At 36.6% G+C, this 72089-nt stretch overlaps 2 protein-coding genes, 3 long non-coding RNA genes and 1 pseudogene across 7 annotated transcripts; 2 read left to right on the top strand and 4 right to left on the bottom strand.

Moving 5' to 3' along the window:
* Positions 1-8753: 8753 nt before the first annotated feature.
* LOC144657666 (uncharacterized) lies at positions 8754-11549 on the top strand. The gene is made up of 3 exons (XM_078518019.1): positions 8754-9016; positions 9978-10115; positions 11018-11549. Exons 1-3 carry the CDS (start codon positions 8825-8827, stop codon positions 11048-11050), a joined length of 363 nt encoding a protein of 120 aa, XP_078374145.1. The 5' UTR covers positions 8754-8824; the 3' UTR covers positions 11051-11549.
* A 3407-nt stretch (positions 11550-14956) lies between these two features.
* LOC144657541 (uncharacterized) lies at positions 14957-19636 on the bottom strand. The gene is made up of 3 exons (XM_078517903.1): positions 19388-19636; positions 18794-18964; positions 14957-15926 (listed from the first exon to the last, which is right to left on the bottom strand). Exons 1-3 carry the CDS (start codon positions 19532-19534, stop codon positions 15834-15836), a joined length of 411 nt encoding a protein of 136 aa, XP_078374029.1. The 5' UTR covers positions 19535-19636; the 3' UTR covers positions 14957-15833.
* A 5339-nt stretch (positions 19637-24975) lies between these two features.
* LOC144657549 (uncharacterized) lies at positions 24976-30970 on the bottom strand. Of its 2 annotated transcripts, none has more exons than XR_013571551.1 (2): positions 30646-30970; positions 24976-25284 (listed from the first exon to the last, which is right to left on the bottom strand). It is a non-coding gene; the product is annotated as an uncharacterized LOC144657549 (long non-coding RNA). The 2 variants fall into 2 exon arrangements; XR_013571550.1 differs by having other exon boundaries at positions 24977-25287.
* Positions 30971-41227: 10257 nt separating this feature from the next.
* Positions 41228-45871, top strand: LOC144657066 (uncharacterized). Its single transcript, XR_013571453.1, has 2 exons — positions 41228-41593; positions 45537-45871. It is a non-coding gene; the product is annotated as an uncharacterized LOC144657066 (long non-coding RNA).
* A 702-nt stretch (positions 45872-46573) lies between these two features.
* Positions 46574-47994, bottom strand: LOC144656321 (uncharacterized; annotated as a pseudogene). Its single transcript, XR_013571293.1, has 2 exons — positions 47404-47994; positions 46574-46843 (listed from the first exon to the last, which is right to left on the bottom strand). The product of XR_013571293.1 is annotated as an uncharacterized LOC144656321 (transcript).
* Positions 47995-62498: 14504 nt separating this feature from the next.
* Positions 62499-64934, bottom strand: LOC144658727 (uncharacterized). Its single transcript, XR_013571766.1, has 2 exons — positions 64326-64934; positions 62499-62655 (listed from the first exon to the last, which is right to left on the bottom strand). It is a non-coding gene; the product is annotated as an uncharacterized LOC144658727 (long non-coding RNA).
* Positions 64935-72089: the final 7155 nt, after the last annotated feature.

Raw genomic sequence — 72089 nt, 5'->3', positions numbered from 1 at the left:
CGGCTTCGCAACAAGAAGGAATAGGCCGCTGGCTTTTCAAAATATCAGATTTAGCCGACAAAACCTTTTTGTTGGTTTTTGTAATTCAGAATCGTCGTAAGACACTTACAGCCACGCACTCATCATACTTTAGAAAACAATTAATCCCACGTGCTTACGTTAGCGAGCGAACACAGACGGGTTTCCGTTTGTTGTTTCACACCGTATTCGTTCGCAGGCTGCTTTACGTGAGCGAAACCATGCTCTTTTTTTCCGGATCGGTTCGATCGTCTTTGGCTTGGCACGCGCGCGCGTGTCAGTTACTCATTTGGCACGTTCAGTGGTGTTTGCGTATCAGGATACTGAGCCACGCAAACAGAAAGCAAAGTACAAACAATTGATTGCTTTCAGCTGTCATTACACCTTGAGATAGCGTCTCTCTACGAAAAGTAATGTAATGCTTATCGACGTGTAAGCATGACGTTATACGGCAAACGGCAAACGCGAGCTTGCCTTTCATTTTGTTACCTTTTTAAAGAATTCTAAAATTAATCCCTCATACAAATAAGGGAAAAATCCCACATTCACGACAAACACAAAAATACTCATTTCCGCGTACGAACGCCAAACGGCAGACGGAAGAAGTTGAATTTTTGCCGTTTGCGGGAAAAATAAACGTCATGCTTAACCTCTCTAATATGAAAGTCGATGTATATTGGCCCATTACATTGTACTTTAACCATATTTTTTTCCGACGCTACCACACAGTCAATAACTTCCTCAAAATCGGTGGCATTTTAGAATTTTCGCATATGCATTTTTAGGATTCTATAACTACGATAAAACTCTGGACATGTTTTCTTAAGTTTTCAACTTGCGAGATTCAATAGCCGGTATTCAATAACCGGTCAAGATCGATGTTGTACAGTGTGTTCTAATCACTGAGAGCAGTTACGGATTCACGTTTAAGACGAACACTTTGAAGTCATAATTTGGTGCACGTGGCGTTCGACAGCTTTTGATCATGATAGATTTAATTCACCACCTGCGGGTTTGGAGCTTGGCTCCTACATAAATTACTTGATAGCTAGCTTTAATTTACGACAGTCGTTAAAAAGCGTTCAAAACGCAGTTTTTCTTATCCTCATCGGGCCCATGAGGACTCTTGAGGCCGGCCAGAAAACTGCGCCATCCATCCCGGTCCGCCGACGATGCGACAGCTGCCCCCCACGAACACCAACCCAGCCGGTTTCTTTCTGTCTCCACGGTTCTTCTCCACGTTTCTCTTCGTCGGCCTCGCCTCCTTTTACCTTCAGGTGCCCACGTTAGCTGCAGTCCTGGAGATGTTGGTTGGACTTGTCCGCAATACGTGCCCTATATAAACGCACTGTAAGAAGACTAAAATAACAGGAAAAATATATTTTTAAGGACCTCATTAAAGACTAGTTTATTTTCTATTCATTCCCAACTGAATTATTCTTTTCTCTGTTATTGTTTTTTAGAGAACATTTCGATATACAATTTACTATAAAAATTAACGAAATTAAGCTACGTTTCGGAGACATCTTGACTCCATTATCAAGTAGATAAAAATAACGGTCGAGTTTAGAGTTTAAATAGAAATAAAGGTGACAGAGTATGTTAGGATATATATTTAATAAAGTGTATCGCGGTCATTAGCGTTCAAGGTGTCAGTGCGTGCTGCATTTAGTTAAATAAATACTTTAATATTCGCACGTATTGAGTCCGACTGCGTGTTTAGTGTTGTTCTTCTTTCACGAATTAGCAGCATTTCGTTAACTAAACAATCCAGTTTTCCTTGGCATTTCTTTAACACGGAAAACATCTTTGTTAGGTCAGGACTCGGGACACCGTGGATTTCTTTAATGTGCTTGCCAATAACAGCTCCTCTATGCGCTGATGAAGATGTCCAACATAACCAACATATTTAGCATCACAATGATCACGCCGATCTTACAAGATCTTAGCACAATAATATCACTAAACCTTAAGATTAACTCGACGAAACTAAGGCAATTTATAATTCAAGGGAAAATTGGACTGTACAAGAAGAGCTGCCTGCTTTTGATTTTGGCAGTCAACAATGTGCCTCTGAAACAACAGGCATTACGAACTTCCTCAAACCTTACAGGGAAGCATTATGCAATGTTAAAACTCTTATTTAGCCCTCGCTTATTTGCTACGCCTGAACGTTATTTATCAGAAAACGGAATTTTTCATATACGCAGTACATATGTCAAGCGAGCAACGAGTAAAATAATAAGTACACTACTAAATGAGAAAACAACGATATTTTAAGTAATATCAAATATAAGCCAAATATTAGTCTCCAGGCTTCAGTTAGGCTTCAGGAAGCAATTCTTACTTGAGACACCACTTTGGGTGATAAAAAAACTACGTTAGTCAAATTGGTTTGAATGTTTTTTCTCGTAACAAACATCAGAAACTGAAAATGCAATACCATAGTTGTGTTTAATGCTAATAACTGTGGCAGTTGTTAAAAAAATTATGTTTTATTGAATATCAAAATCAATTTTTGCGAAGCCGATCACTATAGCAACGGGGGGGGGGGGGGGGGAAATACACAAATACACAAATCCTTAGATAGAAATAAGTTGAAAATAGCTGTAATGTATTGCAAATCAAATATAAAAGAACAAAATAATTTTCTATGTTTGGATTCGAATAAATCACAAAACAATTCAAACCGTACTTAGCTTTCTGCATGACACTGCTTTTAAGTAACGCCAAAAGGTGTATAAACTTCCCTTTTAGCATTGCAAAAGTTTTGTTTATTTTCTTTTTGGAATATTTCTTACCATTACTATTATTACAATTTTTAAGAAATGTTCGATTTTGCGCATTTTATCAAAAACTTAACAACTGCTCGATAGATTTTGTTGAACCTTTCGCCACGCATGTTTATTATGCATAAAAAATAACCCCAAAGTTTATTTAAATTTATTCACTGGAAAAGGTCCTAATTTAATGATAAAGAAGGCTTGGGCCGGCAGAAAAAAGTTATACAAAGGCGGGTATGACGCCCCAATCCCCCCCCCCCCCCCCCTTGAAAAATTCATTCTGGAACAAAAGCAACTAACAGGGAAACTTACATAAGAGTATGTACAAAAATGCGTTTGAATATTTTAGAATAATTTGTAAACCGTGAATTGTAACGCATCTTCTTCTTCATTTCCAGCGCCTCTTTTATCGATTAATTTGATAACGTTCCAGTGAATTAATGGAAATTAAACATTGGGGTCTTTTTGCATTATCGAGCATGCGTGGTAATCATTTCAAAAAATATCTTTGGAGACGTGTTTTGATATTTTTAAAAGAGACCTCTAAATCGAAAATTATAACAGAAAAGGATCGTAAAAAAAATTGCGATGAAGAAACACTACAAAACTATCACGGCGCCAAAAGATACGTTTTTATACATCGTTAGTTGTTATTTGAGGTAAATTCATCAACTTCTTGTTTTTTGTTTTGTTTCGGTCCATTTATTACCATTATTCAAAAATTACAATTTGAAACATTATTTCGATTTATTTGAAACCAAACATACAAAAACATTTTATTCCTTAGTATTTTTTTCGCAGTATCAGTTTTTTAACGGGAATCCTGTTTCGCGTAAAATTCAGGTTTTGCTGATTTCACGGTTTTCTGTTGCCGTAAAAATATATTATAAATCAAGCTTCAATATAAAACCAATATATGGTGTAGTTTTCATTTCCATCCGGCTCAGGGAAGGCTGCTTAAAAGCTATTAAAAATTGTAGGTGTTGTACCAGTGAGATATATGTATTATTCGTAGTGTTTGTTTTGTTCCGCTTTGAGGCTTTTTTGCCTTGTTGAATAAAATTATTTTCCATTTGATAAAATGGTTTTCTATTGTTTGGTGGATTATTTCGTCCGTAAAATAAAATACTTATAGGATTCATCCTCGTCCTATTAAAGAAAGATACTTCCGCGTATAACCTAAATTTTTCTCTTAGCCTAAATAGGTCCTTAAAGAAATGGTATTTGTGTATCTTGCTCCTTCTTAATTAATGAAAACTTAATTATTGGTAAGGCATGTGTGCTGCTTTGGCTGAGCTCTGTTTGCTGGGACAAAAACAGACATTCCCATTTGGGATATTTTGGCCACCGGTGTGGCCGTTTTATTTCAAAACAATCAGTTAAAGATGACATTAGAAAGACAAACAAGGAAATATCCCAGCAAAGGTGGGGGAAAACCCGCCTCACGTTCGGTAAGATATAAGACAGGGAGCGGAGGGAGGGAAAAATGGAATTCGCCATGTTGTGGTAATGCTTCAACAAAGGTCGAACTAGTACCCAGGATACCTCACTTTCATGTTAGGAGCAATGATGTAATCCCTCACCGAAATCTGGTAACTAATGCTTCGCAATTAACATAAAAAACATTTATTTTTCCTACGTGAAATAAATATCCTTTAGTGTGATTTTAGGCTATTTATGTTCATAAATAGGGGCACTATCAATCAGCACAGATAGCTACTACAGGGCATATGTGATATGGGATATATTGCTGTACTTTAGAGGATAACCATACTGTAAATTTATCTTTCCAAAGTACTAGAATGCATTTTTAGACTAAAACTTTTTTCTGTGTTCATCTGTGCCTGCATTTTTGTAATAAAAGAACGTATTGAAACTTTAAGCCTAAAAAGGTAAAGGTTCTTATGAAAATGGGGTTTGAAATGAAAAATTAAGCGTAACAGGTCTTACATTTTAGGTTCTTATTCGCAGGATTTTACTCTATACAATTGTGTGGGCTTGACCTTTGGTTTCGCCCACTTTTAAAGTCTCGACTTAAATATATTTCCAAATTGGGCTCCGGCAAGTCCCATAATTACATTAGTTGTATAACCGTAACGGTATTAAATATTTTATCTTTATACGTTGAACGTTAGAGGCCCACCAAGTATAAACTAAAGAGTGAATTAAAGTAAGAAGCGTTGTAAGTTAAAATAATGTAAAATCATTGTCTTTTTAAGCATCACCTGCAGTTCAACTAATGATTTATCTTTATTTGTACTTTCGGAACATGAAAATGAAAAGTCTTATTGTTATTTAAATATTTGAGTATATCATCAATAATTTTAGTCCTCACTGAGCAAAAGCACTGTGAAAAATAGCGTAAGGAATTACAAATGCAAATTATCGTTTGATTCGGTGCCACAAATAAAATTGTTAGGCGAAAAGTACATGTACGTTCTAAAAGATTAGACTGGTTTATTCCTGACGTAAAAAGGGCAAATTAAATATTTGTTACAACCCGCGGTATTGACTAAAAATATAATAAAGCAATTGTAAAAAACGATAAACTGCACTCGGTATTTAGTAAAAAAAACCTTCTTAACATTAATACAAAGTATATTAGTTCAGTGTGTCCAATTTAACCTTGATCGCCAGCAAGGCAAATGATTTACATTTCAACTTTTAAGGGTAAGATTCATTTATGTTTAGTATTCAGTATTTAATATCTTGTTATTACTGTTTGTTATTATTTTCTTACTCTCGGCGCATTAATGTACAAGTCACAGAAAATTAAACTAATCGTTAAAATTGTGATGTCGTAGTTATAAGTGAGCAATTTTATTAGGTTATTTATAGCTTAATAGCAAAATTGATCGCTTTTTGAAATTAAATCAGGTACAAAATACTCACAAACCCTTTTTTGGAAAACATTTACGACGGGAGAAATGAAATTATTTCTGAATTTGAAATAACCTTTTTCGAACTAACTTTCGAGAGAAATGGAGTGTGAAAATGAAAATGTCTTAAAATGAAAACTAAGGCTTAGTTTGGAAGAGATTTGCAAAAAAAAAAAGATTTAAAAATTTCGTTTCATTTTCGCGGGAACTGTTTATGGCCGCAAATCTTTAATTTCGCAATATTTTGCCATCGCGAAAATCGCGAAAATTAAAATCTCAGAAATTAGTACAAATAAGGTACACTTGACCATAATAAACAGCGGGATCACTAAACCCAATAGTGTACTGTACTGATCTTATTACAGGAAACTTTCGCGACACAAAATATTCACGGAAATTGATGAGGCTAGAAACGATGCCGCAAAAATTTGCACGAGAATCAAAAGAAGTTGTGATGTCTTGTTTACTTTTCTATATATAGTTTGTTGATCCAACTCTGAACAAATTTTGAACTTGCGTGGGTTTTAAAAAGAACAATGTAGGTCAATTTTGCTTATTAATTTGATGTTTTTTTGCGTTATTCTCGCGCTTGTTAACTCTGATCTGGACTATGTCCCGAGTCCTGACCTAACAAAGATGTTTTCCGTCTTAAAGAAATGCCAAGGAAAACTGGATTGTTTATTTAACGAAATGCTGCTAATTCGTGAAAGAAGTCCAACGCTAAACACACGTTGTCGGACTCAATACGTGCGAATATTAAAGTATTTATTTAATTAAATGCAGCGCACAATGTCACCTTAAACGCTAATGACCGCGATGCACTTTATTAAATATATTCTAACATACTCTGTCACCTTAATTTCTATTTAAACTCTGAACTCGACCATTATTTTTATCTACTTGATAATGGAGTCAGAAAGGTCTCCGAAACGTCGTAGCTTAATTTCGCTAATTTTTATAGTAAATTGTTATTGCTTTTACCTGAAAATTTCTCGTTTTCTGTCTAGTTTTTTGGTGAATTTCATATATTCCAGAATCGAAAACTTCGGTTATATTCAATTGAACTAGAAAAAAAAAAAGATGCAAAAAATACAAAACAACAAGCATAATACGCGAAACTTAAAAATAAACTTGAATATTTTTTTTACTTCGGAAAGTAAACGCATTATTTACGATGGTCAGTAGTAAAGAAAAGTTTTAAAAAAAGTGCACGGAACATTGTAGCAGGGTAACGGTGAATTATAATCTTAATCGTATCTATAACAAAATTCTCGATTTTGATTGGTTCTGCGGGCGCCTATTTGTCGCGTAATCGGCGCGCGATCACGTGGGTGTCCAATTACAGGTATCCAATTTGAGCAATTTCAAATTGGATACCTGTAATTGAACACCTACGCCATCCGCGCGTCAATCACGCGCATTTGAATGGGTTTTTCTTGCTGTTTTCTAACTTTTTGTGCAACCAATTGGATTTACCTTTCGCTTTTTCTCACAAAAATGGTTCTTAAAGACTTCCTAACCTCGAATTTTGTTATTGATACGATTAATTAGTAATTGGACTTCGTGTCGAACAATTCAGAGACTAATCGTTCTCGTAATTTCAAAATCGTCCTTGCGCTGCGCGCTTGGTCGATTTTGAAATTACTCGCCCGATTACTTCCTGAATTGTACTCCACTCGGTCCAGTTACTATTACTAACAGTGTAATATTTGCGCGCGGAGAGAAACAAGCAAAGATACGTTCCTAACCATGAGCACACCAATTTTATGTAATCGGGGGATAAAAGCCTCTGATCTGAATAAAATTGGTTGGGGGGGGGGGGGGGTGGGGGGGGGGTTAAAAGGGGCCAGGTCGTTACATACATGAGAAATGAGAACACAATTTAAAAAAAAAAGCTGACAAAATGTAAGAATCAATAAAAATAGCAAGGATAATTTGGCTGTCTACAAAGGGCTCAAATTTCTTTTTATACCAGCAAAAAAGTCTGCTTTTTCTTGTCAGTTGATTAAACATTGAAGCGTACTTCAGCAATAACGAATTGTATATTTTGTTGATTGTATATTTGAATCAACTTTGCTACTACTCACGAGAAACGGACTTGTGTCTGATGTAAATTCCGCTTAATTTTAATTTCCAAACGCCCATAATTAGTGACAAACCATCGATCATCGCAGCTAGCACTGCTTACAACTGCTTTACTTCTGTCTATAAGTTCGAAGATATGGTGTCAAAATAATCTGAAAGTTAATTGATATTTGGTTTCTAATTTCTTTAGGTTGCTAAAAATAAGATTCTTTCAGATGTTTTGTTTTGGAGGGGGTCATCCTTGTCATCTCGAGTTATTTCACTCGCTTCTAATTTTAACAACAAATATATCACTGTTCATGTGGGTTTAACAATTGAACTAATTGCTTTGAGGCCAGACAATTACTGACTCATTAATTAATCCGTAATTGTTGTGTTTTTGATATAAATTAATTGGTGTTTCCATTGATGTATTAGAAATAGCTGTAAAAGAAGTTTTCTAGGTGTTGTGTTCTCTTTCCTTTTTTTGTTACTTTTTTCGACGAACAGATTTCGAAGTGGTGCGACAAGGGTTCTAGAGTGCTTTTCACAATAGTATTGTCATATTTTATTGCTTGACAGGTTTGCCAAAAGAGAAAAGAGTCAACGGTCTCCATTGACTATTAAAAAACACCAAAAAAAACTTATGTTTCGATTGGAATGTGCATATTCTTTACTCCTATTTGAGCTTAAATTCTGGTGAATTGTCATGTAAAGACACTTAAAGAAAGTTTATTGTTTTATAAGTTTAGCAGTCAGCAGTCGTGCTTCGGGAGAAGTAGTGGGATTATTTGCAACTTCTACAAGACACACTGTCTACGTCTCTATTGTTCTTCTCAGCATTTGAAAACGCCTACGTTTTTGAACATGGCCATGGCTTCCGACACCAAACAAAACAATCAACGAAAAATGAATCAAAGCCAAAGTCCGCCCTCATTTCGGTTTTAAACATTAAACATGGAGCTTTTTGAAACATATAAAAAGACGGACAACATGAGACATTTTAACTTGAACCAAAGGTCTCTAAATATTGCCAATTAAGTTAAAATTCAACACTTCACTTAATCCCAAAAAATTCTGATGATGTCCATTTTCCTGTTCAGCACTTTTTACCTCTTGATTTGGCCATCGCTTGCTTTAGATGGACTAAGCCAACAGGAATATAAAGGGGACGTGGATAAAAATCTTCATCGCTCCTCTAAGATAACTACTCACTGCATCTGCGGTTTATTTTCATTAAAGTGTTGCCGGAGAAAAAGTACGCTTAAAAAGGTAAGTTTATTTTATTACTTTGAAGTTGCATTTCTACTTATGATTTCTTATTGCAATTTTTTATTGTGTCTTCACCCTCAAAATTTTATCCGAGACGAGCAATATTGGAATTCTTTGGATGTGTTACTTGCATCATGTTTGCTTTTTGGCTGGTCAGTTAGTCCAAGTTGTTGTTCTATGACAAATTTGACCAAAAAAGTATGAACTGAACAATGACTTTTCCGGTGTACTGCATACTACTGTTTTTGTTCTTCAAGAGCTCGTGCGAATGCTGTCTATTTCAATGGTCATTTGTTTCATACCCGGTACCTTTGATACCACTCGCAGACAAAAAATGAAAAATCCTCAGCGTCGCCATTTTTGCGATTTCCTTATTCAAAATTTTCCTAGAAGTGAATTACCACTGTGTAATCTTACGGCAATAGATGTTAAACGGGCGTTGGCACGGATTTTAACAGATTTTTCATAGGAAGCCTAAAACTAATGGTCTATTTTTCTTATCAATTGCTATATAAGCGCACTGAATTGCAAATAAGCATCTCTTTCTGTAGATGGTTAGTATGGAAATGGATTGCTACTTGAAAAATTGAGTTGCTTCCGCGCGACTACTAAAAATCGATATTTATAGCCGAACTTTGATTTAAATCCGCAAATTGAATGTTATATCTTTCTTTAGATATTCAAAGATACTGTTTTTCAAGGGTTGAGTTGCCCACTTCTAAATTCAGAACAGTTTAGACCAAAAAACTGAAAAATCCTCGAGAAGTAGCTCCTTTAACATAGAGACAACTCTCCAAAGTAAATATATAAAAAATCATATACTCTATCCTCACGGCTAATAAACGAGTCTGGCCATTCATATGGCAGCGTTGCTTATTGCCCTGTACCATCGTACATCTCAACTGTACAAAAACAATTGTTTTGATAGGAAACCTAAATGTTACTGTTTTTGCCCTTTTAGCCACAAGCAGGGTTTACGCCATTGACGGGCTTTGAGGACAGACTTGCACATAACAGGGTTAATAACACGCATCAAGTTCCTCAAAATGATACTTGCATTTGCGGAGTAACTTCAGTGAAGTGCTGTGGTAAAAAGCAGGTAAGTTTGCCTTTTTATTTGTATTAGTTCTGCAAGTTTTTTCTTTTTCAAATTGTTAGAGTTGAAGTGTTGTTCATTTGCTGCTGTGTAATTACTTTTTGCCTGTTACGTTTCATAGAAGAAATATAGAAATGTTCTAAATTTAACTGAAACCATACGGTAAACTTTAAGCATGAAAGTGGATTTACAGTATATGCGAAAGGGACGTTAATTAAACAGGGTATAAAAAATTTCGCGAAGTCAAGCCGGGCTAAACTATGGAGCGCTGTACACTAAAAACCGCGAGTAAGAACCTATTATTTTGCATGTTAGCCTAAACAGGTTCTTACATAAAAGGTTATTTACACAAATTTAGGCTACTTTGGTTCTCAATAGGCTCTTAATTTCTGAAGAAAAAATTCAATGTTGTTATAGAGATTTTAGTGGTATTCGGGCTATTCCTTGTATAAAATTTACATACCACATAAGTGCTTATGTAAAAAATGAAGCACTAATCGTTTAGAATATGACATGATATACATACACAGTAATGCTTTGTCCAAACTTATTTCCCGAAAGTAAACATTTTTAATCAATTTTAGAAAATAAGAACCTGTTTCCAAATAAGTTCTTATAAAAATGGTATCAAATTTGCAAATTTTAGCCCAACAGGTTCTTAAATGTTTGGTTCTTACTCGCGGGTTTTTACTGTATTCCAAAAATACAAATTTTATGTCAAACGATTTTTCACAAAGTTTTTTGAAACGCTGAGAAAAGCTTTTGATTTTTTAATCACGAAATTTAACAAGGTTAAATGGCGTTTCTCGTCGATTTAGTGCGTCATGCACGCGTGGTGTTGCAACTACACATATTCAAACCTGACTGGCAGAAATAATAACTTGCAAACACATGCTCTTTTGCAGGAACGGGATGTTCGAAGTTTTCTCTGGCAATGAATCGGTCAAGTGAATGGTTACGAAAAGAAAAAAAAAATAACGACGTGAACCGTTGCTCACACTGCAATATCTATAGGAGAAACTAAAACTAGTTAGTGAAAAAAAAAACTGAAGTATTATGATTATTTTTTGTTTGTTAATGATTTAGTATTTGCTTAAAAACTATAAATGTGACATAAAAAAGCTTAAATTTTTTGAAATATAATTATTTGCACTTAACCTTTTGACAAGATTCATTTTTAGGGTTAGCATCTGTCCATGATTATACATCGTTTATATATATATATATATATATATTATGTTATTTTTAAAGGGAACAACAGGGCAATGTAGCACTTGATTTATTTTTTTTAAAGTCGGTTGCTAGTACCAGTGCCCTCTCCGCATTTAATCAGCTGAACAATATACTTTGGGTTGCATTTCTGTCTGTTTTATTTTTATTTACCTTCAGTGATAAATTTAGTGGCTAGTTTATCGAGGACGCTAATAAAATGTTGCAACGTGTCATGTGTCTGATTTATCTTCTATAATAATAATAGTAATAATAATAATAATAATAATAATAATAATAATAATAATAATAATAATAATAATAATAATAATAATAGTGGAGCTCCGGAGCGCGCCGAAGGCGCGCCCGAGCGTAGCTCCATTAATAACACGCGGGCTCAAGGAGACAGAATTTGGTAACCCCTCGATAAAAAAAAAAAAAAAAAAAAAAAAAAAAATTGGATGTCACTTGACCGTCCGTCCGACCGTCCGTACGCACGGAAAAGAACTGGGGATGAATTACTGTGAAAACTCACTTACTACTTACTACGCAAATAAAAGAGGATTTCATCGCGCGCTTTCCTTTTTACGACTGAATTTATTCAGGAGTATTGTGGGTAGCCTTGGTTGGTCGGTTTTCGGTTGGTCCATCATCTGTAAACTTCTCATTGCAACTCCGCTGACCAGCAGATATACTTGTAGAAAGAGTGTAGCAAGGCGGCCGTATAAAAGCGGCCGTATAAAAGCGGTCTTTTAAATTTAAGGGGTTTACAAGAAAAACCAGAAGCAAAGAAACAAAATATGGCTGACAATTACGTGAAGAATTAAGTAATCGACCGCCAAAAAAGTGAACATTGAGAGCCAGTAATCTGCATTAATCGATCGATGACTTTCGTGTCTATCTTTCGAGCTAGCGTAGTACATGTAGTCGAATGTAGGAGCATTCGAAAACTAAATCGGGTTTCACATAAGCTTCATAAGCGATGGATCTATCTAGAAACCAGAGCGTTGGCTAAAATCGAGTGCGTGGCTGCTTGTTCCCAAGAAAAGGAAAAGCTTTTCAGATGAAACAGCACAATATTACATTTGTACCTGAATCAGTCTAATACATTTTTTTTACAGCGTTATTACTTAACAGCCTACATGTAAATTATTCTGCAATGCATACCTACGGAGCGATATAATAAACAAACCATTTTAGTGCTATGGGTTAAAAAAAGAAAAAAAAAGGAAAAAAGAAAAAAACTCTCCCCTCTGGGATTCGAACTCGCGACCTCTCGATCCGCAGTAAGATGCCTACCCGACTGCGCTACTTATGCGCATTTAGTCCATGTGACGAAAATATCTTATATCAATGTAATTGACATTCCGCCGTTTATCTGTTATCATGCGCATCAAAGGAATGTTTGAATCACCTGCTGCTCATAAATTTTCAAGGAATGAAAACTAAACTTTTAAACTTGGCAAAAAAAATTCAGTCGTGGCTCGAACAGCTCTTTGATTTCTTTCCCTTTCTTCCTCTCCTCCGTTCTGCTCCCTTTACCCATTGCTTACCTCTGTATTACAAGTCCAGCACCTATACCACTACGCTACGAGGTTCAGTTGAGAATTGCTCCTTGAAAAATAATTTTTATTTCTTCCTAAGACATGAAAACAAAGGAAAATTTACATTACAATCTCTCTATTCACCGTTTTGAATGCATATTTCTCATTGCACGAAAGCACATCTTTGACTTCTTTTCCTTGTCCTGGTCCAGTGGTGATGTCGTTGTTGACTTTGAACGCGCTTTTCAAGTGCTGCGGGTCTTGCGGGTCATGAACGCGCGTAGCGAACAGTACATGTAACAATGGTTCAGGGAAACGTCCTGCTCGCGCCATCTATGTAACATGTATAGACGATGTACTGAGGAAAAACGACCAAAATAAGACGAACTTTATGCCGTGGCTGATATTGTTCGCGATTTCTCTGGTATTTCTTAAGGGAGAGCGCCAAAATACGCCGCAACAAATGGAGGCGAAGTAGTAGGACTGCATTTAGACAAGTAGAAATTCAAGGGTAAACACGAGGTAAAAACGACACGACAGTTAATAAAGCAATGAATTTACTCCGCTCGATATTATCATTTGCAGATTTACAATACTCCCTGTCCCTAACAACATTTTAAAGCTATACCCCAAGGCCTAAATCGTGATTTTTGTACAATTTATAAGCTCGTCTTTAATTTTCGAACAAGATGAAAGTGCGCAAAATTATCAATTTATTCAATTTATCAAGTCTAAAACTATGACTAAAAAAAATGGAAAGATAGAGAAACAAAAGAGCGACTTGAACAAAGAGCTTTATTCCCAGAGGCTCTCTATTGTTCTGGCTATTGTTTTCAATAAACAAAAAACTGCATGCAAAATAAATGTAGGGGGCTGTGCGGGAATCTTGCCGCGACTGAAATAGCAAGAGAGGTGCCGAACAAAACAGGGAAAGAAATAGCGGAGAATAAGGGAACGGAGACAAAACGAGCAGTGTACTGGTGAAGGTGAGTACAAAACTGCAGTAAAATTTGTCATTATCTCTAAGTTTTGGCTTACTTTATACGCAAAGTAAGCTTATATTCACGGCACATTTTACTTGCTTTCGCCACTAAGCATTTGCTTTGTGACATGACTAATGTTGAAAAATACTATTCGTAAAAATTCAGTTTTACTGATCAAATAGGAGAATTTGATTATGTAAACAAATAATTATTGGGTTTCGAGGAACGAATTTACAAAAAATATCAACACATTTCGAAGAAAATTAAGCTTACGATTTTTAAATGCTTGTGATGTGATTATTTTTTTACAGTGCTGGAAGAGCAGCTGCTGGAATTTCGAGATGAAAATGAAAGTGATGTCAGTTTGCACGAAGCGCCTGGAATTTCGTTAACTCCGAGTGAAATAGATCGATTCAGTGCATGCAGTTTATTGATATTCATGATGGAGGTAAAATTACTGCTCATTTAATCAGAGTAAATAAACATCAGCTTCAGTGCTAAGCTCTTTCGTTCCCAAAGAATCTACTTGTCATGTAGTTCTGTTTACTATTGAGTGTTCATGTGGATTACATATCTGAGTCCCCAATGATTAACTTATAAGTTCAACAATTTTGAAGTTTGAGAAACCCCCAACCCTTTGGTTCTGTTTTGCTGGTTTTATACAGAATGTCAACAGTAAATGTTATATTTGTCATAAAAACTCATAATATTGATGTGGAGCTTGGAAAATGCACACAAGAAAGGTTAACGACTTTACTGAAAACTGGAATTTTTGTGAGTAAATTCGTGCCATTTTAGACACTGTATGCAGCTGTGTATGCAAACTTTAATACATTGACTATTATTATTACAGTGTTGAATGTGTATCTTTGAAAATCTTAGTATTACTGTTAGGAGAAAAGCTTTTAGGATGTGGAAATGTTTTTCCTATGCATTTACATGTATATAAACTAATGTCATGGGCCAACGGACAGGACTTTTTTTCTGTTGTTTGTTGCGCTCAATCGAACAGAATTCAACTTCAAATTTACCAGTACGTTAACAAGAAATCCCCAAGTAGAAAAGCTAAATATCCCGTTGTAGAAAGAAAGGGTCACTACACTGAGTGTATAAACGAAAGAGGCTAATTATATTTGATGAGATCCATTAGATAAGACAGAATTTTTTATAAATTATTTTTATAAACAGGGCCATTAATTAGAGCTGGTGTGGTGGTTTTTAATAGATTATTATGTCAATCCTTCTTTTAGGTAGTGTTTTATTCTGCCATTAAGCCATGGATGAAGAATACATACAGTCAAGTTTTTTGTTGAATTTGAATGCTCTCTGCAAAGTGGACAACAGCAAAGTAAATCAGGTATCTAGTTTTATATTTTAGTTATAATTGAAATATTTTTCCATTGGTTTTATTCAGTTTCGTTCTTTTTTTCCAGCTGCTTTAATCTGTATTTGGTTGCTGCTGATCTTTTCACTTTGTGAAATATGTTGCCTTCATTATTCAACTCCGGATCCTCAATGACATTCAAAACAACTACATAAGTATTAGTAGACAATTGAAGTATTAAGTTTCACTAAAAGTATGTTTTCACGAAATGCCTAGATCTTGTACCAGAAAATATATATACCCTAGCCTTACCGTGGAAGGTTAAATGGTTTGAATGTCACCTCCCCTCACATAGTCCTTTTAAAATTCCAATGTGGGGTTACGGCAGATATCCAGCTCATCCTCAGTCTATGAACCGGTGAAACAAGGCATCAAAGAACCTCAAAACAACAATGCTGTTTTCTTTTAATATGGCAATTTTGAGATATTTAGCTAAGATATTTGAGAAACTATCAAATGCACGTCATGAACAGGACCATTTACAGTAGCAGATTATTTCAAAACGGTTAACACTATTCCAAGTTATTTTTACATTATTTGGTGTTCCACCTGCTTATTTAACCTTTATATTTGCTCTATAGAATTTGTCATCCTATCGTCGTTAATGGCGATCTTCCAGTTGTAGTCTTTCGCTCGTCGGTTTATTTGCAAAGTCAGCTTTCGGAACTGCAAAGCTTCTTCGAACTTCCTCAATCTGTAAAGGAAAACATGTGGTTACTCGTAAATTTTCCCTGAACGCGTACTCTCCGTTAAAACGCCGAACCTGCGTGTCCTGAATAGAATGCAAACGAGAAAACGCTTTTGTTGAAACTTACTCCCGCTTTCAGTGTTACATGCATAGCTACATCCGTCTTTCGACGTGCTGTTTGAAATGAGGCAATAAAACCCATGCAAACTGACGTTGGTTTTATGAGCCCACAAGTTCGGAAGGTCGTGCTAGTGGGCTGTGATTTACGGATGTCGATCCGTCTTGTTTATTTAGCACGTCGAAAGATGGATGGATTTCGATAGAGAGCCTTTATAAAGCGGGTGGAAAGTTCGAGGAGATTTTTAACTTTTCAAAAGAGCACTTTTCTCGCTGGTAAATTGTAGTTGATTAATTATAATCTTGAAAGACTGCAGATGCAAGAACAATATGATCAAAATCCGGTCGTTCCAAATATCTAAATGCTTGATTTGATAGATCTTATATTTACAACTTCCTTACCATAAAATAAATGACTTTGTAGCTTTACTCAAGCAAGAAAAAATCCCATTTTGGAAATAAATAAAATTAATTTTTGCAGAATAATGTAGAGTAGGGGTCACTAGCAGACCCGGTTTTTTTTATTTATATATGAGTCAATGTTAAAAAAGATATCCTTCCAGAAAGGCTCGAAAATTAGTACGAAATATTTTCATGTTTCCTTGTTGTGTTATACATTTTTAAAGAAAATTTCTGTATGTATGTTTTAAGCAAATTTTTTCCCATGTTCTTAGCGAATTATGGAAACACTCGTGAAGATTTTGGAGAACTCGATGCGGAAACACTCGTCTGCGGTTCTTGTTCCCACAGCATTTCTCGTTTTCCCAAATTTTGTGTTTCGATAACTCGACAGAAACACGGAAAATGTGGTCTAATTTTTAAGTACAACTACTGCCTGTGTGTGTGTGTGCGAAGGCACACCGATGCGGCAAAATGTTTATTTCGTCTTACATTATTATTTCATAACATACGGAGGTTTATATTGTTCTCTTTCACTACAGCTTTGTATCAATTGTCATTTTTTATGCCCATTTTTAAAATTTTTTAAATTATCATTTATGCTCGAGTAAGAGGCAACGCTCGAAAAAGAAAGGAAAATCACCCATTTATTTTAATTGTCAAAATCGGTATTCTTTTTGCTGGTGCTCGTATTCTATGTTTCTATCGGGTTGCAGGCTAGAACTATGGCTTTTTATCGCGCGCTTTCGTCCTGGTGTGTTTTCTAATATACTTCGGTGATTTTGGCATCGAAGATTTAAAAATGTGTACCGGATTAAGAATTGAAAACAAAAATATGATAACGAGAAATTAAAACGACGACAAAATTCAGGCCAGCTAACAGAGCAGGTGGCAATAACCGTAGTTACGGAAGTATTTAAAAAACAGAAGCGGAGATGAAATCATAGAATTGAATAGAGATGCAGCTATTACGCTGGAAGTTTTCGAAGGTTATATTTAAAGAATCCCAATATCTTCAGCCCTCAATATCTCGAGCTTTTCGATAACAGACTTAATATAATGAAGTGTGCAGAAATTTGCCTCCCACTCTGAAACCCGAACTTATTGGTAACTCTAACCGAATACCCATTCCCTTGACAACAATTTGGCACATATTTACCCTCGTTTGCTCGAACTCGGCATAGAGCCAAATTTTAACGAGCAAAGAAACATCAGAAAACGGTTTCGAAATCGTTTTTATTGCGATTTAAGGTAACGAACGCGTAATTCGATTAATAAAAAATGTTGATATTTATACACGGGCTTTAAGACTTATCAGGACAGTTGTTAATCCACTCAAACCTCTTGAGCGAGCACAGTTAGTGTCAATCGAGTCCAAGTACACAAACACTTATTTTAATTTAGTGCTGTATTGTTTCGTTTCAGTTTGAAAATAATGTTATAAAAACAGTGTGATCAATGAAGTAGTGAACTTTACAGGATTATTTTATACCGAGTGTATGACATTAAAGCAAAATCACGTCAATTTTCCGTTTTTGTTTTCTAACTTTTGCCAATGTCATATTTAAACTCTGGAAAACACAAACTGTGTTTCTTTTCTCTTGAGGATTTAAGCCTTTGAAAATTAAATGCATTTTTTTTATTTTAAAGTTTTATCATGATTTAATATCACCTAAAAAGATATTTCAATATGGAGTTCGATGTAACAAAAAAGAATGCTAACATCATCTTACTTGACATGAAGCAAAAACGTAAACATAGAAACTGTATTTTTTTGCATTAAAACTCGTGTGCATTAACACGATTTTTTTATTTATACAAAATCATCAAAATGACAAAACGAAAACGTTAGCGAGTTTTTCTCTACTCAAAAAAAAATGTCGTGGATAAGTTTTTAAGTATGGTTTCCCTCAGTTTTTCCATAGAGAGGTTTCTTTTCAGACCTACTTTGAAATGGTGAACTGTGTGGTGGACGAAAATGATTGAAATGGGCGCCCTGAAGTGTTTAACGAATCTACCTCTGATTAATCGATGGGAATTGTTTCCATGAAGTCAATTTCAAATAAATGTCTGTCCTCAGATAAACGCAAGGACAGTCAAATCCCACTATAACGGACGCTTTCGGGACCACGATTTTGTGTCCGTTATAGAGAAAGTCAGTAGTAGCGGGAGTTATTTTTTAGTAATTCTTATTCACCTGGACTTAACTGAATTTATGTAATAACGGGGTGTCCGCAATAGCGAGGTATCCGCACGGGGGGAGTTGACTGTATCTCGGATAAAACCCAACCTCGTGAAACCAGCGTTTATCATGTTACTCCTTCGTTTATTCGGGGCGCGGCGTTACATCAACTTACCTTTCGAAGCACTTGATCTAAACAACAGTGAGCAGAAGTCACTCCGCAAAAGCAGGCAGAAGCTGACTTGAATGATCTCTTTACATTTTCATTTCCACGAACGTCTTCAACGCGTTTAACGTTTTCTTCTTTTCGCATATTATCAACATCTTGTGACGGCGAAACTTTCGGCTAAAAGAATTTAAAACAACAACAACAAAAAAAGCTTGGAGATGAAGATTACTGAGACTGATATATACAGCGTCAAGTGTGCCATTCGGAATAAAAACCAGGAAATTGATTGGAAATAAAGTTGGAATATATCATATAATCATTGCTCTTTCTACGTTGTTTGTTTGGAGTTGTAAGTTTTATCTGGCATAAAGGAGAAACCTAATCTCATACCAAGAACATATAAACAGCAAGGTTTATATGAACATCAAGGAGTGTTATCAAAATGTCTCGTTATTTACAGTCTCAAATAAAAAAAGTTGATTGAAAAAACTACTGGATGTAGAAAGCGCAATATTATATAAAACCAATTTAAAACTAATCTTAGTTAGCACACGCTTTGTACCACAGCATTTGAAATCCACAGAATCAAGCAAAACGTACCTTAGATGATTGTCGCAGAATATTGTAAAATCCAGGAATGTTATCCAAATGTTCTGCAGATTCTTTCCCCCTCGAGCCATCAAAAGCCAGCGAGGGCGAAATCACGATAAATAAAATAGTTAATAGAAAACTCGGCGTCAACAACATTTCAAATGTCTCTTCAAAGAAGCTGTTTCGAAGAACTGTTGAATATGGCTTGGAAAGCAAGGTTTTGATACACGGATATGTGCTATCGGTCGGCTAGCGCATTGTTTGTCAACAATTTTTATATGCTATTAAAAGCTGCAGGTGCCTGCGGTGCTAAGAAACATAAATCTCCACATAATCCTGAATCTGTGGGCGTTTCTAAAGGCGAGAGTGACGAATTGCGATCTACGATGCAGCATTTGTTATTAATGAACAACATCAGACTTTAAACCCACGAACTCCTCCGAAACAGTTTTAATTTTGTTAGCTTTTATCAATTTTTAAAAGGTTTAAAAATGATAAGCGATCTAATAGTTGCATGGCGGATCGCCAAAAGGTAAATAGGAAAGGAGAACTGGGTCACGTTTGAGATACACGCATATCGGAACTCTGTAAATTTACTGTGTATGTCCCAAGCAGTGAAAATACTTGTTCCTGCTCTTGGGCGGTTGATAGACCGATGAAGCATGTTTGTGTTATACAAATCTCTGTGAAATTACTTTGTCCATCTGGTCACGAACAAAGACAAGTAAGACAAAGCGAACCTTAGTCCTTCCGTCCGTCCATTTGTCAGTTTTATTTTTTCTTAATACGGTCGCTAAAAGAACGCTAAAGCGTCCTAAAGTGAAATTTTATGAAAAAGAAGTGAGGCGCTTTCCATCAAATGGACGCACTAAAATTAACAAATTTTATGGAAACAGATATCTGTGTATGGTTTTAAAAGTGCATTAATTTCGATTAATTGAGTGGTCATTAAATTTTTCCGTCCGTTTTATTATGTGCATGTTCGCGAACAGATGAAGCTAATGCTAGAATGTCTTAGTGTTGTGAATAGTATAAAAAAAGGAAGACACTTTTTCCATCGAATGTATTCACCAGAATTCAGGACACATTTTACGGAAACAGATATAATATAGTTTTAAAAGTGCATCTATTTCGATTAATTGACCGGTCATTAAATTGCTCTCTTTTATTCAAAGCAAATATATGACAGACGTTCAAAGCAATTATTTTAAATGTCAAACCTATACTTCGATTAACATGCCATCTTCATAAACACAGCGGCTGCCAAAGAGTATATATTGGATATCATTCAAGATTCAAGTGACATAAATGGAGCAATAAAAATGAAATTACAAACCAATAGCTCACAAACTTAACTTTGTTACACCAATTTTGGTCAGCGTTTACTAAAAGCGATCTGCAATTTCGACCACTTTAGCTTTCTAGCAAGGATATAATGACTTTCCGCACTCATTTACCTATTACAACAGAAGAACTATATATGGGCGAAGTAATGAGGTTCTCTAGACTAAACGAACAGTCGATGCTTCATTTTTAAAGCCCTTTTTTACTCGCGTGAGCACGTTGCAATTTAGAATTTAAGTATGGACAGTTTGTAAAAAGAGGAAATGTATTTTGGGTGTAGTACCTTTTCTTTTTGTTCCGAAATGACACAAAAAGGCGGATTTTTGCATTTCATAGCAGGCGGGGCGCCGACAGCCATGTATAGCTTGATAAACTGCTCTTCATTTTAAAAGTCTTGGCAGTTTGTAAGGAGAGGAAATGTATTAAGGATCCACCTTATATTTCCTTTCTTTTTCAGTAATGACGCCAAAAGGTGGATTTTAGCATTTCGTAGGAGTCGGGCGCAAACAGCCCTGTCTAAGTTGAAAAACTACTCTTCCTCAATTTTCAAAGTACATTAGTGACAATTGTTTAAATCGAGACAACGGAGTTTTTATTTCATCCTATATCACTTGATCTCAGTTTTTCTTGACGACCCAACATCCATATTTTTGTTCTCTTTAAAAGTATTATAGTATAATTAAGCAATCGCGTAAAATGTAAATGCAAAATATTTAAGTTGTTTTACCCGGCGTATAGTTGTCTTATTTCGATCCATTTAAAAATTTGTGGTAATGAAGCAGCTCAAGCAATAACAAAGGCAAAAAAATGGTTATTCGTTTTGAACGACGCGTCGTTTTATACGATGCTATTTTTTTGAAGGCCACAGCTTTCTTTTCAAGTCACCTTTTTGCACAAGTTTATTGTATTAGAGTGAAATTTGACATGATTTACATTTTAGTGAAATCAATATTATCATAACAACAATGAAAATAAATCCTTTAAAAAAGAGTAGAACGCTCAGCAAAGCATTCATGCCATTTGTGAAAATTTGCACTATTAAAAAATGTTGTGAAGAACGCGTACGGAATTTTTTTTTTGGAGATATCTTTGCGGGAGAAAGGCGGATTAAACCGACCTAAACCTTTCAAAAAAAAAGAGAAAGAAAGAGGAGAGTGAACCAAGGCAGATTGATCCGGTTTAACAGGAAACAAGCAAAGAAAACTTTGAAAAATTTCCTCGGTCGACGTCGGGTTTGTTTTGAAAGTGACCCGGGGTATCCAATCGAACGTTCGGTAATCGAACTCAATCGAACACCAATCGTTCGATTGGGTTCGGTAATCGAACATAATCGAACTCACAATAAAATTTGGTCAATCGAACTCAATCGAACGTTCGATTACCGAACAGTGAACAATCGAACTCAATCGAACGTTCGATTACCGAACAACCAACAATCGAACTCAATCGAACGTTCGATTACCGAACTCCTGTTTGTTTCAGTACTGCGTACATATTGTACGCAGTATATTGTATTGTACGCAGTATATTGTATTGCACCGTTCCCCACGATTGTCTGCACAATAGCCACGGGCACACCAGTCTGCCACGTGGTTGGGAGAAATTTTGCCAAATGTGTGTTCTTCACATATTGAACACAACTGCCTGTGTTGCAGTGAATGAAATGGTGCAACTTCTGTTTGAGTGTAACGGTGAAAAGCAGGGCAGAAACCATATCCTTCCTTCTAATATAGAAATGTAGAAGTGCATTTCAGTTATTCCTGGGTTATTTTACCGTCGTTTTGTTCTCTTCGACCAAATATATATTTTACTAAACATTGGCATTCAGTTCGATATTTGGACGTTTTTATATTTATTCCATTCAATAAAAAATGATTTTGATTAGTCCTGCGTGGTTTACTTATCAAGAGAAAGATTCCGAACAAAATCGAACCCGATTGAGTTCGATTATGTTCGATTATGTTCGATTGGTTCGAAAATCGAACTCACAGCAAAATAGATGTTCGATTTTGTTCGATTACCGAACCCAATCGAACGATTGGTGTTCGATTGGGTTCGATTGATTTTTGGTTCGATTTTGTTCGATTGGATACCCCGGGAAGTGATAATGAAGAAAGTTATTGACTAACATTTCACGGGTCGTCGCTCATCATTGAAATGTGTTTCAAGCAATCGGGAGAATCCAAGACTGGATTTTTAATCTCAGATCACACAGATACTTTGCTACCAGAGAAACAAACAATCCGAAATTGTATTTTTGCCAAAACAACCCCATAAACCATAAACACAGCTGTAAACACTGTTCGCACAGAACATAAATCGTCAGTACGTATTAATTATTTTAGGTCGAAGGTATCCTAGCCAAAATCATTTGAGCATACAAAAGCCTTCGGAAAAATCATACGCCGAAACAGTTGTTCTCTAGCCTGAAGCATAATATTTTATGAATGTCAATCCCGTTTCCCTGATCCTTTAAGGTATCTGGTTGGCTTCAATGGCTATCGTAAATTAAATCCCCAAGCAGTTGAAGAAATAAATCAATCAAATCTCGCCTTTTTGGACGGGTGCGCTGTGTTGAACGTGGATGACCAAAGAAACGAAATCGGTAAAACCCTCAGACTGGCTATCTAAAAGATTTTATAGCGGAGCTCCAGCGCGCGAAGTGCGCCAGCGGAGCACCATGGGTAAGGAAATTTGGTAACCCATGAAGCCGAGAAAATTTGGTTATCCAGTAAGCGAACGCCCGCCAGCGCCTACAAACTTTCTATGTGTCCAGTTCAGTATCGAAGTTTGGAAGAGTTGAACAAAAGTGTCCAAGGCATTTAAAGCACTTTGCTGGACTCAATTGATCAGCAATAGCGAATACCGAAATAACGAGCGTAGATTCTTTGGCTTTGTCTAAATAGCTTATCAATTTACATGGAATAAAACAAGCTAAATGATATAATATAATAAACACTGTGCAAGACAAGTGTATTAATCGAATCTGGGACATCTAAACGAATACAATAAATATCTTTATCCCGATTCGATTTTCGCAATGCCAAAGCAGATTCCCTTTCCTTAAAATTCCGATTTGACGGGATCGCAAATTGCTGTAATGTAACCTAAAGCTTGTGCTTCTTCACTCAGCATAATTATGCTGAGGGTCAAAACGAGCCTGGTGAAAGATAATATTAGCGTTTTTTTAAAAAACATTAGCGATCAGGACGCCGAAACTAACGATCATGTTGACCCAAAATGACTTATGTGAAGATAAACATCCTTCAGCTCAGTCTATCCGCAGACACTTACGTGAATTACTTTGTTAAAGTATGCGCCAAAACACATAAAAAAGCCGGCTCTAAAATTGCAGTTTTATTTTTCGACGAAGAATCGACAAATTTGGCGGAGAGAACCGCGGGAAACGTTAAGCATGACAATATCAAGTAAAAATTTGCAACGTGTTGTGTTTGTGTGCTAAATGGTTTATGTTCATTCTAAAGTGTCAACGCCCAATAGACCTTTTTACCGATACGGCGGTTATTTTGAATCTGTTGTTTAAAATGGCTATTATGGGATGCCCCGGGGGCAAATACATTGTAATTTATCCCTGGACATCCTATGATGTCTTTCAAAATATTGGAATTCAAAATGGCCGTCGTATCGGTATAAAGGTCCATTCACTCTATGAGACGCCTGCTGGGAATCGTGGTAGTTGTCAAGGGCAACGACTACCATGATTTCTTGTAGGCGCGTCTCATAGAGGGTTTAAAGTATCATAATTTTAGTTGGTTTTTATCAACGTACCAAACGTGAAAAGATTAATTTTTCTCACGTTTTACATTGAATTCTGCCTTTACTATTGCCTGGGGAACGTGCGTTAAATCGAGTCACGTCACGTCACGTCACGTCACGTCACGTCACGTCATATCATGTCATGTCACGGCACGTCACGACACGTCACGCCACGCCACGCCAAGTGATGTCACGTCATACCATGTAATGCAATGTCAAGTCATACTTCATCTCCTACATCATCTCATATAGTCAAGTCGAGTTTCCTCTTATTTCATTTAGTCTTTTCTCGTCTCATCGTTGCAGCAGATTTCATTTCCTTGTTAATCCGTGTTATACATGTACGTACAAATTAAATTAAAAAAACAAGTAGTCAAGTTGTAAGTCAATTACTTATCCACGCTTAATGGTATAAACTAAAATGTTGTTACTGAAGAAAAAGGCGTGATTTGAATTTATAGAAATAATTTATTTTATTACAAACTTTTTTTTAATAGCCGTGTACGATTATATGCGAAAAAAATAGTGTTACATTATTATTTAATTAAAACCGTAGCCCAAGAACTTAAAAGTGCATAATTCTACATTCGTTTTTTCCCTAGTTATTCATCCACTCCTTCCGCTGTGCGCATTATATATGGTGATTGAGTATCGCGGATAATCTAATTTTCTTGAAAGCCGGCGTAAATGACTTGTTGGGAACCCCAATGATTATTTGTCTTTCAAAAATCCTCGAATTCCTCTTCACTGTTACGGTTGAATGCTGCTTCGGGCCTTTCTTTTGTCTGCTGTAGAAAATAGAAAACAACTTTAAGACCTAAAGCATCTTTTTTACGTTTTTGTATCGCCTGCTTTAATAAATTTTCCAGCTTTTGTTAATCAGTCACAGCGATCATTAATCACTTTTTTTTTCAGGGGGCTCATTAAAACTCTCTTGTTAATTGCGGGCCCAAGAGAGGCCTGCAATCCTAATCGTGACAACGACCAGGGGATTGCGTATAACGCGTGCGCGCCACGTTTATAAAAGGCTAGCTGCATCCTCGTACCCAGGGTCTTCGTTCCCTTTGACCCGCGGTCAGGAAACGAGCGACCCTGGAATGTTCCGATTGGAAGTCCGAAAATATCGGACTTCCGGTTGAATTGCGCATGCCTGACCGCTAAAAAGAAAGATGGCGTCTGAAGTGGAGGAGAGATTCTACTGAACGGCAAGCAACCGAAGATCCTGTTGGAAAGAGATGTTCTGCCTGTCCTGTCAGCCGTTTTCGGCGAGTTCTTGTTTTCCAAATGACCGCATCTTTTGCGGATTTATGGATTGTGTTCGCAGTCACTCGCAGGCTGACTTCTACAAATTTTAACTCATCAACACTATAACACTATAAAGCCACTGGGGAACCTGAAGAATTTTCAACTCATCTTTGCTCACCTCGAAACCCTGGTACAGAAACAAAATCTGTTATATAGAGCTCCTGAAAACGGCAGAATAAGTTTTTAAATCATACGAGGGTTTAACTGTTGCACATTGTGGACGAAACACATATAGATTGCTTTGACTGGCATGGTATGTAAAATGTGGATTGCTATTTTAACAGGCGATATTAAAGATAGCTATAGTTTTTAATGGTCATACTGTGTATCACAATTTTTAATAGCTGTATTGTTTGGGAAATCCTGTAAATCTGTTTCTATAAATTAAATTGTAAAATTGTTTGAAAACCTAATAATTATATTGACAAAGCAGTGCAGACGAGTGGTGGTTAATTTGTAGTTTGCCAACAGTAAAACTGTTTGTCTTATTTTAATTAAAAGGGCTTACTTTGTGTTTTAATTAAATAGGGAAACAAATCCACAAGCATACTGAAACATGTACAACCGTTAATAGGCTTAACTTTGGTCCAAAAAGCTGTGAAAACTGCTGTAAAAGACAATTTCAATAATATTTTTATTATTTTGATATTATTGATTGGACTTCTTATTGAGTAACTCCTACATGGCCGAGTCAAACTAAGCATTGATGCACCCATTCATCTAAATTTCTAAATTGTTTTGTTACAAGCTGGACACCCTTGGGACCAGCTCTAGCTTTTGACCTTAGACATAATCAGGTAAAATTGCAGCCTCTGACCATCCCCTACAGCCATCCTTTCCACCTATCACAAAGATAGCCTGTTTCTTTTCTTTCCTTTTTTGTTTTGTTTCATTTGTTGTTGACAAGTCAAACTGTCAAAATTGAAGTTGATTAAGGATAAATTTAGGGTGGCAGGGTAGCCTAATAATTAAGGAGCTGGACTCCAGATTGAGCGGTCTAGATTCAAGCACTGGCCAAGGTACTGCATTGTATTCTTGGGCAAGCCACTTTACTCTTGTAGTGGCTCTCTCCACCTGGGTGTATAAATGAGTACCAGCGAATTTACTGCTGGAGGTAACCCTGCGATGGATTAGAATCCCATCCAGGGGGGTAGAAGAAATATTCTTAGTCGCTTTGTGCTACAGAAACCGGGATAAGCTCTGGCCTGATCAGCCACTAGGCTTGAATGTAGATTTTATCTAAGGATAAATTTCCCAGACTTTTCTTTGTAATATCAGTTTTCTCTAATTCTGATAAAAATTCCCCAACTTTTCTAAGACATTATTTTTCCAGCCATATCATATCCTGAAAACCTCTCCTGAGCTGTGGCAACCTTGTTATATAAATATCTGCCTTATACAGCAGATTCACAGGTAATCATAATGGAAGAGGGGTGGAAATTTTGGGCCCTTTGGGGCTTTTTTTTTAACCATAGGGGACCTGGGGCCTTCTCTAGATCCAGTGTGGCCTCTGGCATCAGATTGGACTTTATAGATATTGGGCTGTTTGTTTTTATATGTGTCATTAAAAGGGTACTTCCAGGAGGCAGTGAGGACTGGGAGACAGGGGGGTGGAAAGAAGTATTTTAACAGCAGTCCCTGAACCAGGAGTTAATATTGAGTTAATATTGTGCACTCCAAAAATACTTGTGGAGGCATTTTTAAAAAGCCAAATGGCAACATACATGTAAAATGGGAATTTACAGTGGAATCCTCTACACCTTATCTCTGGTATCTGAGCAACATAATAATTTACGATACTTGAAGTGCATCCTTACAATATTTAAATCTCGGTTTCTCCACAATAAATATAAGGGAATTTTGCCCCACTTTTATTGGATGTTACTATTGAAATGACCTTCCTTTATCTATACATAACTTGCCAACCAGAAAACATTTTAAAAATGCACTCTACCAGTATATTTATTTTGCTCAGTATTAATTAATTCATACCTCTTCCTCTCCTATGTTAAGTTAATTTTTGTTTCGTAAATTATTATTGTTATTTTAACCAGGGCATCAAATTAGCTAGCTATATTTTGCCCTTTTCCATTTTTCTTTTCTACTTGTTTTGCTTTATATTTATCTTTGTAATTTTGGAATGGAATTAATAAATAATATGAAAACATGAAAATGAAAAATCTTCTACATAGTGGCTCTTCCAATCCCACTGATTCCAGATTGAAGTGGAATTTAGCAGTGTTGTAGCCTGTGAATACAGCCGACTCTCACGCTCCAATCCGCTTGCTGCGTTCGGAGCGCAGCAAAAGTTTTTTTTTTTTTTTTTTTTTTTTTTTTTTGTGGAGGGACGAATACTCGAGAACCCAGAGAAAAATCCTTGGAGCAAGGGCCTGGCCTGCGTATAAAGCCACCTCTCACGCAGCAAGCAGATCAGAGTGTGAGAGGCGGCTGTATTCGCAGGCTAGCAAGGACCAGAACCAACAACAAACCCACATATTAGGCTTGGTGTGGGAATCGAACCTGGGTAACATTGGTGGAGGATGAGCACTCTCGCCACTGATTCGAACATGAACTTGGAGTAAACTAAAATTATGTGACCTCAGTCATAAGTAGCTTAAGAATGGTATCTCAGGTCTCTGAAACTAAACTGGAAGTGTTTGTAAAAAGGCATTCTCCTATGGGGATCCAGAGTGGAGGGGTATACTTGATACCACCACATAAAGCTAACACGGGGTGTCACCCAATAGGGTATAGTTCTTTAACCTAATTGAACATCATAAATAGGGTACTGGGAATTTCAACATCACATTGTCATAAGCAACAGGGTACAAAGGTATTTTTTTAAACATTTTCTGCAGTTAGTCCCTTGGATTCAACACAAACAAAAATACTGATTGTCAGGCATAGTGTCCTTTCATTTTCAATGATGGTCAAAACTTAAAGAGAGGTAAAATAACGAATTAATGTTTCCTTATGAAAGGTGTTACCAAGAGGGTCACTTACAATGTAAGCTAAAGGATTTTGACTGCCTGGCAGTGTCGAGCTAGCTGACCAATCCAGAAATTTTATATAACTGATTATGTAAACTCAGTTTTCATTGTGATTTGCAAGGTAGTACAAGAAAAATGTACGTTCACACAGCAAATGCTAAAAATAACATTGAACAATATTCTATTCCATTCGCTCTGTAAATAAAATTACGTCCATAAAACTTTAAATAAATACTACGGCCAGGTACGGCATATAGAAACCTACCGCTGGATATATAATAAATTTGTGAAGATCAAATCAAAATCTCAGTCCACAGTTTTGGGTTGCGGCTACAGTTGATTAATATTCCCCATGGTAGGACAAGTAATTTGGGCACTCCTTCTTCTAGCAGCTCGGTTGCAGCAACCGATGAAGCAGGTACTAACGGCCTCGCCGTCGAAGAGATTACATGTACATAAACTCTCACGCGTGCAGTCTGCGATCCTAGGCCTGTCGGCTCCAAAGCACGAAATATAATTTATGATTTATCTACCTTCTCCTAAGCCTCTCCAGTAGAATTAATTTTTGTTCTGTTAAGATCAATCGAATGTTTTCTTAAATCGTTGCAGCATCTATAGACAAGATTTGGAGTTCACCACTACTCTTGTGTTCTTTCCGCCATATTGGAAATCTGCTTTACTTGCGGTGGTTCCCATTGTCTTTCGAAAACCAATCAACATCGGCCCTCCAGCGGAAGTTTCGAGAGTCGCTCGTTTCTTCAAGCCTGCGCAGAAGGGACGAAGACTCGAGGTACGAGAATGGGCTAGCTGCAAAGCGGAAGTTGAAAATTTTGTTCTTCCACCAAGAACGATCCACGTTTGGCCGACGTTGTTTAGGCGTTGGTTTTAAGAAGATTTACTGTGACTGTAAAAATCCCTTACAACACTAACAACACAGCGAGTTCACCGACAGAGGAAAATCACATCTTAATTACACCGCGTGCTCGATTAAATCATGCACTCCTTGCGTGACGCGTTACTTTTGTCCAGTGATTTATCGACACCGTCTGAAAAATATTCGACCTGTTGGAATAATTGCCGTGAAAATGAGGTGACCTAAGTTATTTGTTCTAATCTTCCACCATGAATGGTTACAATGCAAAAGGATCCGAAAAAGTATCGTTCAAACAGGAAGGTGAGAATTTTTTCTTCCACAAAGAACGATTAGAATGCGAAAACAAACGTTTCTCGAGGCCCGCACTTTATTACCTGTGGTTACCACTAGTTAATTACCTTATTGTTAAAAGTAATTGAACAAGGTGCTGTTCAATATATTCAAACGTATATAGCTACCGGGCGAGTACAAGCGCTGTTACTCCGACCTGTTAATCGTATCATAGGTTTTCGATAACAAGAGTTTCTAGAATGGAGTGGTATATTCCATCAGTTTTGCAAAAGAAAATCACTAACAATTAAGTGTATTTTATTGACGCATTAGTGGTGTAGGTTTCCAGTTTCAAAGACCCAATCACAATGAGTTTGAATTAAAAACTGTAATTGGGCACCTCCCGTTAAAGCGCTAAGTTCGATTAAGTAAAAACTGGTAGGCTCGTACACAACCAGTCAGAAGCAAGGGCTTCGTCTTAATATGATAAACTTCTAAATAGTCGACTCGGCCAAGGGAAACTTCAGAGACAGGCATCGCGCTACGAACTTTGAGCATCATTGCTGAGCTTAGGGTTCAATGCTCAACAAATTTTATCAACGCAGAAAGTTTTCTGAAGGGTCTCTTGGCCGGGACGTAACGTTGAGTCAGACAACTGTCAAAATCAATCGCCTTTCAATTAAAAATATTTTAACAGTTACTGTTACCTTGATTGCTGACCGTCGCCTTCCGCATTTCTTCCATCCATGCATTCCACAAACACGTGGAAACAACTCGTGTTCTTCACGCAGAATCGTGTCTTTGCGAACACTTAAATCACTAAACTTCTCAGTGTGTTCGTGCGTGTCTATCGCACAAAATGTTGTTGCTATTAAAAGTAGAATAAGCAGTTGTTTTGCCATTTAATTTTGCTGTGTATTTGAAAAACTATATGATATTATTAAAAGCTAGTTAACAATTAGAAAGATGGATAAATTTGTTTCTTGGCGTTAAATTTGCGCTTATTTCCTTCTTGGCGTGTCCGTGGATGGAGCGCACTAAAGTTTCAAATTTCTAATAATTTCTCATAACTAAATACTTTTTTTTATCAGAGATCAAACTGTGTCTTTATCAAAATTAACTCCGGATCTCTTAAATTGGCGCCAGTCTGATAAATATAGTAACAGTTGTTCACGGAAAGGGAAGTGGATATAGGTGGGTATCTCTTTTTGTTTACCTCCGTGCAGGTGAAAAATTGTGTAAATATATTTGATACTTACAAGGGAAATGTCTCCCAGAAAATGTAATGTCTGGTCATTTTAGAAAGAAGTGTTAATGAATAACTTTATTTAAAATCGATTTACTTACTTTAGTTTAGCTAATACAATTGATACTGTTGGCAACCGCACCCAGAGCCGTGGTGTAAAAAGTCACGTGACGATATCAGGCGGTGACATATCTTGTGTTTTGAAAGTATTACTCTTTAAAACAAATTTTCTGCTCAAGTGAAAATGTCATTGCTGTAAAAAATCATTGACTAAGCGGTTTTTGTAATAGAGATTCAACCAAAGTAAACGATTTTGCATGAAGCGTTTTGAGTCACCATATCACTTTGGTCACTTGGTCAGTAACTACATGTACGTTACGTATAACGTATAAAATTGACAAAAAGTAGTTAAACGTGTAACAGAAGTAAATTGCGCGGTTTTTGATATTGAAAATAACTATTTTAGCTGAATTTATTGCATGAATCAATAAGCAAACAAGGTATCACATTTTCCGATAATTTTTGCTTTTAAGTAAAATTTCTCACTTTGAAAACACTTAATGACTACATCTCAACTTATCACGCCCCGGTTTTAATGAAAATTATATGAGCCACGTCTCACAAAATAAGATAAAATTGTGTAGATTTTAATCCTGGTCAGTCGTCTCCACAGCCGTTCTTGTTCCTTTATTTTTTGTCAGTCTTCAGGTCATACTTTTCACATAACTTTCGGTAGAAGTTAAAGCAATAGTTTAATCCGTCGAAAAGAAGATATTTTTGTACATCTGCATTCAACTTAGATATCATGGCTTTATTCAGTTTTATCACATTTTGGTACTTTTGTAGCTAACTTTCGGTAGAAGGTTAGGTAAAGAAATAAATATCGTGGCATGGTTATATTTTTTGATATACACTATTAAATTGTTCAATCTATTATTTTTGAAAAAAATAATTGGCTGTAATGAAGAAGTGGTAGAAAACATAGTCCACTGTGGTAAATGTGGTAATCAGTTGCGACGTATCGTTTTCAACTGCAGTTCCTTCCGTGTGGTTAATCGCGGTTTGAATCTAATCGTGTTTTCAGATAAAGGCTTTCTTGACTAATAAATTATCCATCAAAGTGGGTTTATCTTTCGAATGATTGCTGGTAGCGACAGTTCCTGTCATGAACATATCTGTAGAAACTTCACACGGTCTTGGCTGCTATGTTTCATGTGTCACACGTGTGCCGTGCATGTGTCACACGTCTTTGCTACGGGCACGTAGCAAAGACCGTAATCTGTTCTGAAACTCCTTATCCTTGTTCTTCTATTTTTTACGGGATGTCATAAAATTCTAAAATCAAAAATCGCAAGGGCCCTCGAGTTTTTAAAGTGCGTCTTTGTCGTGCATATGTCACACGCCTTTGCTACGGGCACGTACCAAAGACTGTAATCTGTTCTGAAACTCCTTATCCTTGTTCTTCCTTTTTTTTACGTGATGTCATTAAATTCTAATATTAAAAATCGCAAGGGTTCTCGAGTTTTTAACTTTCATAGGCTGCAAAACGTCCTACATATATAATTATCTCTTTACACGTTTTATCTTGATAGCGTACTTCGGTTTCAAAGTGCAACATTAAAATATTTCGAACATAATTATAGTTTTTACATCACAAGACATCACGATGGGCACCGGAAGACTGTCAAGTATGTTCAAAAAAGCCTCATCCTTGAATTTTTAGAAGTCTTAAAAACTTAACGTGTTAGAAGAAGTGCTAATGCATTTTTGTTCTAGTTCAAGAGAGTAAATTGATCACATTAAAATAGCATAAGTAAATATGGCGTTTCCAGGCTTAGCTCAATAAATTTGAGTGTAATATTTTATTTTGAGTAGATTATATGCAATATTAACCATGGATGGGGAGTGCTTTTTTTTAAATCTCTAGAGCTGTTTTTAAGATTTTTGAAAAAGCGCCGAACTCGAAAATCACCCAAGGATTACAACGTGGGTAATGTTAAAGAAAAATCTAGTTCCTGACATCACGATCAACAAAACTGACACAACTTTCAATTCGTCAATAAATAACTTCAAGACACAATTGAAGCAATTTGATCAAAGTTATGTTCTGTAATCTATCGTCCATTTACCATTATAATATGCACACTACGGTTTGTAATGTTTTTGTGATTTATTTGAAATCAAACCTACATAATTTTTTTTCATACTTATATATTTTTTGGCAATATTATCTAGTGTAAGATGTTGGATTTAGCTTGTTTCTATAAAAAAAGTGAATCGCACAGTTTTTTTTTGTTCCGGGTTTTTCATTTATTGTTATCACAGCAATACCGATTTCCCTTAAAAGTACTTTATACCAAACTTCAATCTAAAAGTAATAACTGTTGTTGTTATACAGTTATAGTTTCAAACTCAATGTGAGCTGCACAAGATTCTGGATATTTTGTCCTGTGTAAAGTGTGGTCGCATAGCTACAGGGGTTATATGTCATGTAGAGAGTGCGGCCGAATAGCTCGCACTGGGCAACCAACGACCGAAAAAAATCTTTTTTTCATATTTTTATAAAAAAAAAGACGCTCGTTTTGGGAGACATCATTTCTTAAAATTAAAAACATCTACGTAATTCTGCTGGCATTCAAAATATTGTTAGCATGCTCAAAACGTTCGATTCTATTCAATTGAACAATTAACTCGGCATTAAAACTAAACGCGCCAACGTAAATCGCAAAGCTTGAAAACTGGGGAAAATCACTTGCGGGATAGTTAGTAAATGAACCCCTTCAGGTGGCTGGTGTGTAGGAGGATAATGCCCGAGGCAGAAAGACTGTCTGAAAAATGAACAGTTGACCGCGAAGCGAAGCTTCAAGGGCAACTGTGAAATCCATAGCTTATCGAAATTGGTAAATCCATCAAACGAAGCGTATGCCATACGCACGGATAAGGCCTGAGACGAGTTGGTGCGTTGTATATGCTAATGAAGTATGAAACGAAAGCACAGTAAAGACTGAGCAGGAAAAAATACTTCTTTGTTAATCTATCTTATCCAAAGCTTTTTACATCATGGAAAGTTATGACCAATAATTATGTTCACGGAAAGACCCGATGTAACTGCGGAGCAAAAGATAAAATTTTGTAAACAAGTCAAAAAGACGTCTGTCCCGTAAAACAACGGACTGGATAATGAATTGGGCTGAGCCGATCAAGTTCCACTGAAGTGAAAGATAAAAGACTGCCAATAGCTACACGGATAAAAAGAAAGAGACTGATTGACCTTCACTAACAATTCAAATGCCGGCGGTGTTGGAGTGACCTTTTTATGAAACTGCCCGATTCGTTTCCGATATTTAACGAGCTGGTTTGTAAGCTTTGCCCTGCAGAATTGAAAAGCGCTCTCCAAATATAAGGTAACAAACGTAACTGAGAACACTAAACGTATAAAGTCTGTGAGAATCTGTTAATTGTACTTTATGAAATAATTTAAATTATTATTATTTTTTTTTATGTGTCGGTTTTCAGATCTTCCCATTTATTACATTAATGCCGCTTTCAACTTAAAGCTCGATCAGTGACCTTCAATCGTTATTAGCGCTTTGGTTGTACGTTGAATACAAAAATTCTCCATTAAATGGTGTTTTTAACTTGTGTGTTAGTTAGTGGAATTAACTGTGACATCTTGAATGATTCACCTACACGAATCGAAAACACAGTTAACAATTTCGCAAATAAAAAAGCTTCAGAAAAATCCCGCAAACAAGTTAAAGCAAAAAAGATACTACATCCCAGTAGAAATAAATTCACGTCGATTTAGTTTCCACATGCTCAGTTTACTAGCTTGCACTTTTTATAACAGAAAGTGTGTTGAGATCGCTTACCCATAAAATTTTGATTCATAAGTAAATATTTAGTTTATTTACGTCGGTTTCGTTTAGAGTCACATAAGTTCAGACTCTTCCCTCTGCACATTACTAACCCAAAAACGAAGGAAATTCGTACAGTTATCAATATAGAATTCTGTAAATATTTAGCAACACATATATACGATAAAACAAAACAAAAAAACAACAAAAAAAAAAAAAAAAAAATTTTTTTTTAAAAAAAAAAAAAAAAAAAAAAAAAAAAAAAAATTTTTTAAAAAATTTTTTTTTTTTTTTTTTTTTTTTTTTTTTTTTTTTTTTTTTTTTTTATTAAATTAAAAAAAAAAAAAAAAAAAAAAAAAAAAAAAAAAAATTTTTTTTTTTTTTTTTTTTTTTTTTAAAAAAAAAAAAAAAAAAAAAAAAAAAAAAAAAAAAAAAAAAAAAAAAAAAAAAAAAAAAAAAAAAAAAAAAAAAAAAAAAAAAAAAAAAAAAAAAAAAAAAATGAACCAAAAAAAAAAAAAAAAAAAAAAAAAAAAAAAAAAAAAAAAAAGATTTTTTTTTTTTTTTTTTTTTTTTTAACAAACAAAAAAGGGGGGGACGGGGGGGGAAAAAAATGGGGTGTTTTTAATATATTTTTACAACAGAAAAAAAAGGGTGTTATGAAACGGTTTCGCCGAAAAAAACAACAGGAGGGGCTTTTTTTTTTTTCGGGGTAAAAAACGCCCCCTTTTATACACAAATTTCGCGGGGGCAAAAAAAACGGGGGACAAATAAAAGAGAAAAAGAAATTTTTTTTTTAAAAAAAAAAAAAAAAAATTTTAAGGGGAAAAAAGAAATTAAATTTGAAAAACTCGTTTTTAAAGTCTTAAAATAAAAATAAAATAGGCGACGAAGAGGGTTTTTACAGGCGTCATATCCCGCCAAGTCCAAATTAATCCGTCGACTCTAAAAAGGTTTTAAACTATTCGAAATTGGACAGCATGGCGAGACTTAAAATCATATTTTTTATGATGAAGATTTTCTTGTTAGTTGGTGACTACAGCATTCAATCCTTCATTAGGCGGAGCATAAATCTTTCAACCTGGATCTCTTTCAAAAAGCAGTTACGTTTAAGGTGGCTGAATACAGTTTTTACGTGGCTCAAAGGCGCGCGCTACGATTTTCTGCCTGACGTCATTATTGCTCGCGCGGGCTAAGATGGCGCTAGCAACTCTAAACAGAAACGAAAAAGAGTTCCATCTGTTTTACCGCTCTTTACCAAATTTGTATACAAAAATAATCTTCAAAATACTTTCAGATAAATCTTGAAACCTGGGACGGAAACAATACGACAAAAAAGGTGGATAAACATCCCACAGAGAAGTTCTAATTCTGTCTTTCATTATCGCTCGCGACGCATGGCGTCATATTAGCGCGCGCTCGCACGCGCAATTTGATTCACTTCCGGAGGTCGTAAAAGCCAGATTTTGAGCCAGATTTTCTCGAAAACCTACCGTACAACCTATTATGAAACTTTCACAATTAAATTTAAGGCTAGGGGTGAGCCACGTCCACAGCCAAAATTTTGAAAAAATCTGTAAGACAGATTTTGAGCTATTTTAAAAATCGGCAAAAAATCACATTTTCCTACTTTGCGAAAAATCTGTCTTACAGATTTTTATATTATTTGCATGAATGATAAATCAAACCCAATTTCTTATTTCTGAAATTTTGAGGTAGGGTCGTACGGGTAGATTTTGAGAAAAACGCCGTTTAAACTACTAGTGCCAGTCCCCTCTTAAGCACTCGGCCGTTCATTTAAGCTGTTTTTTAGCATTTTTATTTTCCAAATGTCGCATTAGATGGTTTTAGGATGTAACAAACAGTGTTAAGAGATAACAAACCTTTTTCGAAGACTGTACAAGAGAGTTAAAGATTGGACTGATTAGCCCTCTAAAAACTGTATTAAGCCACCTTAAAAGTGTCTTTTGCATTTACAGCGCCTTCCTTACCTATATTGATTTTAGAACTGTGTGGTATTGTTTGTTTAGCCCGTATTTCAAACGCCCTCGAGCGATATTAGGCGACCCTTTATGGTGGATTCTCTGTATAGTATTTATTGTTTATTTAAAATTTCAGACAATCACTTCCTCATTTTAGAAAATTGGCAATTAATACACAAGAGCATCTACCAAGGTTAAAAAAGGCTTGTCCTTATTATCACGGTGGCGAAATGAGAAGAAAAATATCAAGCTCAACCCTCGGACGTATATAATTGCAAGCCGGTCATGCCAAAAATCGTCATTTTTAACATTTTCCCTTATTGTTTTCAGTTTTTTGAAACAAAATTGCACGATTTGATTAATTTTGCGTTTCATAAGCATTCTGGGTTGATTTTGCATCAATTTCCGTTGTTTTCTGACCTTCTAAGAAAATGGTGAAATCCCCCCCCCCCCCCCCCCCCTCTTGTACGCGTACGATGGTGGGTGTATGAGGTCGCTGGTACGTCCGATGGTTAGTTGTAAACTAGCTGATAAGACAGGCCAAATGATTATCAAAAATAATTATTCAGACAAAAAAAGAGTAACTTCTATAGAATAAAGTTGCATTTGCAACGCAACCCTTTAACGCTACATTAATACTCTTGGAGTTAATACTCTTGGAGACGCGTCCAAACTTTGGCACACAAACTAAGGCTTTAAATTTGTTGACATATGTGAACGCTTTGTGATGCAAATAGCTGCTAGCCCACGCCAGCCTTGAAAGTACAACAGGCAAAGATCTGACCACAACACCAAACTTCGTGTCCTCAATATTCTTCGTAATAACTGTTTGGGATCTTTAACGTCCCTTGCTGACCATATATTAAGATACAGAAAAAAGGAGCCTACGGTTAACCGTCCTTATCCGAAAAGACTAGAACATCTTACCACTTGCACATTCTTTCAAAGGCAGTAAATTCTTCTCTGTTAGTTCCTGGGTGTTAGTGCGGTTTGGGATCCGAAACACAGACCTCCTGCACAGTTATCCGGCGCATTACCACCGAGCTAACCGGTCGGCGGCCGCCACTTGGACTCTTGTAGTTAAAAGCCTTTGGGTCGTTAAATTTTCCATTTGCTGGCGTGTGTTCCTAACTGCTGCTAATGACATAGGTTTTAACGCTAAAACACGCAGTGAAATATTTTCCCATTTCGTCTTTTTTCTTTGTTACTACACACAAATAGTAACTACCTGCTTTACTATGTTATCAAAAGTTTAATTAAAAGCGTGGACGGAAGAGGGAATAAATATACAATAAATGAAAAAATACGTAAATACTACTCTGTAGTCAAAATATACCACGTCGTGTGGAATTTTCGCTTATAAATTTTTATATCTATTTTTGTGCATCTGTGTAACATCATGCGAATCTTTTTTGCTGTAATAAAAGTAAGAGGCATTTTTTAGCCGATTGTTGAACTGAATGGCTCTCCTAAACGCTTGGAATCTCCATAATATTTTACAGCTGTAATCATTATTTGAAAACGATATAACAGGTGAAAAACCTTCTCGTTGCTCACGAATATTTTCCCAGCAAAGTAAAAAGGAATTAAGACATGCCAACCAGGAGCCTGTACTTCGGCTTTAATTTTAGGACATTTCCCTTCAAATTTTTGAACAAAACCCTTCTGGTACCAATTCCAAGCGTATGTTTTCTTAAAAAACGCTTGTTGAATGAATAGTGAGCAAAAAAACAGAATTGTGGAAGCTGTTTGATCAAATTGACTAGGTTATCAGCTATTTTCTGTCGTCCATCACTGATCGAACCAGCATTTGTACTCAAAATGAAAGGTAGGCGTCCTAAAAAGCTTTCATTATGCGTTCAAAATAAGTAGCAAAACATGTTTGGAACAGGATCCACCTCTGGGTAGTTTATATTTTACCACTTTGATCTAAATGGAACACATTTAAAGGGACACGTGTAAATGTCGATCAGTGATTCGACAAGCCTTAATCGGTTTCGCGATCTTAGAAAAAAAGCTTAATAAAGATATGACATTTCCATACAGGATATGTCAAATATGGCTTAAATAAATCTTTATAGCAAACGCTCTATGCACATTTTCGCATGAACGAATGACCAGTCCACTAAATATAAGAAAGGCATGCAAGGTTTTCTGGTGGGCCTTGAAATCACTTTGTCGATTATTGTTCCACGCATGATTTTAGGGGGGGAGAGAGGGGGGGGGGGGGAGAGGAAAAAAAAAAAAACAAAAAAAAGAAAGAAAAATTTTTTATTATATAAAAAAATAAAAAAAAAAAAAATTAAAAAAAAAAAAAAAGGGGGGCTAAAAAATTGAAAAACTCCCAAACAAAAAAAAACAAGAAAATGTTATATAAGAAAAAAAAAATATAAAAAATTTAACAAAAAAGGGCAGCGCGCGCAATTGTTGAATAATAATTTGTGTTATTTGAAAATATACTCCAGATTTTTTTCTGTTGTTTTTGTGTTGTTTGCTCTCTAACGATGACGTCGGAAGACTTCATCAGCGAATACATCAAGTAAATAATGCCTTAAGGGACGTCTTATTATGTCTAAATTTAGTACAACCTACACAAGAAGCCTTAGTGGAAGTGTTGTCACAGTCATACAAAGGCGACTCTACTAGTAAATAATTTGCAGACTAATATAACTAAAATTGTGCGTAGGAGGGTCGGTGACTGATCTTGGTTTGTGGTCTCGCGGACTGAAACAAAATAAACCGGGCTTTCTCGAGTTTTAGATATCTGACAGATAGCTGTCGAGGGCAGCCAACATGTTCCGTTGCTTTGTGCCGTACATTAGTAATGCTTTGTCCGACAACAAAAATAAAAATAAAAAGCCGTCTCATTCGCATCTTCGCCACATTTTTCTCTTTTAAATACGAGAATATGAACTTTGGGGAAAGCGATTTTGAAGTTTTCATTTTGAGAGGTATTTTGAGGCCATTCAAGTAGAAAAACCACAAAAACCTCACTCAGAAATAGTGATCACGTGACAACAAATTGCCGTTCGGTTCGGGTCTTTTGAAGAGGCGATACGTTTTTTTTAGTTCAACGTATCGGTTTGCGTCGTCTTGAAGTAGATTTCCAGTGACGCGTAATTTTTGACGTGCGTTTACGTGCGTGAAAAAATTTAGAGGCAATTTATGAACGACTTGCGTAATCGTGTACGCAAGTCGTTCATACTTTGTCTCTAATTTTTTTTCACGAGCGAAAACGCACGTAAAAAATTACGTGTCACTTGAAATCCACCTGTATACAGAACTTTAATAAAGTTGTCGTAAGTGATCCATAACTCCCATTTTTTGCTTCGTGAGGCTAATGTAGTAAGTCACAGTTTGACAATAGTCATGCAGTTCACAAGGCGGCTGATGTTTGTTTCGGAGTGCTTTATCTTTCTGCTGTTACTAGGGAAGTTCAACTTAAATTGTACATGTTTTAAAGAAAAAAAAACCGTTACCTCCTCTGGCCTTTTATTTTATTCGCCCACTTTCTGACGAAAGAGAAAGCAATTTGAATAGTAAGCTATCAGTGAGTTTTTTTTTTTAATTAAAATCAGGGGACAGGAAAACCTCAGCGAGCAGAAATCAGCGGACCGGAAACCGGAACACTGAACAAACAACCAGAAAAAGACAAAAGGTTGAAAAGAAAAAAAGCCTAATAAATGCAAACTTTGTTGTTTTAGTAGGCGCTGCTGTGTGAGTCATTCAATTTTTTATCATTGCTGAAAAGAAGATTAGAAACGTTGTCTTGCAAATCACGTTTCCTATTATCGATCAGTAAGTAAATATGGAAATTTTAGAAACCAAACAGGTGCATTAATCAACAGCTTTATGTTTTTATTTATTCTGGATAAATCTAAATTCTGTTGTTTAAGGAAGATTTTTTTTTCACTTCAAGTAGTACTGGTATATGCTCAAAGTTAATACGTATTTTAATATTTTCGCATACATGCGTATAGATGTTATTTGGTACTCATTAGGTGTGCGTGTTTTCGCTTGGGTAAATATTCCAGAAACGAGCGAAGTTTATAACTACACAGTTAGACTTCTGATAAGCAGGCGCTTAGTATGATAATTAATAATTTGAACCTTAATTGCAGTCGTTTTAACAAAGTGCTTTGGAGTCTTTTAGATGGGCGCCGCCCACACCTTAACCGCATAAATGTCACAATGATCACTCTAGAATTGTCTGCTGACGCGGGAAAAAACGGATAAAAAGGAGCATTTTATTCACGAAAGCCCCATTCGCACTCGGCTCAAGATTACACGAGAATTACCAAACCTGGTACCACTGAAGCAGGCCAGGGGCTTTCTAACTAGCGTAATCTCCACGAAAATGAATGGCAAACATTTGTTTATACAGGCTATGTCACTTTTAGCGCTAATAGCCATGTCTTCATTAACTGTGAAAGGCACGCTGGAGCAAATGAGGGCGGCAAGTGACACAGAGATTCGCGACTTTGACGATATTCCGCGTAGCCAGTTATACAAGCGTGTTTGTGGAGTGCATTCGTGGAAAAACTGTGAAAGGCGGCGGTCATCAGCGATCAAGGTAAAGAAAAACACATTACTAATATCAGTAGTAGTTTAACTGGCTTGAAGACTTTACAGAGCTATTTTGATCAATATAATTACTAATCCTGTAATATCACCCGCACTTTGTTTCTCTGATATGTACCATAAATGTTTGAAGAAAACTAAACTTCGATGCTGATTTTTTTTTTTTTTACATTATTTGTGGCTGAGAGCGGCGTGCCTGGCCATTAATTCTGCTTTACCTAACTTAACTTGACCGTAATCCTTAATTTACTTAGTTTATTTGTTTTTTATACTTTTTTTCTAATTGTGCCACTCTTTTTTTTGCCAGTTGCCTCTGTAAATCCAGTATAAAAACATAGAACATTTAAATATCCCTTGCCAGCTTCACATCTCAATACCTACTAAATTCTGAAGTACTGTCTTGCTAGAATATTGTATCTCCATTGCAAGAAAAGACTAACGATATATATTCCTTCTAAATTTTAAACATTTAAACACCATCAATATATTATACTTAAAACAGCGAGGCCTTCCCTGTGTATCGCCGTTATATACGAGCGATCTTTATAGCAATATTTCTAAAGTACCCGTATCTTTATATTTTATTTTATCATGTTATTTATCGATAGTCTCGCTGTAGCCTGCCCTACAAATGACATTTTGATGCAAAAAATTGCAGCCTTCAAAAAATTGAAATATACGGTGGTTAATATTCCGCGAGGACCTATTCAATTTTTTTTATAAATAATTTTCCTGGAGGCGTTAGCGCTTGGCGTTGCTTTTGCAATTCGTCGAGACTACAATAATCAGAGTTTATACCCCACGCCTGGACAATTTTATTATTCTAGAATTCAAAAAATTGTTTCTTCTTGTTCTTTCTAGACTCCCCTCAGTCGATTCTGCTTGCTTTTGATTTTTTTCCTTTCATTTCAATGACTACCATAAAGCGCTATTAATAGAAAACTGCCTTTGATGACAAAAACAATTTGAATTCTGCTGTAATCCGCCCAGTCAATTCAGTACGTTAATGATTACAAATTGCACTTGTAACGGGCGTGCGTCATTATAGGCACGTTTTCCCTTGTTCTCAGCTCTAAATTTCCCCCATGTCGAATTTATTTTTCTGTTCCTTTTATATTCATTTTCTGCCACAGAGATCTATAAATAGAGAAGAGCTTTTATTGCATAATCAGTAATTTTACATTACTTCAAATGAAAATTCATTCAAATTTTTTAACTAATAACATTCTGAAATTGTGGTGCGCCACTTTTAATAACTTCCCTTTACTTTGTAGATCTATCCCCTGTTGAATTTATTTCCTTCTGTTTCTTTCGAATTTTTTTTTATTTTTACACGGTATTAAAATCTTATTCCTCGTTAGATATGCATCGTTAGTTTCACCTTGCCAATAACCCAATACGTGCGACCAAATTCAGTTTTATGACTCCTGTTAAAACAAACTTTAATAGCGAGGAGAACTGCTAAAGCCATGTTCTGTTTACCGGTGTCAGGAAAAGTTTCTAACGAAAATTTGTTTTTAAGTGAGATTTAACAAAACAATAAAGACACGGAAAGCTTTTCGAACGTTGTTTAATTTCCTCCAATGAAATCTTCGAATGAAAGAACGCGTCAGGGATTGTTATCTCGTCGGTGATACATGTTTCACTTAACACCAAGTAAATGCTTAGTTAGTTGCAGTAGCTGGAACGGAAGCCTCGTGTTGAATACGAGCTAATTTTACCTTGTTTAATTACCGATAATCGTTTCTCATTTATAACTTGCCAGTGAACATTGATGCAGCCATGATGGACATGATGAATTTCTAACGCACTTCCCAATTAGCGACTTCTATTCAGCTTGTCACTCTCGGACAGAAGTATCCTCTAGCCGAGGATGTAGAGTCCAACTAGATAACTCGCCGTCGTGGCTCTCATTTTTCGAGAAGCCAGAGAATCTGGTCAATACACGTTGTTTATTAGGGGACGACTAAGCCGTGTACCACGATACACCAGTAAAGCCATTGTCTAGAGACAATCTCGTGAGAGCATCAAAGCGTGGTTCGTGATCTTGTATGTCGCATTTTTTTTTTCCAAACTCATGCGTCGATCACTTTCACCTGGCTTTATTTTTACGAAATTGCACGAATGGCGGCGAATTTAAATACGTACAAACTTCGGTCTCCACTTCATCTTGCTTCGTAACCGAAGAAGCCAAGAGATCACGAATATGGGACGCATAATTCATGACATGTCCGTCTTGACGTGACGCCGTTTACATGGCCATCTAAGCTCTACATGATGTCTGTGTTGAAATCCTTTTCAGTCAGAAAACGAAAAGCTTTGCATTCTGTAACGAGCCGAACGTTTTATGACGATGAATCGTTTTGTTTAAAAAAAAAAACCAGGGAGTTGAAAGTTTCAAAAACTTTTATTGGGGTAATAAAAAAGGCTGAACAATAGGAGTATTATTGTTATCGCGGTCAAAAGTTTCCGTTTCCATTTTATGTTGGTCCTTTTAAGAGTATTCAAACAATAGTTTATTCAGTATTCAATTGCAAATGAATCGGCAAGCATTTGCAAGTTTTGACGTTAATTCCTCTTATTTTTTTATTCGTTACTCGACTTACAGCATAGACATCTGTATACTCAAATAAGGTAATCTTGGTTTGTTGGTTTCAAATTAAAGATTTGCGTTACAATGAAATTATTTCAAATAGTTCTGCAGGGGCTAGGAGTGCGAAAAGACCTTCATTTTTTGATTGTATTTTCGTCAGTAAAATAACGAGAAGCTTCTTCCGCCTTCCGACCTTAAAATTTCTTTTTAATATTGACGTATAAAAAAGCCAAAAACCCTCAAATACCTTATCGGTACTGACACAAAAAAGGAACAACTTTTCACTTCCTTTTCCTTACTGACGCAATAAACAAAAAGACTTTAGAATTCCTTTACTATATTGACGTGAAAAGTATCACATACTGTATAAGCCTAAACGGTTATATTAGCACAGTGAACCCGCGATGATCGAATGCAGAGACGTCAGCTGAGGTCTGGTACCTAGAATCTTTCACAATACGATTAACAAATTATCCGTAAAAATTGGAGTTTCACGAAATATTAAAATATATATGTATATGACAGATAATTCACAAACACTATATATCACAGGATCGGAGACAATCACTCATGTAAAGATGTCAGAGCCTTTTAATTAAACTACAGTTTACAGCGCTGAATGCCAGAGGTGATGCTACAATTGAAAAAATTTCAAACCTCTACACCCTAGTACCCCAGTCAGGCACTAGAAGATACCTTCCAGTTATAAGCCTTTCTCCACCTTCTCGTCAAACCCACTCTCTCCATTCTGATTGAAATACAGAAAGTAATAGCTATAGACTCATTCTGGCAATTTTGTGGCAGTTTTCTCGTGTGCGATCACCAAATTACGTAAAAATACAATAAACAACATCGAAACCACAGCACAATATAGCTAACCAACAACAGTTTCTGCAACATCATAAAGAAAGAAGGACATTTACTGTGGCTTCCTGTATAGTCAAGCCTGGAACAGCTTACCGCTATCTATGCGGAAAATGCATATATGGCGGCCACGCTTAATTCTTTTAGAAACTCTCTTTGGAAGAGCATTTTTTTTTTTTATAAAAAGTAGCTTTTAAACCATTTTATTTCGTAATTTAGCTATACTTTTATACTTTATTTGCTGATTTTATCTCGTATTTCCTGTATTTTATTTCGCTATATTATCTTATAGTTTAGCCACAGTTTTATATTCTTATTCTATTGTATATTTTATTGTTTGTACTGTTAAGAGGGCCACTGGTATTTATTTGCTATTTAAGTGCTTCCCGACCATCACACATATGGCCCAATTTTGCTGTGAGCGACTTTAGAGTCGGGGTTTCAGAGGTTAAATGTTTTATTTTTGATTTCTTTACAGAAAAGAGGATGTTCAAGAAGGAAATTTTAACCTAGAACAATTTTGTCAACCGAAATAGTGTTAGAGACAAGGATCAGATAAACGCTGCAGTAACGATGCATAAAAGTCAAGCAAGCAAAGGAGAAGAAACTGAAATTGAAAATATTGCATTAATTGACGGCGAGAGACCATTACATGGGAGAAACTTTTCTCTTCTCCTGCCTGTGATAATCTTCTCCGAGTTGTTTTTAGTTAGAACAACTTATGTTCTTTAAATGGTATTGTTATCGTGGTACTTTTCGCAATTTGAACTAGCAATGTAAAGAGCCGTTTTGCTATAAATGTCTCAAGAAATACGGATTTGCTTTGTGTTACTTTACTACGCCGTATGATTGGCTAGAAAATCCCTCACCACGTTCACTGTACTAGCTTCCTACTAAAACGCTCTTTAGGCTCATTGTGATACACGATTGCAAACGATCCCAAAGGACATCTGCGTGGGAGGCTTACACTGCACCTACAAGCTGGGAAGTAGAGGGGGCTCGGGTTAAAAAAAGAAAGGAAAAATACCCTTCCTGGTTTTTGTGAGGTCATGGGTTCGATTCGCTTCGGGCGGGACTGAGATATTTTTTGTTGTTCTTCACTCGTGACATGATGAACGTCATATCTAACGAAAATCCCGGCAGTTATTGCACGATCTATTACAGAGAGGTGCCTACATGTTTTGATAGCCAAACATTGTCTAAATCAGGAACGTAGTTCAAATAATTTGAAAGAAAGTCCGAGTTTGGCGTTCGCATAATGCCATCATTTCCTAGAAACCCTTGTGAGCGTTAGCTGATGCTTCCCGCCTGATCCGTGCGTTGGTATATACGCCTGAAATGTTCTTTCTTACTATAAATACTTTTCGTAACACAAGGGTACTCCAAGGGTAGGAGGTCTGCTATTGGCCCACGGGCCAAAACGCAAGAGGGGGAGGAGGGGGAGGTGGGGGGGGGGGGGGGGGGGTAAGTAAATGTATTTTTTTCATCAGCTAATGGTTGACAATGAAAATGAGTAAGCAGTACTTTTTTATTTGCCAAATCGCAGTTACAGAGCTATTGTCTAGTAGTTGTGCTGTATTGACCACTCAATAACATATTTTCAATTGATATTGACAGTATTTCTATCAGTGGTCATATAACAAACAAATACGTAGCCGTTCATGTCACACGTTTCTGGATTATTTTTTAGATTTCCCGAGTCATCGGTTCGGGTAACACTGGTTTCGCCAGGTTTGTGAGACCATTTCCCGTCACCATCCTTTAGGTACCAGTGGAAATCGACACCTGAAGAAGAATTAACGAGCAAAAAGAGTCAATATGACGCCACCCACGTGGACAAATTATGGAATTAAACTTTCTCACAAAGGTCATTTGATTTCATTTGTCACATGTGCGTTTGGAGAGAAAAAATTCAACAGATAAATCAAAAATTCCTTTAGTCAAGTTTCAAGTAGAAGCAATGTAATTTCTTTCTTATCTCTTATGATGTACCTTTTGCCATAGGTAGTATTAAAAAAATAATAATCTTTTTTCAATTAATGAATTATCACAAACGTTATGGTTTCTCTTCAGCCTTACCTTCCTAATTGTTCGAAATTGTCCTCTAAATATTTTTCGCAAATTTTCAGCCTTGAGCCTTTGTTTAAAGATAGTGGCCCTATCGTAAACTATAGCACATAAATTCATCACAATAAGTCACAACTTCAGAAAATTTGGTGGTGAACTAAAACGACAAATGCAATAAAAGAAGCTCTTCCTAGTAGAATGCCATTGAATCCAATCTCATCGACTCTAATTAAAAAAAATGGGAATATTGTTGATTCGTGAATCTGATTTGTACTTACCATCCTCTACAACAAGAGCCACGACATGTCGTGATCCCGCAGGGGAGACGGAGTTTGCAGCAACCACCAAACCATCATTTACTGAAGCGGTTCGCACTGCGGCAGCAGTAATGGCGGCGTAGATTGCTCCTGAACCTCTCCCAGGCTGTGCAAAGGTGTTGGTGATTTGGATGTTTGCGTAATTGTAGCAGTTGTTGTTATCTCTCACAGCGTCATTCATCCACGGGCCTGGATTAAAAGGGGGTCTATGACGCTTTGACGTCCCACTTTTTAGCTCGGGAAGGACAGTTCCTGCACTGATCACCTGTTGAGTGCGTTCGATGATCTTTTCTGGTATCGCACCTTTTGGCATGGACTGGAACAGAAGCAACTGAAGTTGCACCGTATCCGGACCCAAAATCAATTCCCACTTTTTGTTGTTTTGTTTTGTATCAGAAAGCCCTTGTAGCCAAGCCTCGCAGGCATATTAGCTGCAGCGTACACGAGGCGACTCTTTCTTGCAGCATTCAGAAGGTTTTGGATCTGATTAAGCTTTGGGTCAGTCGGAATAACCGACCATTGTGGATCTACGCGCCCAGAAAATATCGCCAATTTTTACCTGCAAGTCTCCTAAGAATAATAAATAATAACATCGACATCAGCATTCCATGCAGTCTAACACCTTCATCCCTAGCAACGTTTAGTATATCACATCAAAAACGACTCAAGTTGAATAAAAGTTTAGATATCAAGTAAAAAATGTATTGAGGAGGTAACTGGAAACGTTAAACCCGAGCAAAACGATAATTTGGTGCCTCCAAGTGTAATTTTGTCGCCGGAGTTACGTTGTTTTCCATACTTGCCGATAATATAAGAACATTTAGGGATATTATCCCAACTGAGAGAAAAAAAAAAATAGGTAAAATATTGAATTCTTTGAGGTAGGGGTGGTGGACGCAGTTGCCAATAGTTAATTCTTAGCACGGTAGTACTCATGAGCGAGTGGTCCGGTTTCAAAGCCTGGCCATTGTCGTTGTGTTTCATTCTTGACACTTCAGCCTCACGGTGCCACTCTTAAACTAGGTTTATAATTGGTAACCGGTGAATTTTTTTTGCCGGGGGTAGCCCTTCGATGGAATAGAAGCCCATATAGGGAGGAGTAGGAAAAAAAATCCAAGTCGTTTAATACTACGAAAACCTAGATATGGTCTGGCGGTATGGGCCACATGGCCTGACGTTGCGTAAATTCCATGAACCCTTTAAACTAAAACGGATCTAAAAAAAAAAAAATCGTAACTAAAAAAAAGAAAATACTATTATGATTAAGACTGCGTCAATGGCAATTTTACTAAAACTTGGTCGATTTCTTTCCTGAAGAGTTACGATCCCATCAAGAAATGAACGAGTAAATAAGTATATGGATATTTCCTTTTCATTTCATAGCTTTGGAAAACAAATTTTCATTTTCTCACGCGCATTGTCCTAGGTCAAATTTTTTAATGCTTGATACAACTTCATCGGTGTAACAAAACAAAAAAAAAAAAGAAAAAAAAACAGCATCTTACCTGAAATTCCATCAAGGAGGTAGAATTGCAGAGTGGCAAATACGACTGCCCGATACGCCAACATTCTTAGTCCGGAAAAATACTTTCGTCGTTTAATGTAGTTTCACCTTTAAAGTAAACTCATTCGATATCTCCATCTTCACCCCCCCCCCCCCCCCCGTCTTGAAGAAACAAACAAATAAAGAAGCCAAAATGTTTTCGAATAGTTTCCTATTGTTAAGATTCATGACATAAAAAAATGTCATTTTTTTATTCTTCAAAATGAAAAAAAGTAAAAGGAATTGATTACGAACGCGATAGAAAAGAAATATTCAAGAGACAAATGAGAAAGTTTAAGCATCATACAGTGTTTTTTGTTTTCCTCACTCTATTTTAGAATGACATTTTTCGTATTTCATTTATTTGGTCATTTGTGATAAAATAAGCTGCCAATTTTCATTTTTTCCATTGTTTATTTAGGTCTAGCTACATTATAAGTCATTTCATCTCACTGTCAAAAACTTTACGCGACCCTCGGTTTAACCGCGAATAAATAAAACCAAAGAAAAACGATTTGAAAAAGGAAACTGTAAAAGCAGAAAAACTGAGTTGCATTAGGATCTGTAGAATTTAGGAAAAAACATTTATCCTACACCCTAATTATTATTCATGCGCTTAAAATTCTAAAAAAAAAAAAATGTAAAGACAGATTCTCCGAAATTTATCTCAACAGGGAGATTCACTTACTTTTTCTTGAAATCCTTGATTTGAATTTTTTTCTGACGTTCTTCAATCGCTGGAGAACTTCGAATGAATCTGTTCTTTTGCGTAAATCACTATAAGACCAAAAATGTCTATTTATTATTGATAATAAAAAAAGGGTTTCAAGTTATCCTACCAGAAAGCGTTGGGTGCAACACTAGGCTTTAAAACGGATAGTCTCATAAGCAGGAAACCCTGCCCTTACGTAAGCCTTATAGCTCTTAACATCTATGGAGAAATTCGTTTTGAAAAGTAAAGCGGAGAGATTTGCAATAAGCAAATTCCGATAAATTAATATTCTAACTTGGCTCCGAGGCTTGGGGGAATAAAACAAAAGAAATGATTTATTCACCCCTGAACCTCGACGTGATATCTTTTGTTTTATTCCCCCAAGCCTCGGAGCCAAGTTAGAATTTTAATATATCGGAATTGGCCTATTGGGAGGAGACGCACTGCCCTCGATTAGTCCAATAAAAAAAAAAAAAAAAAAAATTTATACTCCATGAAAGGAAATGGCCTTTTTAACCAACATAACCAAATATAGCAAAAGAGTCAGTTGCTGAACATGGTGGACCTTTTAGTGGCATGAAAACAAAAAGACTTTAAACTAAAATGTTTCACTTTTCTGAAAAGGAACATTCAATTAAAAACGGATAATTTTTTTGACTTCTGATAGGAAGGGTAAAAACGGACAGAAATAGTAAACAATGCAAAATAAGTTGCGTGCCTGTTTCGTTCTCTTTACTAACTACTCCCATATCTTCCACTCCTGATGTTACGAAAGAACAAAGGAGGCGTTTAACCTGTTTATTTTAAACAATTCGTTAATGGCTACCTTTACTGCGTTATGGAGATAATGCGTTAATGTTAAAAAGAACAGGAACAGGAAACTACAGGCAATCGTTATGTGATTTAAAGCCAAGTAAACCTTTTTTGTGTAATATTTGCAAATCTAAATCGAAGAACAAAATGATCGCGTGAGCCTGTTTATCTTTTGTCTTTCGGAGGAATTGCTTGAAAGCGTAGGGTGTAACGCTATACTTTAATGGCTTTTAGGTTCTTTTTTTTTTTTTTTTTTTTTTTGCTTACAGGTTCTTCAACAGAAATTCTGCCTATGCTTGAGACTTATACTACTAGCTCTTAGCGTCCATGTTGTGGAAGTTCGTTTTAGAAAATAAATTCAGTGGTGAAATTTGCAGCTGAGAGGAGACGCTTGGCGCTCGATTAGTCCAATACATAAAATAGATTAATACTTCATGAAACGTAATGGCCTTTTATTGTAAACAAATATTGTAAACTAGTCATTTGCTGAACTTGTTGGATCAATTCAATGGAATGTCAACAATACAACTTCCAACTTAAATCTTTCGCTTTTCTGAACAAGAACATTCAGCAAAAGAAAAGGAGAGAATTTCAGTGAGGTTTCTAATACACAAGGCAAAATTGGACAAAGATGGTAAACGGTCCAAAATAAGTTGCGTACCTGCTTCGACCCATTAACTTCCTAGTCCCATGTCTTTCACGGGCCTCATGTTACGAATCCAACAATGGAGGCGTTCAACCTGTGCATTGTAAAGATATTTTGTTAATGGCTGCCTTTATGGTGTTAACGGGTAAATGCGCTTCCTTTTACCTCTACAGGTCTCGTATTCCACATAGGTTTTAAGGGATTATGAGCACTAATAGGCTACTTTGAAACGTTTGAAAGAGCCGAAATATGCAAACAGGAAATCGTTGGTCAGTTATTTATAATAATAACGGACAACTTTTTTTTTCATTCGAGGAGCAAAATGGTAATCCTGGTTTTCTTTTAAACTGCGAGAGAAGACACACGCGCTTGCACAATGGCCTTTAGAACCAACTTAACGAAATATGGATCTTACTGGATATTAGATCCTGCATTGTTTCATCAGTCCAACTAAAACTTATACTTCAATCTTAAAGTTTTTGTTTTTCGGAATAAGAGCACTGTAATAGAATAAAAGAAAAAAAAAAGAAAAATACAACAACAACTGGGTGACAGAAACGTGTATTGCAAGTGTAGTGCCTGTTTTGTCTTTTCAGCTTCCTACTCCCCATATCTTTCAGGCTACTCATGTTACGAATCTAACAATGGAGGCGTTCAATTCAGCCTGTTCTTTTTAAGCATAATTTGCTTATGGAGAATTTTCCCTTTTTCACTAAAAATCTTGGTTTTTTTTTCTGTCTTTTCTATCAAAAGGAGAGGCAACTAGTTATTATAGTTTACAAAACCGATATTTGAAACGGGTGCTGAAATAAAATTGTGTAAGAGCCACGTTTAATTCAAAATGGCCAAATACTCTGTAAAAGGGAGAATTTTGAGGTTATTTAGTATGAAATGAGCCAAATCTTCAAAGCGAAAGGTTGGATATAGTAAAAATAAAAACAAAAAAAAAACACCAAATGATTGTTAGGATGAATTTCGTGAGGTTCTGCTCGACATTGACAAATTTGCTTGTTCTGATCTACCAATCTACGGGGGAAAATAGAAAGAAAAAAAAAATTCGATGACATTTATTTCCATAAATGAAAGGTTAGAAAGCTGTTCCAAAACATTGGAACATTGGACAAAATTTTGTCTTTTCTTGTGGGACTTAAGTGTGACGGCGCTTTCGAAGTAGTGTGTTTGAGGGGTCTCACTTTCTTTAAGGCCAATCGAAATCACAAATGAATTGGTAGGGCATAATGAACCAAACAAAACAAGAATAACTCTACCTGCCGTAGGAGACGAAACACTCCGTTTTACAACTTCTGGCGGAAAGACAAAGCGATACATGTTTTTAAAGACATCCTATAGTGGCTTGTCACATTTCACAACAAACAGGGTAAAAACTTGTCTAGTGTCTGTTCTAACCTTGTTATTAACATTTTATTACCTACTTCCGTATCAACCACGCTCCTCATGGTACGAATCAGACAATGGAGACCGCTTATGGCTGCCTTAAGTTTATTGTGTTAACGGAAAAAAAGTGTCTCACTCGAGTCATGAAATATAATGTAGTTTGACTATCTTTTGTCTTCCCGAGGAGGCACTTGACATTCGTTTAGTCTAAACAATATGAAGCATAGTGGCTTTTTGGAAGTACACAGCCAAACATAACATGCAAAAGAGTCAGTTACCCAACTTGTTAAACCTCTTCGATGGGATGGTTTCGTTCGTTTCGAGATAACAATATTAAAAACAAGAGCAAAATTCAGAGACGTCAATACATGGCCGAAACGAACGCAGTAAACAGTGAACAGTTCAACATTGTTCTAGTCTGTTTCGAACTCTTCACTTCCTTCTCCCATATCGAAATACGGATTTGCTTTGTGTTACTTAACTACGTTGTATGATTGGTTAGAAAATCCCTCACCACGTACACTGTACTAGCTTCCTACTAAAACACTCTTTAGGCTCATTGTGATACACGATTGTAAATGATCCCAGAGGACATCTGCGTGGGAGGCTTACACTGTAGCAACAAGCTGGAAAATAGAAGGGGGCTCGGAAGTAAAAAAAGAAAGGAAAAATACCCTGCCCCGTTTTTGTGAGGTCATGAGTTCGATTCGTTTAGGGGCGGCACTCAGATTTATTTTTCGTTGTTTCTCGCTCGTGGCATGATGAACGTCATATCTCACGAAAATCCCGGCAGGAATCGCACGATCTATTACAAAGAGGTGCCTACATTTTTCGATAGCCAAACTTTGTCTAAATCAGGTACGTAGTTCAAATAATAGCAAGAAAGTCCGAGCTTGGCGTTCGCATAATGCCATCATTTCCCAAAAACCCTTGTGAGCGTTAGTTGCTGCTTCCCGCCTGACCCGTGCGTTCTCTCTTTATGTCATGCCGATATTTCATTTGGTGGAGGCGATCAAGCTGATCTTTCTTACTATAAAGACTTTTTGTAGCACAATGGTTCTCCAAGGAAAGGACGCAAGGGAAGGGGAGACATAAGGACAAAAGGATATCCATGTTAGGATCAACCATGTTACGAGAATCTAACAATGGAGGCGTTCAATTCAACCTGTTCATTTTAAACATAATTCGCTTATGGTGAATTTGCCCTTTTTTCACTAAAAATCTTGGTCTTTCTTTTTTCTGTCTTTTCTATCAAATGGATAGGCAACTAGTTATTATAGTTTACAAAACTGATATTTGAAATGGGAGCTGAAATAAAATTGTGTAAGAGCCACGTTTAATTCAACATGGCCAGAATACTCTGTAAAAGGGAGAATTTTGAGGTTATTTAGTATGAAATGAGCCAAAACTTCAAAGCGAAAGTTTGGATATAGTAATAAATACAATTGGTTGTTAGGATGAACTTCCGTGAGGTTCTGCACGACTTTGACAAATTTGCTTGTTCTGATCTACCAATCTACGGTGGAAACTAGAAAGAAAAAAAAAACTTGGATGACATTTATTTTCATAAAAAAAGGTTAGAAAGCGGTTTCCAAACATTGGAACATTGGGCAAAATTTTATCTTTTCTCCGGGCGATTATTCATGACAGTTTAAATGGTTAACAAATGTTAATCAGTTAAAAGCAAGTCTGGTACCATTGCTGATCCTAGCGTATGCGCGCGGCCTCCCTAGTTGGCCTAGCTCACAGCGGTCTCACGTGCTCAGTTGGTTGGCGCCCAACCGGTATTCTGGGGGCCTGGGTTCGTCCCGTCGGGGACTCGATTTTTCTTTGTCCCCCTCGTTCGTGAATATTTCTTCACTTTTTCACCGAGCTTAATCTCCATCTTTATTATTTACAGTCTGGTACCAGTTTCGAAACACCCACGCTCCTCACGTTACGAGTCAAACAATGGAGGCGTTTATCATGTGCATTTTTTAAAGACACTGGCTAATGGCTGCCTTCAATTAATGTACGAATGGCTTTTTTCTCTATAGATCGCGCATTTACCTTATTATAGGCAATCATCGCGTTTCAGTGTCTTTTTCTTAGCATTTGACCGCTTTCCTCGCGTTTTTTTTCGCGTTTTTGTTCGCGTTTTTTGCCTCGTTTTCACAGGCAGACCACCCTATGTGTTCGTGTTATGTGTTGACGGACGACGAGTCTTGGGCTCTGCTCTGGTTTCTCTCTTTCGCTCTTCTCTGAGTGATGAACGTTTATCGACTCATTGTTGCTTTCTTCGCCTGCGCGGGCCGTTTGCCCTTTTTCGTGCCGGCCGGGTCGGTATGAGGGAGACAAGCAACGATAATAACTCGCACATGGGGGGTCTGCCTGTGGTTATTTCCTAATAAGGTAACTTAACGGCATGGAACACTCAAAGCTAACTAAGTTTTATAAAAACTGAGAAGAAAACAGAAGACAGAAGTCAAGAAACCGTCAGCCACATACGTAAGTACGCAGGGAAATCCCGTTAAACTAAGATTTGTTTTTAATACGATGTGTGTAAATCTAAATAGAGAAATAAAATTATTGCATTATTATGGTTGTCTTTTGTCTTTATCCATGAGGAGGTAGCCAGCGAGCAAGTTCTCCGCTTAGTCAATTTAAGATATAGGGAGGAGAGAAGGCATGCAGAGCCTTGTTCCCTCCCCATATCTATTGATCCCCTAAACGGAGAGCATTCTATCAGGCAAAATGAGACAAGAAATTGACTATTATTTTGGTTACCATTTACCGTGGAGAATACAGTATACACAAAATACAAGATTAAACAACAACTGCTACAACTTTTCAAATCAGTGTAGAAAAAAACAAAGAAATGCTTTTCAAAGCCTCGCTGAGTTCCTTTTTTTAACTTTTTGGGACAGGTGCTACAACTCTTTTGCTATATTTGGTAATCGATGTTTCATTATTTGGTTATTTGTTTGTTGGACTAAAGCCGGGTTTTCACTAGCGACGCAAGCACAAGCACAAACACAAACGCAAGCATAAGTAGTTTGTGCCAAGTGAAAACGTACGTCGACATAAGCATAAGCACATTAGCATAGGAATACAATGTTTACGTTATAGAAGGCTCCGTTCTCGACTCCGTTCTAGCTGCAAATATTGCAGCAGAAAATCTCAGGCTTCGAGTGTTGCTGTCTCTTCTCTTGTGATAAAGAAAGCGAAAGCGACTACAAAAAAGGAGGAAGACGAAACATCGAAATAGATATTTTAAAAGAAAGAATTCATCTCCACGTCATTCGCTACTCGAGCCCACGCTCCGAACAACCTAGGAAAACCCTTTTATCAAAATCAACCGCGGCCTTTGCTACTTAGTTCAAATGCTGGAATGAGTTCTTTAATTAGCTAGACACGGCCAGACGTAAACAATTTTCTTGTGTTAATTCGATGTTTCGTTTTCACACGAACGCAAGCACAAGCGCAAGCGCAAGCACAAGAAAAGGAAAAAAAATGACCCTTGTGCTTGCGCTTGCGCTTGTGCTTATGCTTGTGTCGCTAGTGAAAACCAGGCTTAAACGAGCGACACGTGCCATTGCTTAAACACATTAACCAAACCAGCGTTCAAGTCTTTTTAATGATTGCAATACACGAACATCATCTAAATGTTGATGTTTGAAAATATCGTGATATGTTTAGAAAAGCAAGTTTGTAGCCAAAGCTGTTATAGTGCCCCGGCTGGTACCCGCGGACATATTTCTTTTTATGTTTTTTTCTTTTCTTTTGATTTTCTTCCTTTTCCTTTTTCAGCGTTATCAGTATTATATATTGCCTTTAAGGACGTACAAGCAAATTCCAAACCCTACCGTGGTTTAATACTCCATTCAAGATTTTACTTGACGTCTAAGACAGCTCGGTAGCTATGTTTTACCAGTGCTCTATCGCATTAGCAAGAAAAAGCCATTAGTTAACTGTTACAAACCACAGGTAAAGTTGTGAGACCTCGGTTTGTAACATGGGAAGTGTGAAAGGATATCAAAGCTTCATAAAAGTCTATAAAGTTTAACCCTTGAAAAAGGTTAATAAACAAACATATCTTCACAGTTTTTACTCTATGAGAGTTCTATGAAAAGTAAATGTAAAGGCGTGAAAATATTTATTTAAAACAACTGAAGGTCTTCACATTCTTATTTTTTTGTCGTAGTCTCGACTAGCCCTGTTTTAATTGAGTTGAAGAGGAAAATAGAAACTCGATGAAGTTAATCTTTTAGAGAGAAGTACTTGCCTCCGATATTAATTTAAAGGATTTTTCTTTACTTTATACATATTCAAGACAATTTTGTGTAGCTAACAATTATTCACCTCAGTATCGGTGGCTAGTGGTGGATATTTACCGAGCCGCTCCAGTATATACTCAAACAGTGAGATAATATAGCCAAAAAGGATGACTTTTGACTTCAGGTTTATTACGTTTCAGTTTTCGCGCGCGAGTTGCTCGGAGGTGAATAGTTAACAATTATTCTGCAAAATTGCGCGGAATATCGCCTAATACAATGCCGACGAGGGCGTAGGCCGAGTTGGCTAAAATCAGACGATATTCCGCAAGATTGAGCAGGATAATTGTTTTATTATTCAACAAATTGTCAATGAAACACATTTTGCAGATAGTGCTCCATCATATTGAATTTAGTCCGGAAAGCCTTCATTCCACATGGTGTTAACCAGCGTTGTCTTCCAACAAAAGCTAAGTAAAGTAGGCAGATACAAAAGCTCCATGGAATGATGGGGAAATGTAGAAACACACAGGGGTGGATCCACACTAGTTCAAGTGATTTGCACAAATCACTCAAATGTTTCCAAATATTTGCGTTTTTCTATTTCTCAGGTTCTTTATTTAGTTCAAGAAATCAATTAATTTATCTTTTTTTGTTTTATTGTTTATTATAAAATAAAACAAAGAAAAAAGCGGCGTATGTCGTTATTCCGTCGAATACACAGCAAATCCAGCCCTTCCCGGGAGAATTCGACGAGTCTCCGTTCGCGCGCTTTCGTCCTCTGTCGATACCTCCAGATCAACGCGAAAAAATTCGTATATAGGCACGACTGGAAAAGATGTGTACGCAGTGGGTGGGGTTGGGTGGTATAGGGATCTTTTCACGAATCACTCAAAACCCTCTCCGATTGGCCAGAAATACTCGCATTGTCTTGCGAATCACTCAAACTCTGTTTTGATTGGCTATCCAGGCCGCAAACTACCGCGCAAGCTAGTGGCAATCGTATATAAAGGGAAGTATCTCCCCGAAAGTCCTTCATTTTGTTATGTTCCGACAAGAGTTCATCGTAACTTGCTACAGAGGAAGACAGGATTTCAGGGATTTTAATTCATAAACCATGATTCGAGGCGATCTAGTTTGAAAGAGAATTGGCTCAGTACGATGTTGGCTTGGTTTTCAAGGAAGTCAGAACATAATCGGACCAGCACAAGCTCAAGTTCGTAGAGAATGTGTGGAAACCAGGTGAGCTATTGGACTTCCCTGCGTCTGTTGAATATTCGAATCTAACTGTCATTTTGTGTAGAGCTGGCCGCTGGAAAAAATTCCCCTGGCTAGCATACTCTAAATATCTTGATGGTGCATTATGTTTACCGTATGTTTGAGGTCCATTGCGGGCGAAATACGAATAAACTTCTCAAACAAATTGTAGAAGTATTATATCCACAGTCTGACATTTTCGACGTTTGCGGGAAATGTTAGTTGCATAATTTAGCAGTGATTCTGTGTGATTGCAATGGCGAATTTTCTCTTTGACCCGGAGCAACTATAATTTTACCAGTTCCGTTCCTCATGTGGCTTCCTCCAGTATCGACTTTAGAAGATATTTTTTTGGAAACTAAACTAGTGAACATCACTTTGCGAACGGTATTTGAATAACTGATTTATTCTCCTACGCGTGTCGTCCGACTGTCACGGACTTCTTCAGGGAGTTTTACAAATGAGATATTTATTTATACGTAGTTTAAACCGTACAAATCATTTTACGAATTATTTTACCGGATTTACGTATAGGAAACAAGTTAAATATTTACGCAAGGCTTCACTGAGTTGTAGCATATTTTATATTTTTGGGGCCCTCAGATTTAGAACTAAATTGAGTTCCAAAATAATTTGGGCTGTAAAGGGTTAAGAAACAGGAATGATTTTTTGTACAGAATCATGCTTTCTGTGAAGGTGCTGTTAATGTGTCTGTATGGCTTAAAGTACTCTCAGAAATATGCAGCAAAATTGAATTCTGAGGAGACAAAATTTTAAATTTTCTTGAGGAAGCATGTATTCCCCCCCCCCCCCCCCACCCCATCCTTAGTTAAGTTGGTGCAAATCACTCATCTAAAATCCTGGATCCACCCCTGACACAGCTCTTCGATCCTCTTAATAAAATGACGGAATCTCTTGTAACTTTACTCTTCTTGATAAATTTGTAGTGTTTCTGGATGTGGCTTGAACAACTTGCTAAATCAACTTTGTTTTACGAGGGTTGCACATAACAGTCTTTCGACTGACAAACCTTTGGCCCTCGGATTCCCGATCGAATTGGAATTTAGTGGTGTTGATTTTTGTAGAGGGAGGAAAACCGGAGAACCCGGAGATAAACCCTCGGAGCAAGGACGCTCAAGCAGATGGAGACATTTTTCTGATTTTGTTCTTTTCAAAAGTGTTAAGGCTAATAACAAGATGTTTATTTTTGTCACGATGAAACTCACCCCTAACGATTCGAATATTTGAAAACATATCGAAACTCGGAAAATTACGCTTTTAAAATATATTTAACCTTAAGATGTCATCTGTTGATTTAGCCTTGACCTTGTGCAAGTTCTAATTGTGATATATGGTATATTATTTACTCTCTAAGATAGCAATTTCCGATCGTTATTTATCTTTCTATAGTTTAGTTATAGTTCCGCCCATGTCTAAGAATTGCAAGCTAAGCGTTATTCCTCCAGAAAATGTATAATTGCAATATGTCTTGTTGTTTATCATGATGAATTTAAGCGCAAGTAATTTATTAGTATTCGCTAGTTTAATAGAATCTTAAACTCAGAATAATTAACAGAATCGTAAATCATAACATAAAAAGGAATTTCTCTTCACGTCTTAAGAACTTTACCTGTTGTATTTAGTTCAGTAATTTATTCATTGTTGTAAAACGTGAAGTAAGCACTTTCGCAAGTAACACTATTATTTACCTTTATCTTAAGCAATATCCTGAAACTTATTTTGAACGGAAGATTTAAGTGTTAAGCAATTTCCTTCCTAGAGATCGATATTGATATAATCAATGTAGTTGTTTATTTAGCCTTAAACTTTATTTTCACCTCTCGTTAATTGCCACACTGTAAGCTTATATATAGCCCTGTACTGTACAACATTCGAATTACCTTCGAATTACCTCGAGCTACGCCTACGAGATACGAGTTACCTACCGCTGTCAAGAGTTGTTTAGTCCAGATGTAATAAAGAAGAAAGAAGAAGTTCTTCAACCTTGAGTGACTTACTGCTGCTGAAACGCTGTCCGACTGATTAGAAGCTAACGACCCCGTACCTCTGGCATTGAGTGACGAGCGCCGTGCAGCGAGCCTGTGCTCTACCTAGCTTTCTCCCCCGTTCAAACCCTCCAAGCAGTCCGTTAAACAGCGCCCTAGCTGGTTGTCCGTTTCCGTGCATTTAGTGTACTTAGAGCCAAAAACCTATCGTTACATTTTCCTGAAGAGAAAAGTGTCCTTTACAAGTAAACAAACCAAATGCGTGCCCTCTATTTTATCTTTTGCACTGCACATGTATTATCGTGACGTTATATCGTGGAGCCGCCATTTTGGAATATTTGGCGCGAGCCAGAAATCTGTGGAGAAGATAAAACGTTTTTTGCAATGTGCTCTTGGCCACCGAGACGGCCGAAGGATTTCAGCTCCCCAAAATAGAGGAACCGGCGGACTATTCGCAGTCTAAATGCATATTCGCCGCCCCCTTCTTAGTTATTTAAGAGAAATACAATTATCATTTTCTTGACTCTCCGAGAAAACTATTTACTGCATTCTGAGAAAATTTAGGGAAGAAATTCAAGTATTTGACGCCAGCTTGCAAGTGGCGGGAAAGTCTCTTCTTGTGATCTGCTCGCTACGATAGCAAAAAAAAGAAGAAACGTGTAGGCTGAGAGATAGTGTTTTACACTAGAAAGATCCACCCTCGAATCTTACTTTTTACCCTTGAAACACGCGTGGTTATAAATAAAGTCACACGCATGCTAATATGAAATTCAATATTACTTCAATTTGTATAGGTAATCGCATGATTTCGAGTACAATTTGGGATAAATCAGCACGAGTAAATTTTTCAAAGGCTAACCAAATTGCACAAGCCCGTAGGGCGAGTGCAATTTGTAGTCTTGAAAAATTTACGAGTGCTGATTTATCTCTTATAAATTTCACTTGAAGTGGATGACAAACAAACCGTGTTTATACGTAGCTTACCTTTCCGATTCGTTCAAACATAACGAAGTTGTCGGGCTTTGGAAAAATCCAGATACCGCTAGGGAATTTTAAAGCTTTCTGTCATGTATTATCGGGTGCTTTTATCTTTATTCAGTTGTATTGATTTGGGCTGAAATATCCAACTTCAATTCACGCTTGTAATCTTTCTTCTCTACGAGCCGTCGCGTAAGAAAATCCACGATTGGTAGCTTTCAGTAGTTTCGTAAAGCCTCTCTTGTGCTGTACAAACGTCCAATTCCTAGTACTTTGGTTTATATACTTATAACTTTCGCTAAATCGGTCAAACTTTTCATGAATTGTTATCTTTTTGCTCTCTCAAACACTCCGACAACGGCCGCCATTTTGTTTTGACGCGCTTTCCGACTTTCCTGTCAATCAATTAAATTTCAACTTTCTCTGCACTCAATTTCAACTTTCTGCACTCAATTTCAACTTTCTGCACTCAATTTTAACTTTCTGCACTGTTTGGGATTAATTGACGTGCTCTCAGCCAATGAGCATGCAGAAATGTTTGTATGTATATTATTAGAGGAGAAATGCATGTTCGCGAAGCTTTGTGTTATTTTTTTTTTTATAAAGGGGGACGCATAACAAATAATCAAACGCTTCTCTACGAAGATAAATTGAAGGACTTCTTAGCGTTGCCATTCTGAAGTTTGCACATGTTAAACAGCTGACATGTGCGTTGGTAAACCGCTGATGAACTGGAGCGTGTGCGTGTCGCGGGTCCGGAACAGGTTGTGGGCCATGAACTGGGCACAGGCAACGGACCCATTTCTGGCACAACTAACTTGAAACACCGTCTCAGTGTTTGCTAATTTTTCTTAAGTTTAGTTTTGAAGTAGAAAAGAAAATTAACTATCCTCTTTTGGGCATTTTGTCGGTGAGCATTATGCAATTGCATTTCACAGAAAAATCAAACTAGATACATGTTTATTATAACCTTTAAAATTTTATCTTACGGTCAATAATAGCCGCCAGGCAGGGTTCAGCGTTTTATACACCACATTCAAAGTATAATATTTTAACACCGTTACACATCAGGATCGTCAATCAGGAATAAACTGCTGTTACCAAAGGTAACGCGTGTCTGTAAAATCCGATGACCTGTTGATTGGGCTCTGATTCTACTTTCGCTTATGCCAATGAAATTGATAAAAGAACACAATGAACCAAACAGCACAATAAAATTCCACCTGTAGTGGAGAGGATGGAATACTTTGACAACTTCTGGTGAAGAAACAGAGCGATACAAGTTTTCAAGGGCACTTCACAGAGTTTTCACAAATTGCATGTTACACACTCTTTTTGCATCGAATCAAGTGAATTCAGGTTTTTCGAGTGAAAATAAAACGTCGTTTCTACAATGTGTATATTTTTTTAACAATTGATCGATATGCTATTGAAAGTAAAAAAGTAGAAGGAATCAGGTCAAATTTGATTTTCCTTCTTTATTTTACACGTCAGCGGTATATCAAACAGCAGTACATTCTACAGTTTGTCAACATAACATGTTGTCGTCACAGCTCTTCATCGATGTCTTCATAGCCAAATGACATTCCTTCATCTCGTTGAAGATTAACCTGTCGAAGACAAACATTTTGTTTCTCTTTCAGTATTTATTGATGTTAAAGGATTCTTTTTTTAAAGAGAACAAAAATTAAAGACAGGGGAGGTATGACATGGCATGATTGCAGAACGATGTTAGGGCAGTGTGCAGCCCCCTAATATTTATGTTGCTCCAATACAACATTTTGTATCCGCGGATGCGGAGTAGTTTGTCGTATTAAAATTACTTGCACCCTGACTTTAATTGGTGGAGCTGCTAGAACATTCGGGATAGGCAAGACTTATAATAGCTTATAGGATTTATATGAAAACACATTAATTTGTTGTTGTTGCTGCCATTCAAAGTGACTGTCATCAATTGTAAACACTCAACTGAAGCGTCAAAAGTGAACTCTAAGTCACTCAACTGATAAGTGATCGTTGATGGCGAAATTTTGCGCAAATTTCGTTCAAGACGGTTGTTAAGCAAATATGCGTTCCTTTATGGCACCCTGCCGGCGAGGACATGCTGGCGAGATTATTTTCTGGTTGGATAACAAGAAAAGAAACTCTTCGAGTTCTTAAAGAAACTATTTCATTAAGGTACAAAGACGCCAAAGAAAACAGAAAATAAACAAAAATGGCTGCGGAACATTAAACGCACGACGAAAGACAAACTTGAAATAAACAATGGACATTTTTTTAAGATGCCCCGTCCGTGACGTAGCTTCTTTAAATTAAGGGAACCTTTCCCTAAAATGACGCTTGTTCTTTCGTCTAAAATAACTTCAAGTGCTATATAGTTCGTCATTAATTTAATAAAATGTGATGGAGATGAATGCGTAACCCAGTAAGAGTCAAGTTTTTATACCTCACTACTCTCTCCTAAAACTTTAGTTATATTGCTATGAAGGCAAATGAGTAAAACGTTTCTACGATTTTTCTGATCTAATCTTTTTATCTTTTTTAAGATTATATTCGCGGCCCTTATGCTCATGCCGTTTACGGAGAAACTAAAAGCAACTGTGCCTTATATTGCGTGATAAACCTCTGTCTGCGAGGTTCATTTTAGGTTAGTAATTTTATGGATTGTTTCCGGCTGCTTTGTTTATTAAGTCGAATGACTTATGATTTGTCGAAGTGGCTTTTATTCTTAATTTAACGGATCCGTTTCCCGCTATTTAAAGCGGGTAATATTGCCATTTCAAAATAGATGGCTCGTGAAATAAGTCATTAAGGACTTTATGACATAAAAAACCGAAGGAAATCACATTCAGAGTTTCCTCCAATTTCATGTCTTATTGAAGGATATCGTTTCATGCGTCACTACAGAACAATAAAATTGTTCATCTATTGTGAACTTCTTCGATCATAATAAAGTAAACTGAATATTTTTTTTTTCTTTCGCTTGGTGTTGTAAGTCATATTTATCTCATCATTATTTTGATGTGCCATTTCTATTAAGGTTGTTGGCAGAAAAAATAAATAAATAAAAGATAAAACAAAATAAAAAGTTGTAGTTGTACTGTGGAACAAATAAAAAGTAGTTATTTCTATCATGAATTCTATTTCGTTAATGTTGACCCTAAATTATATCGAGCTTCTGCTTAACTTTATCTTTTTACTAGTTCTAGTTGGATTCTTCTTCACGCAGTTGTGATAGGAAGTCAACATAGTACATTTTCTAGTCGAACGAAGCTTTTACCTTGAGCTGCCTTTGTTTGTGCCTTCTTCTGCATCTTCCAAACCAACATGCAGGCCGATCTTTCGTCCTTTTTATTATTTTGTCGTCAATCGCAGAGAATTCTTCACTTTCTAAGGAACTGCAATTTAGCTTCCAAACCATTACACATAGTACACACAAAACGGTTAGGCGCATAATTCGAAATGACTAGCAAGCACAAGCTTGGCTGACTTTGGCCAGAATGGGTTACTATACTGTAAGGGTTTTAGTAATTTTAAACCAATCAATAGAAACATTTATATTCACCGAATTACAACATTAATCAGCGCTCGGTAGCTTAACAACCCTTTAAGGCGGTGAATATGTCAGCATGAATTGGCTCATTTAGAGCAAAAGTGCGTCCATTTGTTCATTTTAGTGGGAGCAGCAGCGGTTATATCAGAGATATTCCATCTGTTCGCCGTAGTTTATCGCACCTCCGAAGCGTTAAGTGGGCTTGCGCTGAAAATAAGCATCATTTACTTTCGCAAACGGCAGTTGGAAAATTAAAAAGAGCTTTATTACTTATTTCGATCACGAAATAACCGACAAAGAGTGCAAATAAAAAGGACAAAGAATTGCTACACGAAACGTTTGCGCTTAGTATTTTGTGAATTTACATAGTTCAGTAAATGTGTTATTATCAATTCGTCGAAGATGGCTGGTTTAACAAAAATGGTCAAATTCGTTTTATCTAAATAACGCATATTTCAGTGACATCTGCTTTTGTACTTTACAACTCAGTAAGATGTCTCCTTCCCTTAAAACCCTGGCAAGTCGTCTATTGTTATTTATGTAGATCTTTAAGAGAACGAAAAACCAACAAACAGCTGCTTTTGGGAAGAAGCTTGTTTTAATAAAATTAATTTTAGCTTACTTAAAATGGCATTTATATACAAACCAACCACAAAATTTTCACCTACAAAAACTAAAGCTAATGGATTAAATTGAAGTGTTTTAATTTTCCCGGCCATATTTTGCCTGATTTTCGAGTGACCAATAACATTTTGCTGGCAAAGCGACGCTCGTAACGTATTTAAATGCATGGTCGTTTCCTCGAGCTCAAATTTGCAAAAGAATAGCAGAGGGAAATTGAATTTAAATGGAAGTCTCTTCTGTCGTTTGAAAATGACTTAAGGAAATCATAAATACTCGCTTGTTTTTAATTAACTACGGGGCCAAACTGTTGTTCTCCTTATAATTGCATGTTCACTCTATGTTGTCTGCATATTTGTTAGTCATATGCATTTTTGGCGTAAAGTAGGAAGATATTAGTGGTCAAGTACCGTCAAAATCGACCGTGCTTGGTTTTTAGCTTTCATTGGCAATATTTCTATCTTTGCTCCATTTTAGCCTGTACGAAAAACGCCATTTTGTTTATATGTATTAGCTGTTTTAGATTCTTTAAATTATATGGATTTTTCTTAGTACCAGGCATTTTACATTTAAGTTGTGGGGACGAAAAAAAAAAAAACGAACAAATAAACAAACAAAGAGATTTGCCAGGAGCATATGACCTTTAAAAAGTCAAGTAACAGTGAGTAAGCCTAAGCACGGTGCCATAAAATCAATTGCGCAAGCATTTTTATTTCAACCCACGCACTAAAAATTAACGTTTGAAACAATATATTTATACCAAGAAATAGATTGTTCAATTAGGTGTTGCTTGCAAGCCATTTATAATATATGCCTATAAATATAACGCCTTCAACTTTCTCAAAAAGGTCATTTGATAATACTTTTCTTCGTCAGGTTTAACTGATCGACAGCCTAGCTCATAAGTTCTAAAAACAAAACATTGTAGTACACATTAGCACTCCACATCTTACATTAAAGCAATAGCACTGTGAGACCGTTGTCTGTAAATTTGTTTGTTTACTTTTCCCGTACAATACGTTAAGCGCCGTACAACTAACTGTCCATTTCAACACTAAGGACATTTTTAATATCGTCAGTCTGTATATATCGAGAACCCGAGTCAGAACCAGTAATTCGATTTTTTTTCAAAGACTCTTTAGGGAATCATTTTTTAAAAAAAATTGTTTAAAAGCTCCCTTGTTCTCATTATTACGCAATTTCAAATATAACCTTAGTCATTTATTTTACGGATTTCTAACTATATTTTATATTGAATGAAATTTGTTTTGGCCAATTGTTGACCATAAAAAATAAATCTATCACGAATCAATTTCCATAACAAATTTTAGCGGCTTTGATGATGTCATAATTCTCTTGCTCTCAGGGTATGAACATCATGACAAATAAGGAGTTCTTAAAAAAAGAGTTTTGTTATGTGTTTGTCATATCTTAATATCTAAAAAAGGTCTGTGGGTATTAAGCACGCAAGACGAAAAACTATGAAGACCCTATGAATTACATTTTAACAAATTACGTTATTTTGCACGATTTAACGAAAACCTCGACTTTGAGGTCAACTCAACATGTGCTGTGACTTATGTCGTTGGGCATCGTTTGTCCTTACATTTGAGCAATGTATTCAAATCATAGCCTAAAACTGGTCTTGCTTACGGAGGGATTGACCTAAAAACTCTGCAAATTCAGCACATTTTGTTAAAATATAGTATAAGCGCTAAATTACGAACAAAGAAACAATAGGAAACAAGAATTGAAAAGGACTAAAAAATGACCTTGTGCTTATCGCTAGTAACGTTATAGAATAAAAAATTGAAAATCGTAAAATTGGCTAAATATAGGCGAAAAAGTATTGAAATACGAGCCCCTACTGTTTTTTGAGTTTCAGCTTTAGGATTCTAATAAAAAAGTGTTTCATATAAGCCGGTTAAGCTTGTTTGGGCACTTTTTTAGAATCCTAAAACTCTTTGCTATGTCATCTGGTTCCTTCTCACGTGTCACATGTCAGTCAGTCACGTCCAGCCGTAGAGTGAAATCTGACTACGTAAGTCGGAAGGGTTTCGCCGTAGTGGTTGTACGTCGGATTTTCTTTTCTCTGTCCTTTTCGACGAGTTTCTCAGCATTTTTAGAGTTCCAGCAAATACTATATCCTTTGAATTCAATTGTAGTCGAACAGGTTTCGAATTTGTCGCTCCTAAGCTTAAAAAGTCTTATCCTGAATTTGACGAAGAAAAATATTCGTGTTAAGCGTGAGATTGTTTTTGCCTTGAAAGTTTAGTGGATATGTACTATATATGTTTAAGTATCCGCTACCATTTTGCTTCGGCGAGTACTGGTATATGTCAGTTTTTAACTCAATATTCTTTGCGATATTCGTATTTTAAAAATTAAACATTTTCATCGATTTTAATTGTTGTTGTTTATTGCTGATGTAGGAAGCATCTTTCGTTCAGAACTATTATGTTAGACCTAACAAACCAAACAACAGCTATCTTTCTTTTTGTTTGAAGCCATTCGGCTGTGGAAAACTAAATAAAAAAGATTTTAAACTCCTTAGCCCGTGTTTCTTTTATTTCGCCTTGCTTTTACCCTTAATTATATAGCCGTCAGTAAATCCTATATTGTCAGCACAGCTATTTTCCCTTAATTTCTGGGAACTGTCCAATTGGGATTAAATTTGGATAGTTTCAATTAGGACTTTTAGGTAAAATTCACAATCTGTCCAATTTATCCAATTTAAGATAAATTGGACAGTTTCGTCTCAGCCAATCAAATCGAAGAAAAAACAACATGTGACGGATATTAGCCAATTAGCACAAAGCATAGCGTCAGCCCTGTAAACTTGTCCTGTTTTATTCGACAATGGCGGAATCTTATAGAGCAAGTTTGCTACGTTTTTCTATTCCTTTTGAGCTTTTCAGCAATAGAAACAACAAAGAGAAATTTTCTACGTTGTCAGAAGAGGAGCTAGCTACACTAAGAAGCAAAAACCAAGAGCAAAACAAAGTCACCTCCAATAGTACAAAATTTGGGTGAACGTAAGTGCAGCGAAGCGAAGCAGGAAATCTGTCAGATATTCATCGCCATGAGGCATGAGCTAGATGCAATTCTTTGTCGTTTTTTGCTGAAATTCGAAAAGAAAAGACGGCGATGAAGTACGAACGATATAGTGGAAAGGAGTATGTCAGATTCAAGAAGTTGTTAAGCTCTTCGGACACTTTTTTTACGACTTTCATTGATTGATGCAGTGTTTTCACTCACTTTGTAGCAAAAACTCAGGTGAATAAAATTGCACTGTTTCGTTTAAGTTTAATTTTATTTGTGAAGACAATGCTCTGAGTGAGCTGCATGTGCTGTGTTATGCCTACTATTGTTGAATGCTCTTCCCGTTCTGGACATAAGTTTATTGTTTATGCTGGATTGACTGACTACAAGCTATATAATTAATATGTAACCGGACTACATGCTTGTCCAATTTTGGATTCAGCAAAATATCATTTTAAGGTATTTCACACTTCCATATGCATAAATTAATAGGCCGCTTGCAAAAAAGTTTTTTTGGTGGAACAGAAAGAGAGCTTATCGACTTTGCTCTACCTTCAACGTGAAAGAACTTTTTCAAAAGAGTCTTGAGACTCCCTCAAGTAAGTTCACTTCTCAGCTCGAACTCGACTGAAATTCAAAAGCTATCAGCGACGTTTCTGTGAAATGTATTTCGGGACCGGAACGGAACCGTTTCGAACCTGTCCCGAACGGATCTGAATCTCGACCTGCTGTTTTGCAGGTCCAGTTTCGTATCCGTTGAGGACTAGTTCCAGAACGGTCCCGTGTAAACAAAAACCGTGTAAACAATAGCAAACGAATCCGTTATAGCATCTTTTGTTTACGTTTTTGTTTTTGTCTTTTATTGTTATTATAACTAAAGACAAAACTAACTATTCTTAGGTGAAATGTGGATAAATTTACGCCATAATTGAGGGGCCAAAAGTGCAAAATTTGGTCCCTTCGACGATTTTCTCTCTCGCACGAAGACACGTTTCGTTAATCGCTCTACTGTATAAAACGGTTTTCACTTGAGTGCCGAAAGTAATTAGCATTTGCTTTGGTTTTGTATTACAACGCTTAGTGGTTGATTTATAAAAAAAAACTCCCGCCACTTTCCCAATCAATCAGAAGTAAAACGAAAACCAATCGTGGCTCTTTCTCACACGTCTTTCCGCGCTTCGTGCCACGTACCGTATTTTTCGATTAAACACCTCCCTCGAATAAACGCCGCCCTCGAATAAACGCCGCCCTCGAATAAACGCCGCACATAAGGGCAGAAATATTAATAAACATCACGATGCAGCGTTTATTCCAATAATAGGGTCAAACAGCTATGCAGTAGTAATAAAGTTAAGGCAAGTCTAAAAGAAGTTTTTCCTTGATTGTAACAATGCTTTAAGATAATGTAAATGCCTTTTCAGACAAGCAATAAAACATTTTTTTCTGTTTTAAAAGTTCAATTGGTCAGTTACCACGCATACTATTGTTAGCAAGAAATAAATTGAATTTTAAATAAACGCCACCCTCGTATAAACGCCGCCCTCGAATAAATGCCGCACTCGAATCGCGAAAAATTCAATAGACGCCGCGGCGTTTAATCGAATAAATACGATATATTTGCTTCGTGTTTGATTGGTTCACTGGATTGTCTGTGTCCTTTGTGATTGGCCAGAGTGATTACTTAGGATGAAGATCATGACTAAAGCTAGGTTTCGTTTTTCCGTTTGTCGACAAAATTCCTCTGACTTTACCTTGGCTGTATTGGAGCTCAGATGACGACAATGTCAAAAGCTAGCTCTGATAGCGTCTATAACTTTAATATTGATTTGCAATGCGTAATATGACTGAGATGCAATCTAATTTATGTGAACTTTATTTTGAAAGGTGATGGGAAACTTCAGCTATGAAAAAGTCTCCCAGGACGACAAAGAGACGCGAAGGGTGCACAACACAAAAAGTATCATCTCTTTGCTGACGTTCTCTTGGATAAGTAACGTGTTTGAAGCTGGTAGTAAGCGTCCATTGCAACAATCAGACTTCTTGGATCTTGAAGAGGATGACGAGACTAAGCATTTGATCGAGGACTTGCAAAAGAGATGGAATTACGAAGTGGAACGCAGCAGAGAAAAAGAACGTGAACCGAGACTGTGGAAAATTGTCCTGGAACTTTTGTCTCCATATGACGTTTTCTTTGTAATATTGACGGGCCTTCTTGACTGTATAGGTCGCTTCACACAGCCTTTCCTTATCGGATATTTCCTGTCAGCGCTCATGCGTCCAGACGAATCTCACAGGTATCTCCTCTACGGTTGTGCGGGGCTGATGATGGTTACAGTGAATGTTCGAAGCCTCGCCATGCACCAGTACGACTATAAGTCCTTGTACCTGGGAATGCGATTACGGTCCGCTTTGAAAGGCATCGTTTACATTAAGGTAAGTAACGCTACATAAGTTAATCATCTAAGTAAACAGCAGCAACCATTTTATAATTAGGTGACCTTTTTTACTATTCAATTAAAATATTACTGGTTTGTAAAAAGTCCCAACCTTTTTACAGTGCAATTTCTTTTGTTTTCCACTAAAAAAAAAACGACATATGAACGTAAACAGCCTTTTCGTGTTGTTACAGAGAATTTGCGCTTCTTGACATTCTCCACACGCGAGATTATTGTAAGAGGGTCTCAATGGGGTGGAGGCTTTCACGGTTAACTGTTAAAATTTTGGTTGTTTTACGGCTAAAGGTTATTTTTTTCCATTACGTTTACCATAAGTAAAAAACTAATTTCCAGTGTTTTTAAAAGTTAAAAATTAATTTCCATTGTTGGAAAACATATTTTTGGTCCTAGGACCATTCTGGGACGATGAAGTGACCTAGTCTTTTTTATTTAAAATTACTGACCGATTTTTTACAGTTAACATAGTTTACGGCTAACGGTTAAACTTTCCAATTTCTACGCCTAACGGCTAAATTTTTGCCGGGATTTTTTACGGCTAACGGTTAACCCCATTGACACCCTCTTGTAACGGTCGAGTCATAGCTATCTATTATTTTCTGACATTGTTTTCTACAGATTCTTCTGCTTGGTCAAAACACACTTCGCGATTTCACAACAGGCCACGTGGTCGATCTTGTGTCCAATGACGTTCAGCGAATGGACAGAGCTCCAATGGAGTTCTTTCGTCTTTGGTTATCAGCATTCGAATTGGTTTGCTTGACTCCCCTAATGTGGTTCATTATAGGATGGCAAGCGGTGGTAGGACTGGCTTGTCTACTGCTTTTCTCACCAGTGAGTGCCTACTTATCTTATCGCTCTGGTGTCTTCCGCATAATGACCGCAGACGTAACAGACCAAAGGCTCAACTTGTTGAATGAAGTCATTTCCGGTATACGGGCTGTAAAAGCAAACACCTTGGAGTGGTTTTATGGCGACAAAATAACTAAACTAAGAAGGTAAAAAATATAAGATAATACCAACTTGCTATTTTGCTGGTGCTTAGAAGATAGAATTGTCATAATTATTTTAAAATAATATGTTTAAAAAATGATCTCGTAAAAAAATGGAAGATGATATGAAGTCACTTGGCCTCGCGTATTGCATGTTCATCCATCTATTCTTTATTTTTTTGTTTTATTACCTTTTTTTCTTCTATTCGCTTTCTTTTTTTCGATTTGTGTTTGAGGAACGAGAACGCATACTAATGTGGAAAGTTTGGACCATAAATACACACAGTGGGCTATAGCCTGAGAGACACATTCCTCCCTTTGTTCAAGCAGTGAAGGAAATGATCACTAATTTTTCATGCATTTGTGGCTTTCTTTATGCGTTG

This window comes from Oculina patagonica, chromosome 6 (assembly GCF_052425735.1).
Source record: "Oculina patagonica isolate OP01 chromosome 6, crgOcupat, whole genome shotgun sequence".
Classification (NCBI taxonomy): domain Eukaryota; kingdom Metazoa; phylum Cnidaria; class Anthozoa; order Scleractinia; family Oculinidae; genus Oculina; species Oculina patagonica.
The sequence above is the reverse complement of the archived record's forward strand: the minus strand, read 5'-3'. Positions and strand labels throughout refer to the sequence as shown.

Coding starts and splice junctions, on each gene's coding strand:
- LOC144657666 (XM_078518019.1), top strand. CDS start 8,825: ATGATGTCCATTTTCCTGTTCAGCACTTTTTACCTCTTGATTTGGCCA. Junction 9,017..9,977: donor GAAAAAGTACGCTTAAAAAG/GTAAGTTTATTT, acceptor TTGCCCTTTTAG/CCACAAGCAGGGTTTACGCC. Junction 10,116..11,017: donor AGTGCTGTGGTAAAAAGCAG/GTAAGTTTGCCT, acceptor GCTCTTTTGCAG/GAACGGGATGTTCGAAGTTT.
- LOC144657541 (XM_078517903.1), bottom strand. CDS start 19,534: ATGTTGTTGACGCCGAGTTTTCTATTAACTATTTTATTTATCGTGATT. Junction 18,965..19,387: donor TTCTGCGACAATCATCTAAG/GTACGTTTTGCT, acceptor AAATTCTTTTAG/CCGAAAGTTTCGCCGTCACA. Junction 15,927..18,793: donor TAGATCAAGTGCTTCGAAAG/GTAAGTTGATGT, acceptor TTTCCTTTACAG/ATTGAGGAAGTTCGAAGAAG.